Raw genomic sequence first — 71,870 nt, forward strand, 5'->3', positions numbered from 1 at the left:
GGATGAGGATGATGGTGGCAAAGAATGTCGAGAAAGGGGTTGATGTCGGAGTATACGTGTGGACTTTGTGGTGAAAAGGTCACAACAAAGGAGATGCCCAAGGCATTCAATTGGGTCAATCGAAAGGTATAGTTGTCTTTTAAAACATACTACTTCATTCAAATATAAACTCTAAACAATACTAATGTTTACTCATAATTTTTGTAGGGCCAACAACTAAGAAGAAGTGTAATCGATGAAGAATGACCGCTTGTACGTTGTGCCACCAACCCGGCCAGAAGGACAACTTGCACAAGTTCGATTGCGGACATCTATAAGGATCCAGCCACTTAAGAAGTTGATGCCTCAACATCTGCCTCTGAAGAAGAAGTAGAATTAATGGAAGGGTGTTTATCATTGTTATGTTGTCTATTAGCGAAGATGGTTGTGTTGTAATGAATACTCTAAATACTTGTTTTTGTTGGTGGCTACTTGTTTGATGATGGTGTGTCTTGGTTTTTGTATGGTTGGTAGTTGTTTTTGTATGGTGGTTTTGATGTGCCATGCCATACAAACTTGTTTTTTACATTATTCGAGCACGGAGCCTTGATTTCGGTTGTAAAATGTTCGGATGTATTTGATCATGATTATGAATATCAAGGACTAGATTGTAGTTTATTATGTCGATGGTGTATCGGTTTTTATGGTGGTACTTGTTGTTTGCGGTGAATACTTGACTTTGATGATATTTTGATTGGGTGACATAGAAACTTGTTTTTTGACATCATACCCCTCCGACCTTGAATTCAATTGTAAAATGTTCGGATCGACTTGATCTTGATTATGAATATCATGGACTACTTTGACGTTTACGAAGTTGTATGTTTTCGATTCAGATTCACAAAATCCATTCAGATTTGCATCGAATTCAAAAATACATCCCTAATGGTATGTAGCATATTCAAAATCAATTCGGAATTCAAAATAACATAAAAAATCCATAATTCATCATTCAAAATAAGGATTTTTGCATTAAATTCATCAAATTACTTGAATACACAAACAAGTTACAAAAACAACAAACCATAAACAATAAGACACAACATTCACCAATTTCTCAATTTTATCTTTTATTTCGGATAATTTCGTGCTAAACCCCCAAAATCGGAACCCCCTACTGAGGTTGACGAAGAACGCCTTCGACTTCCCTGAATTGGCTCGCACCACTTGAAGAAATAACATTCCTTGCTCTCACATGCAAAGTAAGCTTCACCCATGTCGGTTTGCTTTGTTGGTGACTATACGGCGATGTCACCTACAAACGTAACAAATCGTTAATCTCGGAGCATGCATCGGAACCGTACCTTGGCTTCGGCCATATCCGATGGGTTGGACACGTAGTGGTGTTGCATCCGAGCCGGGTTTAAAAGTAATTTTGAAATAGTAATATTTATTGTTTATTATAATGTTCTAAATTATTTGTTTTTGAATAAATTTAAATGTCTAAATAAAAATAGTGAAATGATCATTGAGCAAAAGGATATATGATGTGAATCCCAAGAGGGCTACCTTTCCCAAGGACCAATCGGAGAGTCAAAATAGGCTCGTTCATGATCCCGACATCATATAAGAAAATTTTAGAATGAAACTCGGGTAATGGACAAAAGCATGGAAGTGAGAAAGCAATACCTTAGAAATAAGTGGTGGTTTCTTGGACATCATTCCCCATATTTTTCTTGACAACGGCCTCCTAAAAAAAGGGGGGAACACATGATGAACCTATTACAATATGGACATGGACTGCATTTTTACAATATGCAAATAGAACAAGATCTGGACACTACTTCCTTTGTGGTGTTGGTGAGGACTTTTAAATCCTCCATGATAATCTCCCCTTGGTCTTTTACAATATTCTTCCACAACACCTGAAAGAACATCATTATGGCATCGGGAATTTATAGTTAGTTCAACCCTTGATGATACAACTTTTGAGAAATAACGGACTATTTGAGGTAAAAAGAACAAAAATTTCAATTGTTTAGTTCGCAAGAACAACCGAAAGACATTAAACGAGCATAATATTGGTGAGCCCTCAACACCAATTTATCACGTTTATCTTAGATGTTTATACATGAAATAAATCACACAATTTAATGAATCCAAGCATTTCAATTGATCTAAAAACAATGATGTTGTTGTATGAATTGAAGATAATCTTGTGGCACGCCTAATACGACTCTTATCCAATTACATTTGGCATAAACATTGTAGAAAAGCACTAGTCATTCAATCTTAAAGCTAGTCTTAAAATAAGAAAACATGGTTAAGAAATTGAAACGCATTCTTAGTGTCACATCAAATACATCTTAGAATACTTGGTGCTTCGTTCCTTATAATTCACCAATGAAGGTTTCCAATGAACTCAAGATAAACTTAATTATGAAAATACCTACTGCATCCAAAAACATGTATTCGAATCTGCAGGTAAGTTCGAATTTTTTTACTAATATTTAGGAACAGTGAGAAATTTACTAACTTAAGCAAACAAATTATCCTAATGTTCACCAAACTACAAGCGCGTGCAATTCATGCTTCGGCCTCAATCTAACCCAATAAATGATAGTAAGATAAACCAAAAAATTCGTGTTTCAAAGATCATAGTTCCAGCGCTTAATATCAACACATCAAGTTAAAAAATAAATCAATCGAGCTATGTGTTTTGACTATCGATCCAAATAATAGAGCGTCAAAAAATTCAAATCTCGAAATTATTCTACATCCATTTCACATGACTAGATCTCGAAGAGATCTTTACATAAACAACTAAATTAAGCTTATAGCAAATAAATTGAAATACAATCAAACGTATCCGAGCTAGATCATTGAATATTAAAGCACGAGAGAGTTAACTTTACTTACACGAATTGAGCTAAAAAGTTGGGATTGCAAATTTGCAAGCAAATTAAAATAGAAGTAAAATTCTAGAAAAACAAAATCGGTGAGATGGAGTTACCTAAACCAGTGATTCAACTCTCTTTCCACTTGAGATCGATGGAGATTGATCGATAAATGGTCGTGTGTTTATTAAGAAATGATATTACTCGTGAGTCTCGTGAATGTGAGCAAGTGAATAAAATTACGAGGAATTTAGCGTGTATACCGAAATTCCTTTATGCCCTTGAAATATTATCCGGACTTCTAGAATTAAATAAATTCAAAGTATATTTAATTTAAAGATTCTCCTGCATTTTTCAATTTAGAAAATACTACTCCATATTACGAATATTTTAATTACTATCCTATTGAATTAATTTTTAATTTAATATTGCGGTCGAATAAAGCCACGGAAAATTCGATATTTTCTCTTTCAAATTTCATTTTTTCGCTTGTTTTTTACATTTCGTTGTCGGCAATATGTGTTATTAAAATTCCATTCTATTTTTAATTATTGGCTCTCTTTCTTTCAATCGGTTGGTATCAACTTTTCATATTTTAATTTATGTTATATCAAATTGATGGTGTTATCAATTGTATATTCAAAGCGATTTTAATTTGTAATTACAGAAACTTATGTTCGAATATGTGTGGCATCCCAAATTGTTACATCCAAGGCCGGTTAATACTCCCTCCGTCCACGAAAATTTGTCCTGCTTACCATTTCATCCGTCCCGAAAATTTGTCCCACTTCAAACTTACTAAATATGGACAATAAAAATCTCCTCCATATTTAATTTATTTACACTATATTGCCATCCCCACTCCATTTGGGAAAATTTTTTTTCCACCCATCTTCTCACCTCCCCCAAACCGTCCACCTCCTTCCATTGAATTCACCCCCCCACCAAACCCTCACCCAAAAACCCCCACCCACCATAGCCCCATTAAACTCCCCAAATCCACCCCTCCCTCCATAAATTTAAATTTGGGTACTACCCACCCCTTTCCCCCCTTTTCCCAAAAACCCTAATTTTGGCCCCGTTTCCCGGGGAAGATCCCGACTCCCCCCTTATTTTTTTTTGGGACGATGGAACGACTGCCGCCCCAAAAACCCCCAAGATCTAGGGCCCCCCCATCCCTCCATCTTCGGCCGCATCCCGCCCGGGGGCACCCTACCCCCGGGGGAAAACCTTGACCGACACCTTTGTCCCCCGGGGAAACAACCCAAATTTCCCCCCCAAATGTGAGATGTTTGAGTATTTTGGGGTGAAAGCCCATTTTTGGGGTCCACCGCCCCCGTAAACCCCACCACCCCCGCCCCCCTTTTCCGCGAATCCCAAAACCCTCCCAGTTTTGACGGGGGGTATGAAATTTTGGGGCAAATTGTCGTTTTGATCTAAACAAACCAAAGTATGTTGTCCCTAAAATTTTTATCTTTGGGGTTTTGGGATGAGGGGGCTTGGAGGCCGTGGTAGTTCGATGGAGGGAGGTTTGGGGTTGTTTAAGGGTTTTGGGAACCGGGGGGTTTTTGGATTGATTTGGGTTTTTTCGATGTTGTTTATTTTGGAGGCGGGGATGGGTTTTGAGGCTGTGGTGGGGGTTTGGGGATGTTGTGGTTTTTGTTTGATCTGGAGGCGGGGGTGGAGGGTTTTTGAGGGGGTTTTGATGTTGTGGTTCTTGTTTGATCGGGAGGATTTTTTGATTTTTTTTGGATGGGGTTTTGATGACTTGGTTGTTTTTTTTATCCGGATGTTGTGGTTGTGATAATTGCTGATGTTGAGTTATTCCTTATGATGTTTGTGGGGATCATATTGATCTTTCCTATGATGATTTTGTATGGTTTAATGATATTGTTGTGACCCGTGATAAATTTTTTTTTGGTTGCTTTTTGTTGATTTTTTGGGGGATTAATGCCACCCTGTTCTTAGGTTGGGAGGCTTGTTTTTCCATGATTTAACCATCCCATCTGAGGGATTAAAAAAAAAACTATCAAACCCAAAGAAACATTTCCACATTACAAGTCACCCATGTACAACGTTAGGGGGCCCTTATGTGAGATAGGCACCCCTTGAAGCCACCCCCTTTCAAGGTTTGGGGGGCGCTCATGATGAAATCTTTTTAAAGGGGAAAAAATTTTTAAACCCCCCCTGCATTGGGTTTTGGGGGCTTTACAAAAAGACAAAAAAAAGTTGAATAGCATAAGCCACATGATCTACACATATATGATCTGTTACTATGTGATTAAATGAATTATGGGAAAAAAAGTGTACCTTATGAATTAGGCAATCTTTCATCACTTCTTTGTTGACTGATTGAATGGGCTTTGTTTCCATAGTACCCTTTGGCATGTTCTTTGATTTCCTCTTTGCTGGCTCCATAGTGGTGAATGGAAAAATGCCTATTTTTCCATCAAAAGTTACTTCTCCATCTCCTGCAATCTGAGGTCTACACACAGCACACATAAACATCACCTTTGTGATGAACCTCTTTGACTTACATGCTCTATATGGCTCTCATCTGGAAGCAGGTAGTATCTATCCGATGTCTTAGTCATGTAAAACCATTTTTCATCTATGTGCACTACATTGTGCATAGTGTGATATTTTAGCATACCATTGACTATGAGTGCATAGTGTGATATTTTCAAAACTTGCTATCATGTTGGCAGCAGTAAGTAGGGGCTTTATAGCATTTGTGTGTGGCTTGATTTTCTCTTCTTTCACAAACCTAGCCATTGTGCTCTTGCTTACATCAAGTTTTGAAACAATCTTACGGATGTTAGATCTCTCAAGGACTGAAAGATCTCTATACTTGGCAGCATCAAGCTGGTATTTGTCTTTGTGCTCATAGCCCTTAACTCTTTCTCTTATGTGTACATGTACACCCTCTGAATTTGAAGTTTTGCCTCTGCCCATATTCGGTGGACTGTCTTCCGGCTGACTCCAAACTGTTTTGCTGCCTTTTCAATAGCTCCATATGGTACTTCTCCTGCCTGGCTCGATTGCAGCAGACTTTGAGCTAGCAGATTTTTGGTGGTGTTTGGTATTATGCGTGAGTCTCTTCGAGCAGGCTCCTCCATAGCCCAGTGATGAAATTTTTCTGAGGGCACTAGTTCTAAAAATCTCCATTTGTAGTTGTATCTATTCCTTTTATAGATAGGTATAGATAGGTGTAGCTTGAATTTTCCTCCATTGTTGTGTGTATGAAATGGTGTTCCCTCCATTAGTTTGAATTAATTTCCCTCCTAAGTGTGGTAGGTTGTTGGAAAATTCCCTCTCAAAATGTATGGAATTAGGGTGGCAGCACCTATTTTTTGAAACAAAGGCCTATTTGGAGTTGTGTCATTGAGCAATATTTGTTGTATTTAATCAATTTTCAAGTAATTTCGGTAATCTCAATTTAATTTCAGAAAATTGTTTTAAGTGTAGATGTTAATTGTAAAAAAAAAATGGATGTAAAAAACTTTGAGTATATCCTTTACACCTCAAGTTAAAAGAATTGAATAAAAGAATAGCATCAATGTGGGACCCTTTAAACTGGGATGAATTTTCGTGGACGGAGGGAGTAGTAAATTTGATGTTGTAGTAATATTTATTGTTTATTATAGAGTTATAAATCATCTGTTTTTTGAAGTATAAATTTCAAGTTTCTAAATAAAAATATTGAAATAATCATTTATCGAAAATAAATAAGATTATAAAATATCATATTCATATCCAAGGCCGGTTAATAGTAAGTTCAACGTAATATCACCTTATGTGGGCTCCTTATGTGAGCACCACTCTCGTTCGACACACGTTTAGCGTTGTTCGTTTCGATTTATCTCGCTTCTAAAACTAACCAATGTACAGCTTAAGAATTCAAAATTTAAAAAAGGAAAAAGATAAATTAACAAAAATTGTATATACAATATACCCTTTAATTTAGTTCTATCTTTTAAGATATAATTTTATGACTAATTTATCCTTATTTTAGTTTAGAAACGCATCATTGATTTAGATTATGAATTAATTATGGTAATACTAATTAACACACTACATAATTAAAGTACTATATTTAATTATAAAATAATTACTAGTAGTACTATATAATTTAATATAGTAACGTAAATATTTTTGAAAGAAATTCATATTTGATCATTTATACTTTAGTATCTAGTTTTTTGTCATTCATATTATTTTTCATAAGTTTTTTGATTATTTTTTGTTAATTTTTTATTTCAAATTATCATACGATATAAATCATCAATGTTGTGACAATATAATAATTTAATATATGAAAAAAATAAATTATAGCAGTAAAGCATTTCTATATTTGATATGTGGACTAAATGAGAAAATATTATAGCCATAATGATTTAACATTTCTTGCAATATCTTTTTTATTTTTGTGTTATTTTCCTTTAATGCTATTTTTCCTTAGCTTGTTCCCTTTTTCATTATATATCCAAAAGCATATATATGAATACTTTTTATTTTCATTTACTTTTAGTTATGAGTATTTTTATATTAAGGAAATATTAATTATTATTTCTTTTTTAATTAACATGAAGGGTGTTTATAGTAGAAATTAAATACTAGTTGCATACTTGCATTTATATTTATAATTTTTAGAACATTCAATCATGAAATAGTTCGAGGAAAATAATTTTTTAACTTATTTTTTAAATTGTATTAATTTTGATTTCATTGCATGATTTTTTTATTCTGGATGCATCGAATAAAATGAGTTCGACTTAATGATGATTAATTTGTTGAATGAGGGTACTCATAAGTTAAATACATATTCTTTTACTATCATTTTTATAGTTTACACAGTTTTTATCGTAGTTATTTTATAATTTACAATTTTAAAATAGTTGAACTATTAGTCGGATATGAATGATTATTGTTATTATTTTACAACAAATTTAATTTGTTTCATGGTTTTTGAGTCAAGATATTGAATATACAAAAAAATTGATATAATCATTATCAGTTAGTGTGATGATAATATTAGGAAATTAGGTAAAGATACATAATGGTTGTTTTATAACTTACAATTTTAAAATTTACTAATAGAGTATTAATATAGTTGGATACGAATGACTGTCATTTGTTAATATTTATTTTTTACTATTTTATGTTCATTTCAAAATTTTGAGTAATATACAATACTCAAAGAAATCGACGTAATTTAGTTGGATGAGATATTAATTAATTAAGTATATTTACAAATAATTATTTTTATAATTTATGTAATTTTTATTACACAATGAAAAAGTTTGTTTTTAATAACTATTATTGTTTTAGTTTATTTTTTTATTACCGATTAATCAAAATAATAATTTTCAACTAGTTGGACGGTAATGCTAAAAATTAAAATGAAGGGTGTTTATAGTAGTAGAAATTAAGTACATATACAAGTAGTTGCATTTGTATTTATAATTTTTAGAATTGTTCCATCATGAAATAGTTCGATGCAAATAAAAATTATTTAAATTATTTTTTAAATATCATGTCAATTTTAATTTCATTGCATGATTTTTTATTCTGGATGTTGAGAATACAATGAAATCAACTTAATGATAATTATTTTATTTTTCATGGTTTTGAGTCAAAATATTGAATATAAAAAAAATCGATTAAATGATCATCAATTAGTTTGATGACAGTACTAACAAATTAAGTAAACGGTGGTTGTTTAATAATTTACAATTTTAATATTTACTAATAAGAGTATTAAAATTGTTGGATATAAATGACTGTTATTTGTTAATATTCATTTTTTACTGTTTTATATTCATTTCATAATTTTCGAGTAAAGATATACAATACCCAAAAAAATTGATGGAATGATATTTAATTAGTTGGATGGTAATACTAATTAATTAAGTATATTACAAGTTATTTTTATAATTTATGTAATTTCTACTACGCAATGAAGTAGTTTGTTTTGAATAACTATTATTATTTTAGTTTATTTTTTTATTACTGATTAATCGTAATAATAATTTTCTATTAGTTGGATTGTAATACTAAATATAAAAATAACAATATTTAACTAATTGGATAACAATACTATTATGTGACTTTTTTCTATTGACTACTAACATTTTATATGTCAATTTATTCATTAGATTTTATTGCATAAGGTATACGTATTTGAGTGTTGAGAAAATAGAATAAATTTAATATTCTTCAAATACTTGTCCAATATTTATAATAATGCATGGTGAAGAACTTGGTAAATTTATCTTTTTAATTTTGATTTAGCTATAACTATGTGGCTTTATAATAGATTGAATTATCTTTAGTAAATGTGCAGGTATTAAACTTAGAAACTCACCCTTCCATAAATAGTTATAAAAGGGTAAATATGTAATGTATTAACTATTGTGAAGGTAAAATATCTAAAATGTCCAATTTTGTATATACAATTTTTGTTAATTTATCACTACCCTTAATAAAATTGATATTTGGGATAGCAATAAATACACAGAAGTAAATTGAGTTTGTATTATAAAGCTCTGAACTCACTAGGGACTTTAGAAATTTAGAATTGATAGCTAAAATAGTCTGACAGCAGTCACAGATCAGGAAAGCATCAAATTACAGCAGCAAGCAATTCATCTCTTCAGAATAACATGTTTTCACATTTTATTTCACTAATTGATGGGATGCAGGTAATGTTGGAGGAACTTTCCGACCAGATGGATTAGCATTTGCTTCTCATTCATTTGCACTTGCATCTTCCGATGGCGGTGTATGTCCTTCTACACAAGATAGTAGATTTTGTTAACCACCTCCGCGAGCAACTAAGATTTTTTTTCCCCCTCAAAACACCCTATTGGTGAGGGGTCAGACGGATCATGACTCATGAGGCTGGTGAGCTGCTTCTTATGGAAAAAACTAACTGCTACGTTTTAGACTTCTTTGTAGGGAGGATTAGAATACAGAAACAAAGTTATTTACAGACATTAAGCAATTTCAAGCTTAATAAAATGATTTATAGAATGTTTTATCTTCAAGAAATAAAGAAAGATAGAGAACCAGGCATACCTTCACCTTCTGCTGGTGCATAGGGAGACTTGCGGTAACGTGTCTGCTGTTGTGTAGGCTAGGAAACAAATATCCAAAGGAGAAAAATGTCATGACACAGGAAAAAGGGAAGAAACAAACACATGAAGTGGCTACCCAATTTTCATTATCCACTAGATACCATCTATATACAAGTATTACTTTGTCCAAGTTTGCTACTCAAAAACTGCAAATATCATAGAGAGTGATGTACAAATATTGAACGCTTTCATTCAATTTTAAATATCAATAGAATGAAAGAAATTGGTGCATAGCATCATTAATTTCAATGTGATCTCTATAGGTCCAAAATTATAGTATACCCTACCAAAATAGCTAATAACAGTCCAGGAAGAGAACACCTGAAGCTAGAATAAACCATGCACAGGCAAAACCAATGAAAATCCCATCCACATGAATGGGGCACAGTATTATACGGAGTAGTATAAGAATAGCAATTGCAAGGAGAACTTCGGGTGGTTGCGAATGAAACGGGAAGCTTCTATTAGTAAAATATCTTGAAGCAAGAACACATCAGATACTAATTGATACCGATGACCCCTTTAAGGGAAAGGCCAAAAGTAATATTGTAAACCAACATGGTGGAGAAGCCATAATAAATTCAAAATTCTCAGCAAATGAATAGATACAATTCATGTGAACTTAACAGGCTACATATATAAAGTAGATCTAGTCACCTGTAACTTTGGCCGGAGAGCCTCAAGTGGTCCTTTAGGCTTCCCTGCACCTTGCTATGACCATAAAACATTGGTGATGCAACGAGATTAACATATCAGTTTCCACTACCACAAGTTACAAAAGCATATATGGTGCGAATTCCATAAACGGCTACCTTTCCCAATGCCCAATCAGCTGAGTCAAAATAGGCCCGTTCATGATCCTGACATCAAATGGAGCAACTTCAGAAAGAAACCTCAGGATAAACGACAAAAGCACGGAAGGAGACATCAGACAATACCTTAGAAATAAGTGGTGGTTTCTTTGGCATCATTCCTCCATATTTTTTCTTGACAACTGCCTCCTGAAAAAGAGGAACACATAAAAGAGCTACTATTACAATATGAACATCGACTGCATTTATCAATATGCAAAAAGAACGTGATCTGGACACAACTTCCTGCTGTGCTGTTGGCAGGGACTTTTCAGCATCCTCCATGACAATCTCCCCTTGATCTAAATAAATTATCAATCGTTCACCTTTCAAATAAATTATCCTACTGCGCAGGATCTAAATCAATAAACATTTTCTGACTCTGATCCAAAAAAATAAATTCATAAATCTCGAAATCTTTCCACCTCCATTTCAATACATCCAAACAACTAAATTAAGCTTCTATGAATGATGGATCAAACTGAAATACAAACATGCTACAAAAAACGCTGAAACACTAAAAATTGAAGCAATAGCATATAACAAGTAACTAAGATCGATTGGGGTTGCAAGCGAATTAAAGTAGAACAAAATCCACAAAAATAATTGGCGATCTGGAGTTACCTAAGTAAGGCAGCTAGTTCAAAGCTGTTTCAACTGTGGATCGATCGCGTGCGGGCGTGCGGGCGTGCGGGCGGGTTTCTCTGTTTCAATGAGCAAAGGCCAAAGGGAAAATGAATGAATAAAAACAGAGGGAATCAATTAGGGGTAGATACTGAAATTCCCCTCATGCCGTACTTATCTAGAACGAATATTTTTTTACAAAATGATTGCTTCAAATTTTATTTCATTCCCCATTTAAATAAATATTTCATGATAACAGGAAGTAAATATATCTATTTGGTACTATGTTCAATAAAATTTCAGTTAAATATACTGTTACGCGTTTTTTCCCACATGGCATCGTAATACTAATTTACATTTATTTGCTTTGTTTTATTTATTTATAGAGTAAGAAAATAGTCATAGTATAAAACTTGTTACTAGTTAGTTTACCAATATATACCAAAATATCGACATAAGTTATGGTTGGTCGAATAGTGGGAACAAAATTTAATCCTATCTTATAGTTCAAGGGCTCGTTTGATAAGAAAGATGAGATATAACAAGATTTGTTAAATAAGATAGGAAATGCGGGTTTCGTGTCAAGATAAGCTCGGATGAAGGTTTTTTCATTATTGTTTGGTAGACAAGATATTATCTAGATTTTATATTAATAAATCATAATAAATGAGGTAGAAATGCTATCCGACCAAATTTGTGAGATACATATCTTTGTATTTTAAGGAAAAATTTGCAGGCTCGGATGGGCCATAGAGAAAATCACGGGCTGACATAATAGGCTAACTATGATATCAAGCACTTAGAAATAGTCATATAAGTATCTATATCTAGGCATTACTAACTTATCAAACGAAGTATAAAATCATTAGTTTCGACAAAAGGGATGCTGCTTTTAGATCGTTTTTAGTTAATTTAGAAAATTCGGATTAGAAAAATACGAAAATCATTTTTCGATTGTTTTAAGTCATCTAAAATAAGCTAAAAATAACATACTCCATGTGTTATCTAAAATGACTTCCGTATTTTAATTTTGTATTCTGAGATAAAGTTGAATTTTGAACATATCGCAATCCTAGACCGATATACGAATAAACATATTTTTTTGAATTTTTTGATATGGTAACAGGTAAGTATCCAATTTCACGTTGGAATATAGGAAGTAGCATCAAACTCTCCACTTATCCTTGTATTTTATGCAAATAATGTAGCTATTGATTTTCAGTGCAACCAATTAACCAGGAGAGTAACATTATCCATTTTCTTTTCATCCAATTTCTAAAAAGCAAAAAATGACAGTTGAGACTTGAGAATGTTTATTCAAAGACAAAGTAATGACAATTAACTGTACACAGCGCTTCAATATCATATTGCAATAACTTACAAAGATAGAGAGAATGATATACCGTCCTTAGAAAGTGAGAAGGCATTGATCTCGAACAACACAATCCAACTCTCTACAGCAATGCGTTACAAATATACAACTCTACACCAAAAGCAGCATTGGCTACTACTTATTCGGACAGTGAAGGAAACAAAATTGGCTTAACATCTCTGGACTTTCTGAGTGAAAAGGGAAAAAAAAGAAAAGAACTACACAAAAATGATCTTTTGGGGGAAAATAGAGGATATACATGTAAAAGGGAAGATACACAAGAAGAGTACTTCACACAAGGCCAATAATATCACAAACATTCCCCCCGTGGCACACACACTGTAAGACGACGACACCCTCCCTCAAGGCAGCACCAGCACCATTTTTATGAGAGACAACTTGTGAACAACCCCCTGGTATGCTATATACAATAGAGCCTCTCACTTCTGTAGCTGCGTTATGGTGTGGTGGTATGCTTCCATCTCCAATGTGATCTCCTACGTTTTTTCTCTAAGTGGGGATGACTGGATTAGAAGAACCTCCTCCTGAAACCCCTGGTTGTGGCTTGGTAGGATCGCATCAGCAGCCCGACACCAATTCCAACACCGAGGCACATACCTAGCCCTATCCCAACACCAACCCTTACACCAGCATTGAACCACGAGAGCTGCCCGTCTTCACCAGGATACATATCTTCAGAGTAATAGCTGTATGCAGCTTTCCCCTCCGACTCATCATCATCCATATCAGCCGGCATTAACTGCAGAAGAAAACCAACCGATTGAACAAGAGAACTTAACATCAAGACACTAAGAGTTAAATCTCTTTCAACACCCACTCTGAAAATGGGATACCCTGTGAAGCATAGCTGGATAGGCTTACCAGCAAAACAACGTATGACAACATTTTTTTCTGTTCTGCAGCATAATGCCAAAATGGTAACAAGTGGAGCAAAGAGCCAAAGTACGTCTTAAAGCTCTCCACAAAGTCATTTGCATGATTCTGTTATTTCCTAGATTTAATTTAACAGGATCCACTCACTAATATTTCCACTGGACATGTGATATCTTCGGGAGATACTCCAAGAGTCCAAGTGCACAAATTCTAAATTTTACGAGTTAACTATCATTAGCCTACAAGGAATCAGATTTCTCATGTTCCTTCCAAACAAAATTCATGGTCAAACTCATGGGACATTTGATGTCATTGTTCTATGTGAATGAGAAAGCATGGGACATTCCAAACAGTAAAGAGAACTGTTCTACAATATACATCTAGTTAGTGGTTACCTTACATGGATGGTCTGCTTTTTACAGTAGACTGCATACCCAGATTCATACTCTTGCTTTCTAATTTAGAATTACAAAATAAGACTCACTTAAAAAAATAGGAATTATCACCCAGAAACTACTCCCCTGTCAAGGAATGGCCAGTGTAGAACCACTACAAGAAAAAAGGTACCAAGTACATAGAAGCAAAACTTGTGTGCCCTGATTTAGAATTAAACCCCACGCAAGGTGAAATTGGATTTGGAATCTTGACACAGTGAGGTGTTGAAGATATATTACATTTAATAAGCTATAGTGCATCCTCAACCATACTCTTGAATCTTGATGGGAACTTGGGAAGTAAAGCCAAAGGGCTCCTCAAATCATTTGGAAAATCTGATATTTAAATTAAAAAGAGGAAGTGCAAAGCCTACACTAAAACTTTTATACATCTCAGTTGTAGTGGGAGATGAGCCTAGAGCATGAGTATTCACATGAACCGGAAATTAGACTTTACCTTTTTCATAAAATCAACACAACCCTATCAACTCTCCTCAACCAAAGTTCATTTTCTAGGTTTGCCTTCTGCAACTAGTGCAATCGATTGGAAATTGAAAGATGGTGTTCAACTTTTGCAGCTAGCCATGGTACTTTCCTTAAATCAATCTGTAATCATCCATGTTTTCTAGGATGTTACAATGCCCAAAATAGAAGGTTTATACATGCAGGTTTCTGCATTAGAACTAGTTGTTGCTTAAATTATCCAATATCCCTATGCTATGGGGATTGATCATTTATCCCTTATACAAAATATCATTTGGATTTGTACTTTTTACAATGGGTTAATATCATTTGAAGGACTTTTTAGCTTGATTTCTTTTCGATTTGCTCCTGCATTCCTCCTAAACTTTCAATATTCACCCCCTTTCCCCATCTTTCTCTCTCTCCCTCCCCCCTTTCTCAGTCTCTCACTAAAAACATAAAAACACACACATCTGTGTTTTATGTGAGAGCACGGAAACCTTATTCGCTGTTAACTAAATATACATAGGAAAAAGTTTGTTTCCCTTCAACCAATTCCCCTACTTTCAAAAAAAGCTTCATTAATAGTATATTCTTACTTAGCTTGAGCCTTATCTCACTCCCTTCTGCCTAAATTTTGAATACACGCATGTTCTTTGTCACCTTTTTCCACAGTTTATTCATGATCATCCCCACACATTCCTATTTCAACTTCATGATCATCCCCACACATTCCTATTTCAACTCTACCACACGTCCACACCACAAAACTTCAAATTAAAATTATGTTAATTATAGTTCATTGCAATCCGCCTGATGCCAGCTTCCACAACTTCGGCTTCGTGCGGCAGATCAGCAGTGGCTATATCGGGAGGGTTTACCTTTGCCATCTCAGCTGAGGAAGGGCGGTCTATGCCATGAAAGTGGTGGACAATAAAAATAAAAATAAAGAACAAAATGAACTGAAAGAAAAAGGAAGAAGAAGATATGAGAGGGGAAAGAACGAGAAAGAGGGGATAGAGAGAGAGAGAGAGAAGAAATGCCAGCCAGCCATTGACGTGAAAGATGGGGGAGAGAGAGAGGGGAGAGTGACTAAACTATCCCTTCAGGGTGGAAGGGCGTTTTGCTCATAAAATAAAGCGAAACAGTGAAAAAGACAGTCAAATAACATTACACTATATAAAAGGATACCCAAATGATAATTTCCTACAGGGGCCGTAGTTCACTCTAAAAGGAAATGTTCTAAAAGTTGCTAGTGAGAAGCTAGGGATAAGCATCCCAGGAAAGTTCAGGCGGAGACAATTTGGAAAAAAGCAAGGGCTGCTCGGTGCCTCAATAAGCCTAAGGCACCTATCCTTGGCAGATCTAAGGACCCAGCAACGCAAAGTACAAACCAGAATGGAAGATAGTACATGAAGGAGAATTATCATTAACAGGAAACGTCCTTAGTTTGGAGATTCAAAGGAGATGACTGGAATTTAATACGGAGTACCTTACTGATACTGTTCTTTTAGGAGTAAAACTTCAGGAGAATCCCCACATCATATTAATGAAAAATGTACAACTACTGGCAACAAGCCTCAAGTATATCATCTTTTTTAATATATGATCATTTGACTGGGATGATTTCCTATATTCATCAAAAGGATGCTCACTTTCGATGGCAGCTCGGGTTTACAATGCATAGGATTTAGTGTTTGAATGATTGCATGATCCAACATACCCAAAGTTCTTCAATCCATCAAAGTATGTGATGGATTAGCCTATACTATTTTTATCTATCCATGCTATCACCAAAGTACGCTCCCCCCTATGCCAAAAGTAGGACTTATCTGATGGATCGTGAACTTGAGTCATAGTTTTCCTATAATACTAACATCACATAAAATAAGGAGTAACTATGAATGATAAGATTTTCAATCGAGAGAATATCCAAAAAATGCCGCCAGTATCATGGTATCATCAAAATAAATCGGCTCTATGCTCAGCCTAAAACTAAGATTCAGTTTCATTAGGTACACGATTTATAACCTAATTGCGGGATATCTATCAATCTGCAGTCCTAAATCACACACTACGCATTCATAATAGCACAAACTAATTTAGTTTTTGCTTATATCCCTCCGCAACTAATTGCTTCAGCTCCAGCCTACCATATTCAACCTCTTTCAGATATCCTAGCTCTAAGCATAAATTAAGTGACCAGCATACCAATCTTAGCTAAAATACCCATTTAAATTTAAAAAAAAAAAAAAAAAAAAAAAAGAGACTCTCAACACCAAACATTACGCCTAAATCCAAAATTACCTGCAGTTTTCGCTGTCTGACCAGCCCATTACTCAAACTCCCTTGTTCCTTGCCCATCTCCTCATCCTCGGGAATTGCATCAAGCATCAGTCCTTGCCGCGCCTTCCTCCGCGGGCTAACCAACACCGTCTTCATCAAAATCACAGGCGTTCCCGAACAACACCCGGCTACGTAAACCTCGATGGATGGGGAGCATCCCCCTTTCCTCGGCTGCAGGAGCGCCGAGCTCTTATTCGTGATAGGCGTCGCAGCATAGCACTCGATACTCCACCCCGATTTCGAATCGTTATCCAACGCGCTCTCATTGCTCCACGCATCAGCCTTCTCCAACGAGCCACATAGAATCAAATCCAAATCATCCCTCTCCTCGCACACCTCGAATTCCGCGGGGCCCGATATCCTGACGCTATCGGTGCTCACGTAGGTCACCTCGGACGAGTCCTTGTTGACGCGATCGCGGCGGAGAGTGATGGAGACGGCGTCGGAAGAGGGGATACGCTTGCCGTTGATTTCCAAGGAAACGCCCACCTCCCGCCGGAGGTGGCGGAGCTTCAGCTGGTCCGGGAGGTTTTCCACCGCGCAGGAGGCGATTCGGACGTAGAAGAGGCGGATTTCCAAACACCCGCCGGTGAATTTCAGCGGCCTGTAAATCGATAGCTGCAAATCGTCCTCGTTTTTGCCCATTCTCCCAAAACCCTAAGATTCGAACAATCTAATTCTGAAATTCTCGAATAGAAATCACAGTATTCGGTTCATTGAGGAATTCAAGGGGTGATCAAATTGTTGTGGAATTTAGGGTTCTTTTCCGAGGGTGATTTGAGATTGGGGAAAATGAAACGAAAATAAGAACAATAGGGAGAAAAGGGAGAGAGAGAGACACGAGGACAAGTGAGCGTGATCAACAGACGCGCTGATCGCGAGTGGAATCTGACAAGAATGAGGGAAAATCTATACACGCCCCCCTGTGGGGCCCATATTGGGTGCTATGGTTTTTCGGACTCTAGTCAATATTTGACCTCACTATTTATAGATCACTAAATTTACAAATGATATTTCGCCGTCCCAATATAAGATCAACTTCAACCGGAGAAAATAAATGAAAATGGTACATCATGTTTATATCTTCTCAAAATGTGCAATATATCTTTCTAAAAATTTATCAACTCCAAAAATAAAAGGTATATAGAAAGGTATATCATTTAAAAAAATAAAATAGTACAAAAACATTAAAAAAATATAAAGTATAATATCTTCTCAAATACCTTTCCCTTTGGAGAATGATTTTTTATGAAAAGAAGGTAAATATAGTCTTTCCCCTTGGAGAATGATTTTTTATGAAAGGAAGGTAAATATGGTGGTTATATGATTTTACCTCTCCATCAATGGAGAGGTAAAAATACCTCTTCAAAATGGGAAAATGAATAATACATTCTCAAATACTTTTCTCCTTGGAGAATGATTTTTCACGAAAAAAAGGTAAATATGGTAGTTATATTAGTTTACCTCTCCATCTACCTCTTCCCTTGGAGATGCTCTAAGTGACCTATTTCTTTTGGGCACGAGAATTAAGGAATGGTATTTAAATAAGTTAAAGTGAAGAGAGTAAAGTATGATAGAGGGAAAAGTAGAGGACAGAAGAGAGAATAAAATAGGTGGAGAATAAAGTAAGAGAGATGACTTTTTGCTAAAAATGGAAATAAGTCACTTATAGTAGGACACCCCAAAAAAGGAATACAAGTCACTTATCTTGGGACGGAGTGAGTATTAATTATTAAGTAAAAAAATGATAAAAATATATAGTTGAAAAAAGAATAAAATAAGAGCAATATGATATTTTATTATTAGATTGAACTTCAAAAATGGTCCATGGACTATGAGTTTATCTCGAAAATGGGTCTTGGACTTTAAAAATATCATTAGTAGTCTCTGGATTAAGGGTTAATAAAAAAAACGATCCTTTTGCACTGTTTTGAGACGAAAATGCCCTTTTGAGGGGTTTTTGGGGATTTGGGTAATTTTGTCTTTTTACACTTTTAACATTTTAAATCTGATATTATTTCAGTTATGTACTAAATCTGATATTATTTCAAAATTATCATTCTTCTTCCCTTTTGTCATCCTTCACTTTGTTTCTTTATTTCAATATTAGATTTAATTTTACAAAACTAAATTTTTAAATATCAGTTTTTAATTAAAAAAATTTATTGATATTTAAAAATCAAAATTTAAAATTTAATTTTATAAATTAAATCTAATATTGAAATAAAGAAACAAAATAAAGGATGACAAAAGGGAAGAAGAATGAAAATTTTGAAGTAATATCAGATTTAGTACATAACCGAAATAATATCAGAATTAAAATGTTAAAAGTGTAAAAAAGACCAAATTGCCCAACCCCCAAAACCCCTCAAAAGGGTATCTTCATCTCGAAACAGTGCAAAAGAACTGTTTTTTATATTAATCCTTAGTCCAGATACTACTGATGATATTTTTAAAATCCAGAGACCATTTTCGAGATAAACTCATATTCTATGGACCATTTTTAAAGTTCACTTTTATTATTATAAAGGGAAATGATTTAGATAACGTCGAATAACATTCAAAATAGAATACAAATTAAATAATGTGAGGAGGATATCACATCACTTCTACCTCGTAATAGGAATATCGTTAGTTTTCATTCAGAGCAACGTATGATTTTAATTTAAAGAAATTAGAATCGTAACAGTAAAAGGAAATTGTGGTTAGTGGTTCATTTTTGGAGTATAATCGACTCGTTATAGGTAGGCTCATGTGAATTGTTTATCCAATTTAATTGCATGTTAGGCTTCTTGTTATAATTCCACTTGTGTTTAAAACTTTTTGAAAAGGAAATTGTGGTTGTGGTTCAGTTTTGGAGTATAATTTGACTCATTATAGGTAGGATCATGTGAATTGTTTGTCCAACTTAATTGCAAGTTAGGCTTCTTGTTATAATTTCCACTTGTGTTTAAAACTGTTTGAAAAGGTATAAGTCTACAGCCATGAATGCGAATATCTCGTTTCCACATTGAAATCATTTGAATAAAATAGGACTAGTAAGCGATTGACTCATTTAAATTTTTGTTGGAAATGGAGAATCAGTATGAAACTAAAACGAAAATGTGCAACCATTTCTTGAGTTTGACTTATATCAAGAGTCAATATTTATTTACCTTATTTATTTTTATATTACCATATTTTAACATTCTTATTTATCTTGAATCTCAATGTTTATATTATAATCCTTTTTCTAATCTTGCTATAGTTAGTTACCTAAAATAAAAAAATATTAATTGACTTTGCGCCTTTGCCTACCAAGTCTTAATGCTTAACCTAATTCTACATTATTCCTTTTAATTCGATATTTCAGATAATAATTACTTTTAAAATTTGTCATTTATTTCGTAAATAAATTAATTAATTAATATTGGAGATGATGGATCATATAACAATCATCCAATATATAGGAGTTTATATGTTTTTTTTAAAATATTCCACATCATCGATCATTCAGTCTTATGGCATCATTATCACTAACAAGAATAACCAAATACGACTCCATTATCGTTTTAATCGTTTTATAGGTACCTTAAACATTTTCTTTATGAAAAATTCAGTTAACTTTGTGGTCCAAGATTCCGGTAATAAATAATTGTTCTGTTTATTGATATTATGCTAATTAATCATTCAGCTCCAATCTTATATATTTCAGACAATGTGATATGTGTATTTTAATCATACTAGTAATTATTTTAAATTTATATGAGACGATGATGATCATAAATTAGTTTTAGTATCTCAATCTTTAAATGAGATGATCTCAAAATTAAAGGTGGCAGGTCCACCTTTAGATGAGATGATATTCCTAATTAGTTATTCATGGTATTTCAAGATTCAGAAAAAATGATGCAAGACGATGATAAGAGCATCCGCAGTGGTGGAGTTTTGCCGTCCGTCTGTCCGTGCCGCTGAGCACAAGCTCGTCCGTCCTCCGCTACGAGTTGTCCGTCCGTGCCAGCGGCACGGCCAGTGGCGGAGCCAGAAATTTTACTGTGGGGGGCCCATACGAGCATTAAAATTTGTTGATTGTTTTCAGTGCTAATGACACGAAAACAACTCGGACATAAGCAATATAAAAAGCCAAGCGTGAAAAATGGATGATGAATTTTTTTAGAGTATAATACCAATTTTACTAATTAAATATGATTTTATATATTTATTAGATCAAAGAGTTATTATTCCAAATTTTTTATAATAAAGGAAATAATATTAAAATTGATTTTATTAATAGTAAAAATATTTATAGTCAAAAGAATTATTTTCTACTCTTAAATTTTGAAAACCATCTCTTACTATTACAATTTAAAATGATTTATACAAAATTACAGATGAAAAAAAATTAACAAAAGTTTTTAATGTAAGAAAATGAGTATAAATGAATATGAGAAAGTAAACAAAAATACTAATTTGAGAAGAAAGAAAAGCAAATGAACTGCAAGCATAAATCTTACTAAATGATGATTCAAAGTTGGAAGGAGCATATATTAATTAAATATGAAAACTGGTGCTGGAGAGGGTCGAACCCAGCACCGCGGAAGCAAGTGACCGAAAGTTAGACCAACTGCACTAGAATGTTTATATGTTATAACCAGCATACAAATATATATATATAGTAATTCTAAAAATGGGTGAGGGCCCAAGGGCCCCCCTGGCCCCACCGTGGCTCCGCCCCTGGGCACGGCGCTGCTCTTAGCTAAGAGCACGTCCGTGCGCTGAGCAGCCATACGTGGCGTCTTCTTATTGGCCAACGGCATAGCCGTTGGCAAATTTGATTTTTATTTTTTTTAAAAAAAAATTCATAAATAATTCAAAATAATACCAAAAAATAAAAATAAAAATATTTTTGGATTCCCAAAAAAATAGAGCCGTTTAATGACGTTTTTTTTTGGATTTTTGTGAATTTTTTTTTTTAATCCCAAAATCATCTATAAATACACACATTCATCATCCACTTTTCACATCAAATTATCTCTCATTCATACTTTTTCATACTAAATCATCTACATCTTCCTCTCTCACCCAAACTCTCTCCAAAAAATTGAAAAATGGATTTCACCAATCTCATTGCGGAAGCGGAGCGCGAAGAACAAGAATATTATGAACAATATCGTGCCGCCTATGAAGCCTATGTCGCCGCCAATACCCTATGTCGCCGCCAATACCCCCGCCCCTCCTCCTCAACCAACTAGAGCAAAAGGTCGCTACATCCCTCGTGATCGAGAGGGAGCCCATGAAAGGCTCGTTGCCGAAATGTTTAATTATGTAATTTTTAGGATTTTAATTATGTAATTTTTAATTTTTAGGATTGTAATTATGTAATTTTTAATTATTTTGTAATTTGTAATAGTATTTCAGATATTTTTAATGCATTTTAATATTGTGGAAATGTTTTTTATTTAAATTGAATAATAGAATGGTGGGACCCTTGAACTTGTCCTTAGCTAAGAGCACGGATGTGATGTGGGTGTTGTGCTCTTAGCAGTGTTGTGCTCTTAGCTAAGGACAAGTAATAAAAGTGGGTCCGGGCCCACTTCTGTGCTCTTAGCTAAGAGCACGGATGAGGATGCTCTAAGGATCCAATTTCAATCTTCCAGCCATGAAATGAGATGATTATCAGAATGCAACCTCATTCTTTTAAGATTTGTGATAGAGACATGATAGATCCAGAAAATAAAAAAATTTCGATCGAACATAACTTAAAATTATCATAAATAATAGTAAAATAATTATTAAAAAAACTTTGCAATTAAAATAACTATCACCCGGTGTGTGTGATAAATGAATCTTAAACATACTCCTATATAAAAAAATTATCTCAAATTCTTTGTATTAAACATTTTTTACTGATTTTTTTTAATCAGCAAATGAAATAAAAATAGAATGTCGCTATAGTAGATAAAATGAAAACGGTGAAAATATTAATCAATCTATACTCTATCAAACCTATATGTAATTGAATGTCCACCAACATTTTTATATCAATGAGCCCAACTTTTTAAAATAAAATAGGCCCAAAGATTTTTCATCACCTAACTAATGCAAACAAACTAAAAAAATGATTCCTAACTCTTCTTTCCAACCATCATAATCTTAAAACTTCCATCCTGCCCCTCCTTGATCACTCTTATTCTTCCTAGCTCTTCTTATGTCGGTGGCGGAGCTGTCGTGGACTAGGAGGTCGAGTTGCACTTGATCGTAGGTCGATTTTGAAGTTCTCCGGTGGGGCTGGTCGACACCAACTAGGTCCATCTAAAGTGAGATTTGAGATATGATGCAGTGGCGGATCTATAGGGGGGGGGGGTCGCCCCCTCCGTGCGACTAATTTCTTCTTATCCGGACATAAAATTACCATGTCCGCCCCCTCCGTTTGCCTCGACGTCGCCCCAAAAATCGAAAAAAATTGTCATTTTTGTCAAGAATTACAGCCAAACGGCTAGTATCAGTTACCAACAAATTGGTAAATGCTATTTCAATAATTAGTGTAGCATTTCCTAGAAAATAAGTAGCAATTAATGGTTGGTAGTTCCTAGAGTAAAGGGAGTTGTTTTCCATGTTGTATCAACCCTATAAAAGGGACTCCTATTGACATTCGAAATGTATAACAGAAAATACAAGCAAAATTCTTTTCCTCTCTACAAACTTTAGCCACCATGGTTTATCTTCTATACACCGCCTCTCTCGATTACCATCTTTAAGATGGTATCAGAGCAGGTTGCGACGGTGGGGGACTCAGAAAACTATCATCATCGTCCCACATATACCCTTCTCGGCCCCTTTTAAACCTGCACAAACAAAATAGCCATGTCAGAATCTGACTCAGAAACTACAAACACCAACCAGCCATTGATGAACTTCCCAGGAGAATTCGCTGCCCAATTGGCCGAGTTCCTCAAGCAGATTAATGCCCAACCAAAAACTCAAAATCAGCCACCACCTCCACCCTCAAACCAACCAGAATCATTGGGGGAGGTCCATGTTCAGAGCAAGCTCAACGGGGACAACTACTCCGTCTGGACAAAACTGATGAAACGAGCAATTGGAGGGAAGGGTCTGTTATCTCACATCGATGGAGTTACAGACCCTCCTCCGAGCAGCGACCCAACTTTTCCAAAATGGCAACAGAGAGACCATTGGTGTTTCAACTGGATTATAAACAACATTGAAGCCAACTTAGTGAATGAAGTTTCACAGTATGAGACGGCGCGAGACCTATGGGAGGGTCTGGCCGTCACATACGGGAGCGGAGCCGACCCATTCCAAGTATCCGATCTCCACAGACAAGCCTACAACATGAAGCAAGGAAGCATGAGCCTCGAAAGTCTATGGAATAAATTCCAAGACCTCTGGATCTCTATAGATGCAAGGGATCCAAATCCAATGGATACTCCATCAACAATTGAGAAATACAATCAAATCACTCAGAGACATAGGTTATATCAATTCCTATGGGCGTTGGACGACAGATACGACACAATCAAGAGAGAGATCTTGAATAAAGATCCATTACCAACTGTGAGAAGTGCCTATGGCCTAATGAGGCGCGAATCTGCCAATGAAAGAGTACTCAAACCCCCAGGCGACTCGCAATCTACCGGAATCGGTATCGGCTTGGCAGCAATCGACCGGAGCAAGCCACCACCGCCGCCCAAATTCTCCACAAATCCGGACAAAAGCCGGCTAACGTGTAGCCACTGTGGTGGGAAGAAGCATACAGCAGATACCTGCTTCCACCTCCACGGGTTCCCCGATTGGTGGGAAGATATAAAGAAGAACAGGCGGGACCGGAATCGGAGCGGAGGAGGCAGAGCTACAGCAGCGGTGACCGTTGGGGACCGAGTTACCAACACCGACAACTCGGTGGGCAGCGTCGGTCAGTCCAATGCGGCGGGGAACGGCGGCGGCCAGCTCAACGGAAAAAACGGAAGCGAGGAGAAGAAAGCCGTCGCATCGGTCTCGGTGGCTAGGGTTTGGTCAGAAGGTAACCCGGCACCGACGACCACCGGCAGCGATTGCACGGCGGCTGAAAGGGAGGCGGAAGTTAGGGTTGGAGAGGAGGAAGAGAGGGAGGCGCGATCTAGGGTTAGAAAAGGGGGGGTTTTTCAATTAAATACTCCCTTCTTTCTTAAATATAAAATGCCCCCCAAAACTTCCCTAAATCCCACTCTAAACCCCATCCCACCAACATTTCCAAGAAAACCCCCAATCCTTCCGAAAATTCTGAAATTGACCCTAGAAAAATAATAAATCTTCGTTTTCAGCCCACTATTCCGTGTAAAAATTCGTTCAAAGCCTTAGCCTATTCCTCGTCCACCAATATTGCAGAAAAAGAAAAAATGTGGATTTTGACTGTGGTGCTACCGACACAATCTCGTTTGACCCCTCGGATTTCCTTCACATTTCCAAACCCACTAAATCATACGTCCAAACGACCAGTGGGGATTTAGCTCGAGTAGAGGGGGCGGGCGCCATTAATATTTCACCAACTCTCCGCCTCTCCAACTGCCTCTTCGTCCCTACTTTATCTCATAAATTATTATCAGTTAGCCATGTGACGAAGGAGCTAAATTGTAAATTACTGATGCAACCTCGTTTCTGCATGTTACAGGATATCAAGACGGGGATGATAGTTGGGCGTGGCACTGAATGAAGCGGTCTGTACTATGTGGGTGAAATCACCCAACAAACTACGGCATTGCTTACTCATGGACCAACTGACAAGCAGACTTGGCTCTTACATCGTCGGTTAGGGCATCCTTCCATAGGATATCTCCGATTAATGTTCCCTAAGTTATCTTCCAATGTGCACTCTCTTGATTGTGAACCTTGTCATCTGGCCAAGAGCCATCGTCACTCTTTTAAGTTGAATAATACTCGAGTTCCTACTCCTTTTTCGTTAGTTCACTCAGATGTTTGGGGTCCTGCCCCAATCAATGGGGGTCAAGGTCTTCGTTATTCTCTTCTGTTTATAGATGACTATTCTCGTATGACTTGGGTATATTTTTTAAAAAATAAATCAGAAGTTTTTGAAAAATTCACTCAATTCTACAGTCTAGTTCAAACCCAATATAAGCAGAATATCCAGATTCTTCGATCCGACAATGTGGGGAATATTTAAATAGCAACATGAAAACCTTCTTTGCTGAGAAAGGGCTAGTTCACCAAACCTCATGTGCCTATACACCAGAACAAAATGGGGTAGCAGAACGGAAAAATAGGTATATCCTAGAAATCACCCGAGCTCTCCTCATTGAATCTAAAATCCCGACATCTTTTTGGCCAGAAGCAGTTGCTACAGCTGTGTACCTCATGAACCGTCTCCCAACAGGAATCCTTAACTTCAAAACTCCCATTGATACTTTCATCAACCATACAACCATACAGAAACCAACTTCTCTCACCCTTGATCCAAAAATCTTCGGATGCACTGTCTTTGTCCATATTCCAAAACATGATCGTACCAAGTTTTCCCCATGTGCAGTTAAATGTGTCTTCCTTGGGTATGGGGTTAATCAGAAAGGGTATCGTTGCTACGACCCCATAACGAAACACATGCAAACCACCATGAACTGCGACTTCGTTGAGAATGAGTACTACTATAGCCAATCTAGCGGTCAGGGGGAGAGCCACACAATTAGTCCGATTAGCGACCCACTAAATTGGCTATACGTCCCAGGAGAAACAGCCCATCCGTCAGAATATACACAAGCTGAAACTGACCCAGAGAAAAATGAGTCAAGGGAAGAACCCAATCTTGTCACAGAAGTTGGTCCAACAGAGGAAGTTAGCTATTCCACTAGACAGGTCGCAGAGTTTGGGGACATTGACCAACCGTCTAACCCATCTTCAAATCCTGAGGTAAATGACTCTGAAAAAAGTTTAGTCTCTTTTGATACCACTGACACTGACAGGGGGCGCGGAGAAAGTGAAACCAGCGGTAAAACTGAAAGTACAGGTCAATATGAACTACCACACAGAAGCACAAGGGGAATTCCTCCCAAAAGATACTCTCCAGACTGGAAAGGGCGAAAAACAAGATATTCAATGGCGAACCTAGCCCAAGCAAACCTTATAGAGATGGCTCGAGCATTTGAGGCTGCCCTATATGAAGAATAAGAAGTTCCCCAGTCATTTGAAGAAGCAGTTAAGCACAAACATTGGAGAGAAGCCATGAAGAAGGAGATTGATGCTTTAATAAAAAATGGAACGTGGGAAAAATGCACTCTACCCAAGGGGAAGAAACCAGTCGGATGTAGATGGGTTTTCACCATTAAAAGGCGTGCAGATGGTTCAATCGAGAGATACAAGGCGCGATTGGTGGCGAAAGGATACACTCAAGTGTATGGGATCGACTATGATGAGACCTTCTCCGCGGTTGCCAAATTGAACACGATCCGAGAACTATTATCAGTGGCAGCGTGTAGAGACTGACCGTTACATCAATTTGATGTGACAAATGCTTTCCTCCATGGAGAATTAGAAAAAGATAAAGATGTCTACATGGCAGTCCCACCAGGATTTGATGGTGAATTCAATCCCGGACAGGTGTGCAAATTGAAGAAAACTTTATACGGACTGAAACAGTCTCCAAGAATATGGTTTGGAAGGTTTTGTCAAGCAATGATCAGGCATGGGTTCAAACAGAGTCTTTCAGACCATACTCTCTTCACAAAAAGGAGGGGAGACAAGGTAACATGTCTTATCATCTATGTAGACGATATGATTATCACAGGAGATGATATAGAATAAATCGGCAGCCTCAAGTCCAACTTGTTCAAAGAATTCGACATGAAAGATCTCGGGACCCTGAAATACTTCTTAGGGATTGAAGTATTAAGATCAAGGCATGGAATATTTCTGAGGCAGAGAAAATATGTGCTCGACCTTCTGGCAGAGACTGGTCTCTTAGACTGCAAGCCTGCTGAAACGCCAATGATTTCAAATCACGGGTTGAAGATAGTCGATGGAGCTAAATCTACAGACCGGGAGAAGTACCAAAGATTAGTAGGGAAATTAATCTATCTCTCACATACCAGACCAGACATCACATATGCAGTTGGAGTCGTCAGTCAGTTCATGCACCAACCCCAAGAAGAGCATATGGATGCAGCTCTAAGGATTGTGAGGTACCTGAAGGGCACAACAAACTATGGGGTGTTCTTGAAAAAAGGAGAGGATCTTGAGGTTGACGGATACACAGATGCTGATTGGGCAAGCAATCCAGTCGATAGAAAATCAACCGGCGGATACTTCACATTTATTGGAGGCAACCTAGTTACCTGGAGAAGCAAGAAGCAAAAGGTTGTAGCTCTATCAAGTGCAGAAGCAGAGTTCCGAGGCATTAGGAGTGGGCTTATGGAAATCATGTGGCTGAGAAGACTACTAACTGAGATCGGCTTTTCCCCAAGACGAAAGAGTAAACTCTTCTGTGATAATAAAGCTGCGATCAGCATATCAGAAAATCCTGTACAACATGATAGAACCAAACATGTCGAGGTCGATCGCCACTTCATTAAAGAGAAATTAGAAGGAGAAATTATCGAGTTTCCATTTGTCCGATCAGAGGAGCAATTGGCAGATATTTTAACCAAAGCAGTGAATCCAAGAAGCTTCAAAGAAATTTTGGGCAAGTTGAACATCGGAGATACAATTGCTCAACTTGAGGGGAGTGTCAAGAATTACAGCCAAACGGCTAGTATCAGTTACCAACAAATTGGTAAATGCTATTTCAATAATTAGTGTATCATTTCCTAGAAAATAAGTAGTAATTAATGAATATATGATCATTTTTACGTTTTTGGTCTTAAACATTATCTTTTGAATTTTTTTATCCCGAATATATGGAAATTTGATCATTTTAGTCCACCGTCAACATTTCCGTTAAAAACTAACGTAGTCAACAGGTTTAATCCCGATTTTGACCAAATTAAACTTTTAATTCTGACTTTTTACTCCCTAATTAATTCTCTAATTATTTTTATAAATATTCTCCTAATTATATGATGTCTTTAATTGGTGGAGTCCACCAAAATATACTCTCTTCTCCCTCTCGGTATTTCCGCCTCCCTCACTCTCCTTCTTCACAAATTCTCCAAGAGAAACCCAAACTCCGTCGCCTTCCTCCTCGCTGCTGTCTCAGCTCGCGGGGTTAGCCCTCGCCAGCCATCGCCGCTGCTGTCTCCTCGCATGGCAGTGGAGAAGGAGTCGGACGATCCGTATCTGGATTTCCGGCAGCCGATGCTGCAGATGATTTTGGAGAAGGAGATTTACTCCAAAGATGAGCTCAAGCACCTCCTCAACTGCTTCCTGCAGCTCAATTGCCCTTATTATCACGAGATTATCGTCCGCGCCTTCACCGACATCTGGAACGGCCACTATTCCCTCTCCTCTTCACCCACACCTTGCCATCACTACTAGTCTTACTTATGCACAAACACATTCGGTTTTAACAGATTGACATCACTTTCATTACTTTTGTTATGCTCATCAAGGTGAACTGGGGCTTAATTGGAAGAAGAGATATAAATATACATATCGGGAGTAAAAAATTTGAAGGGGGATATTTAAAAAATAATTAGGGAGTAAAAAAATTTAGAACTAAAAGTTTAATTTGGTCAAAATCGAGATTAAACCCGTTGACCGTTAGTTTTAAACGGAAATGTTGACGGAGGACCAAAATGATCAAATTTTCATATGTCCAGGACCAAAAAATTCAAAAGATAATGTTTATGACCAAAAACATAAAATGATCATATGTCCAGGACTAATTTTGGCCTTTACTCTTTTATTTATTGTTAATATTTGTTGTGTAATGTTCAGGTCGTTATTGTGACATTTAATCGATCATTATAACAACTTGTATTTATAAATGAAAACGAATTCAAATAATTATCCGATGTTATAATCCACTTAATCGAGAAAATTAAAAAGAATGACATTATTGCGGGCATTTTACCGCACCACTAGTGAGTGCAATCACCTGTGCACCACACCCTAAAACGCCCGTTTTCACTCTGTGCGCGCACTCTGTCTATTATTGTAGCGGATGCTCTAACACCGGTGCGCCCCTCCCATTTCTTTGGAGAAACGTGCACTCATTCCCATCTAACTATTTCATTCCCTCCCATTTTAGAGATATAGGGAGATGGACAGTTGCACTACATTTTATCTCCTGCAATATTTTGGTTTTTAGTTAGAGGAATTCTTGATTGTGTGAATCACAATCTTGTCTTTTATTTTCAAATAGCCCATAATTCACCATATGTCCCTATCTCCCACCATCACTTTTCTCTTTCTGTCATCTCCCTCTTATATTTAAGTTTTTGAACACTAGTGATTTTGATTCCATTTTTCCTCTCTTAATTACTCATCTCATCACATTCTCCTTACATTTCCAGTCTCTCTTTTTCAGCATCTCTACCAAAAATGAAGGTTGGATTAATTCTTTTAGCCATTTTTTTGTGATTATCTAATTTTTTATTTGTTCAATGATTGTTCCCTTTGTGGAACCCAAGAATTTCTTCCGTGTGTGTGTTTGTTTCAAGAAAGATTGTTGCTTTATTCATCTTTTGCCAAAAAAGAGAAGATTGTGAGTGTTTTTGTAAAAAAAAATTGTATTTGCAAGATTTTAGTTTATATATTTGTGGAGATTAATGTTGTGTTTCTGCAGATTCTTGTTTTGAAACTAAATCTGGAAGAAGACAGAGACAAAAGAAGGGCTCTCAAAACTGTGGCTACTCTTTCAGGTTTGGTTGTAAAAAAATTTGTTATAAAACTCTATGATAAAATCAATAATTTAACTGTTTTTCTTTTAGAGCATTATTCAAGTGAATATCATAGTCTTACAAAAAAATATTTGTTCCCAAGTTTTGAAGTGTTTGAAAATAAAGTTTAGTTCATCTATTTTTATTGTGTTTGTTTAGGAGCATTGTATCTTAGTCTTATGGAGATATATTTAATTTCATGTTCCAATAGTTTCTTCATTATTTATCATGTTTATAAGGGCATTCACAATAAGAGCGATGATCGGCCGCCGTTCACTCTGTATCAAGTGCATGTTACAGATGTTGATACAGTGATGTACTTCAATTTACATATATGCCCCTTTTTATTGTAGGAATCGACGAGATCACCATCGACATGAAGGGAAAGACGATAATGGTAGTCGGGACAGTTGATCCGGTGAAAGTTGTAAGCAAGCTGCGCAAGAAAAACTGGGAAGTCGGCATCGTCTCTGTGGGCCCGCCCAAGGAGCCTGAGAAGAAGGAGGAGGCAAAGAAAGACGAGGCGAAGAAGGAGGAGGAGGGCAAAAAAGAGGAGCCTGGAAAAGAAGGCGAGAAGAAGGAGGAGGCCAAGAAAGACGAGGAGAAGAAGGCTGAACCTGAGCCCGTTGTCGGAACGGTGATGCCGTTCCGACAGTTTTATCCGCCGATGAACACATACTATTATGCTAATCACAGCATGGAAGAGAATCCAAATGCATGTGTGATCTCTTAAGTGAATTTGCCCTGTTTTCCCTTCTTGAAAAAACAGAGCAACTCTGTTTATAATTTATAAGGGTATAATGGTCTTTTCAATATTTTGTAATGTATATATATAATTGTAATAATGTTTTTTTGAACTATAAAAATTGATTATTATCATGCACATAATTTCATTGGAGTGCTCCACAGTTGATGTCCTTGCTGTAAAGTTGTGTTATATTTTTTGATGCAGACAAAATTTTATAGAGAAATGGGTGGTGACGTCTCATTGATGTTTGACAAATCGACTAGGAAAAAAAGCCTAAATAATGTGGTTGCCAAATTTTTACATTTATATCTAGCTACAACAGCTTTATTTTGTAAATAATAAATTGTAAAGGTATGGTTTTCCAAGATTTCAAATTTGTTCTATGAACAAAAAAAAGTGAAAGTAATGTTTATTAATTATAATAAACATTATATGTGATCGGTTTGATAAAATAATTAAAATATGATGGGGTTAAGAGATGAATTCCTACTACAAAAAACTGATTTCTATGTTTGCATATTTCATTTTCATTTTGTAATGTTTCGGAAAGGGGAGAAGAAAAAAAAAATATGTAGCACGTATATAACATAATTTTATTGTCGCTTCAAAAATAAAAATGGACATAGTTTACGATTAAATGGTAATCAAACAATATATATTTAAATAAATACTAGTATAACAAATTGAAAACATGGTCTCTTCCTATCCTCAAACATAAAGTAATTAGCGTGGAGTACGCAGATGGTCGGTTAAGTAGGTCATACCAAAGGGAAAAAATAATTATTGGTTGTGAGATTTTAGGTAGTCATTGTTCAATCAAGTTGATAATTAGAATATGACATTTGTATTTTGAAATGAAATTTCCAATAAAGTGAAAATGACATTAGATTCACTTCGGATACATTAAATCCAAATAAAGAGAGACATGCATGGTTGAATTACGTGTGCCACATTATAATGACAACCAGCGGATGAATGAATACAAACATTTGTTTTGATAGGAATTGAGTATATACTTAGTTCACAATTTTAGACTAATAATGTTACACTATATCATCGTGAATTCGTGATAATGATGATAAAGACTTTCCTTAACAATTCACATGAATTATCAAAATTATAATAACTCAAGTATTATTTTTATTTAATACTAATAGGAGCCTCCTTATTTGTTTCTCCATGGTGTGTCTGCCACTGATAGCAACAATATATGTGATTTCAGTTAGGCATCATAAGTTTATAACTATGGCTCTCTGGCGACTGAATCGTTATTGGGTCGACATAATATTAACTTAAGTTGTTGACCTCAAATCCGGATTTGGTATATTCAAAAGATCATCAATTCCAATAATAAACTAGTTTGGTATATATAAACCTGAACATGATCTATTACATTAATCTGATCTGAAACTAATAAAAAATTATCATATTTTTATTGGTTCAATCTGATACGAATCCGAACATGATAAAATTATCGTGCTTGTTCGTATCCTATTGAAAATTATCAATCAAGGGATAATCAATATTCAAGTCCTCAACTAGGCAGAGTATGAATATGGGCTTGGGCCTAACTTGTTAATAAATGGGCTGAGATATTGTTTCATATGCAACAGAAACTAGTATGGTTCTCTTATCCAACTTATACTCAGGCTCGTTTATATAGGAATAACATATACTCCAGTAATGAAATATCATGAATTTGACTTTGTAATATTTATAAGTAGGTAATAAGTCATAAGAATTTTTTTTGATTAATGACATCTTCAGAATTTATGTCTCCGTATGAGAGACATTATTTTAATACTCCTATATATTTTTATATATGAGAAAGGGCGTACTCCATTACACTATAGAACTAGCATATTATAAAACTACGAGTAGTAACTATTTGATTTTGTTAAATTTATTTCAATAAGTACATGACTTTTTAAAAATTGGTTAATATACTTCTTTTGACCAAAATAGTTTTTTTAATAAGTTGGATACTAAACAAAACACTCATGTTAGTCAATGTAGAGTTCTAATATTTTTATTCGTGTATTTCACACTAAACTTATACTCCACTTATGTTAGGATAGTAGATTCATTACGGAACTCGAACTCTTACTTGAACAAAAGCAGTGAAGCTTATAAGTTATCGCTAGCTATAATCAATGTTCTTCTTTTCTTTTGCGTGCAAACCTTTTGTTTTACAAAGTCCAATGCTAGAGACTTCCTTCCTCGCGTAGCTATTCCATGACCAACTTAAGATCAATAGTTGAAGTTTGCTTTCGTCTTTTTTCGGATTTAAAGAGTCGAACAAGCTAGATTTGCTCTTTTTTCTCGTTTCCATTATAGGTCATTCAGTCTAATGTATAAGAATGACTCAACCAAATTGCTTAGTTAAAAAAGAGGAATTGAAATAAAAATAATACTACTACTAAAATTTTCAAATGTCTAATTATTTATTCCTATTTAGGCGAAAGGTAATTAAGGGGATTTCTAACTCTCTACATTGATCTTAATTAATGGTAAGAGAACGGAACAAATAGTTAAATGACATATAAGTCTAAAACCAAACTGTACTCTATTTATTCTATTGTGTATATTGGGACATTGATAATATTATTCTTTGTCACCTACTAATTAGCATTATATATAATATCATCCATCTTAGAAAAATATAGTACTCCTACTCGTCATATATTCTGCCCAACTACTATTAATTTATTTCACATTAGGGTTGGCAAAAATGGGTAGCGGGTAATGGGTAATTCCCATCTCAACCCGCTATCCGCCGGGTATCGGGTACCCGATATCCGACGATAACGGGAAATGGGGCGGGATTGGGTAGTGTGTTTTAGAGTTTTGCAGGTAGCGGATATACCCACTACCCATACGGGTATACCCGTTAGTCCCGTTAATACCCGTTGTTATTAGTATTAGAGTCATATATCGTTTTTAATACTCCCTCCATTCCATATTAATAGAGGCGTTTAAAATAGTTAAATTAGAAAAAAAATAAATAGTTAAATAATAATAGCCATATACACATTCATTTTGAAAAATTAAAAATAAATAGTTAGAATGAAGAAAAAATAAAGTAAGAGAGATAATAATGTAGAGAATAGTATTTATATTATTGTTTTTCCAAAATGAGTGAAGAAAATGAAATGTTTCTAAGAGTTCTTTTGAAACATTTTTATATTCCGACGAACATACAATTGAAAACTCATCGGAACTAGCTATAGAGTCCCCTCACTTTTATTCTTAATCTATTCAAAGTTTACCATCAATATTAATTAAGTAAATTAAGGAACATTGACGATTATTACGATTTTCAAATTTTTTATTCGAATTTCGGGTCGGGTACGGGTACCCGCAATGCCGGGTACGGGATGTCGGCGGGTACGGGATACCCGACACGGGTATCGGATAATCCCGGTATATCACGGGGCGGGTATTTTGGGATAACCAATTTAGCTAAAATAGGGTACGGGTACCCGACTTGTCGGGTGCGGATACCCGCGGGTAACCCGTTTCGCCACCCCTATTTCACATATATATGCTTAATGCATGCCGCTTTGAATTAAGTTTCTTTCTTTAAAAAACAAATAAGTGCAGCATATTCAAATTTAGAATAAGTAACAGAGACAGATTGGAAAATTCATTCTTTCATTATTTCACCACAATTTACCCTATAATCAATACATGCAAAGATACACATCAAATCATTTTATCCATATATATATGTTGGTCAATATAAATGAAGAGTTTTTGGGATTAACTTGGGGAGATTGCACACTTTGATTTCACTAAGCAATTAATATATTTTTCCTTTCAAGAAAAAATGCATAAAACTGCCATTCTACTATACCAGCAACAAATAACTATGGGCACAATTAAATTAAGATGGACAATTACTTTTACTATAGGATTAATTCAATTTTGGTGTTTTTCACTTTATGAGAAACGGTAGGGCCCATGAGATAAGAATTAGGCGGTATGACGTGTGCAAAACGACGGCGAGGTCACATGCATTTCATGGCCGATAACTATGAATCAAATTCATTAGAGGCAAATTTATTTATATCAATGGCAAATTACCATAAAACTTTAAGTCTTTAAAATATGGTCAAAATCTAGTGAATCTTATCATTTTTAAAATTAATTAATTATATTATAATTTTGATAATTTTTAGTTGTTCGATTAAATTATGTATGATTTGAAAATTATACTTCTAATCTACCATGGATTTTGGCTTCCACATCATATAAATTTTCTCCAAATACAAATTACTAGTAAGAAAAAAAATGTTAAATTATGATATAATTGTATGGTGTTCTTTTCAAACAAATTAAATTTATTTCTTTTGCATAATACTCTTCTATAAACAAATAGTACTACTATTTAAGAAAATAGTGAGATGTATTATTTAAGTAAAAAAATCGTGATTCGCGACTCATGAAATGGTGAATAAAATGAATAGGAGTATTTTTTTTCAGTGATAAATAAAATGGACTTCGAAAGGATTTTTTTTTATTGTTTATAGCAACATCAGCCTTCGCTGGATAATTGAATATTAATTCATTTCATTTCATTCTTTCCAATCCATATTTATTTAATTAATTTAAAACATTATATTTCATCTATCTGCTATGTAAAGACATGTTTTAACTCAATTTAAATTAAAAAAAATTGTTTAACTCTATAAAAGAAATGAATAAAAAAATTAGTATAGTATGAATCCCACTTTTAGATATTAATTAGAATGTGGGAGTAATGAATTACTTAGTAGAATATGAAGTCTATATGCTAAAAATAAAAAAAATAAAAAAATATCTTTAAATGATGATTAGTCTAAAATAGCGAAATGTGACAGATTTTGGCAAAGGTGGGAGTAGTATATAAAAGTCCAGGTATAGCGTGTATTTCATGTACCTCGATGTCACATGTTATAAATAATAATAAAAAGATTGGACCTTATTATATACAAATAGAATACGCAAGCGACTATTACCACCTTTTAACATTGCCACTAAAACAAAAGTTACAAAGAAAAAAAATATACAATGGCGTCCCACTACTTATCCACATTAATAATTTATGAAATTATCCATAACAAAATATTAAACTACTATGATTGTCCACCAAAATATTACTCCCTCCGTCCCGAATAATTCGGGTCACTTTAACCGGGCACGGGTTTTAAGAATTGTAATGAAAAGTAGGTTGAAAAAGTTAGTGGAATGTGGGTCCTACGTTTATATATTACTTTTATAATAAAATGTGAGTAGAAATGAGTTTGTGGAATATGAGGTTCACTACCAAAAATGGTAAAAGTGAAATGAGATAAAATATGTGGGACGGACCGAAATGAAAAATTGGGACGAATTATCTGAGACGGAGGGAGTATTGATTTCGAGTAGATTAATGGATTAGATTAATGGATGTGACTTATCGGCTAGTTTACGTGAATTTGTACTTTGTATCAACTAAATCTAGCTTAAATAATTTTTCATTTCATTTTCGAGCATTAGAATGATAACTTCAAAATGTATCTTATACTATAGTATAAGATTAAAGTTCAATTATTGAGATCTATGAATATTACTAGTATAGATTAATTCTAGCTTCATCGCTTTTTCTAAGTCGTCAAACCTACACTGATAAATTATCATTGAAAAATACTAAGTACTAGTATATATAATAAGGTGTTAATGAGTAAGTGTTTTGTTTCATGAATTATCATTGAAAATTATCCTATTTAATAAAAATATACAAAAATGCCCAAACTAAAGTAAAGATATATTAAATCAGTTGATGCCAATTTAATGGAAACATATAAAACATTCGAGATTTTTCGAGGGATAAACAAAATATAACAATTTATTTAGTATAAATCCATAAAAAAATACTACTGCTGTATACTACTCGTTTGATAACAGATAACTCAAGATATACTAAAGAATAGAAAACATGATTGAGATATGAAAGGGAAAAAGAGAAAGTGATTGAATATAATAAGGAGTCACATAGGTACAAAATGCAGATAATTTGATGTATAAAAATTGAATGTAGATAAATTGATGTATAAAAGTAATAAATATTAAATTGTGAGAAAGTTTTCATAAATACATTGGGCAGTATTTTGATGGACGCACAAAAAAAGTTAATTTTTTTGTGAATAAAAGTGTAATTATATTAATTACAAATACAACACGTATTGTTACACATTGGACTATTGATTATTTTTCATTTACCTGATATTGTTTTGCTTATCAGATTTAAACTCCTATTTATTCAATAAATTAACTAACATAAATAAAATAATATTTGAAATTCTAATACCATACTCATTTCTTTCCACAAAAATATGTTCAATTTCCAATCCGTCCATCCCATCAAAATATAAGCATTTCCATTTATGAAATGGAAAATTGTCTTGAACTCATTACCCACATGCAATAATTTATTTACAACTTATATCACTAGGGTCTATTATTAAAACACTAATAATAATGCGGTTCTCACTATCTACTAACAATACTTAAACTAGCGTTCTGATCATTATTACTTTACCAATTGTGTATTAATTTTCGTGCCATTTAAAATGCATATATTTTTATGGGACATATGGAGTACTATTATAGAGTAGCGTGTTCAAATTTTGTGTTTAATTTGTTCCGGAATACTATAAGTAAGATTCAGTATTGCGAATAACATTTATAACACACAACTAATTCATTAAACCGATCACTACATGTAAGATTGAGTTTTACGAATGTCGGTCGGTTGAGTAAATATAGTCTGATATCGGACATCACTATAAAATTATTCTTATTTTATGTGGCTTGACCTTTTTCGATAAAAATATCTCAGACTAATTCAATATCGAACAATTATAGGACAAAGTTATTTATTCCGAATAATCAAACGGAAAAAGGAATAATTTTTGCTTTCCGTACAAAATCAATCATGGCTCATTAATATACGATGATTCGAAACACCGACACTGGAAACATAATAATTGGACAAAACTATAAATTTAGTCTTGTTTTACGTGTTTTGACCTTTTTCGTTGAAAAAAATCTCGACTTATCCAATGTCGAACGATTGTAGGACCTAGCTATTTATTTCGAATAACGAAACGGCAAAAGGAATGTTTTTCGCTTTTGTGAAAATCAATCATGGTTCTTTATTATACAATGATTCGAAACATCGACAAGGGAAATTTAATAGTTCGACAAAACTATAAATTTATTCTTGTATTACGCATTTTAACTTTTTCGATGAATTTTTTTTTTCTCAAATATCAATATCGAACAACTATACGACAAAGTTATATTCGAATAGCGAATTGAAAAAAGGAATGTTTTTCTCTTTTTACTAGAAAAGATAAATCATAGTTTTCTTATTATACGATGATTCGATACTTGGACAGGGAAAATGGATTTGCGACCAAGGCTCGTTTAACTGAAAACCAGGAATTTGAGTGTAGAGTGAAGAGACAGTAGTCCTACGTGGCTTTACCTGAGTGGGTTTTTGTCTGCAGCCCCACTTCACCAAACAATTTAAACCGCGTACGCATATGGTTGTAACTGCCCTTTGACATTTCTAAAGTCAACCTCCTATTATCCCTACTTAAGCAAAAAAACCAAAAATTTCCACCACATTTTCCCATCCCAACACATGAGAAATGAGAGAATCGCCAGTGAGGATGAGCGAAATCCCCCCTTTTCCCTCTTTATGATTTTCATCACACAAAAAGCAACAAACCCATACTCCATTTCTCCCCCTATAAAACCCCTCACTCCCCTCTCCCTCTCTTCACTCCCAATCAAGTCAGCGCCTCCACTTCTCTCACTACAGCCATGGATGATGATAACTGGGATCTCAACGCCGTCGTCAGAAGCTGCTGCTCCTCCGCCTTCCCCCCCACCCCCGCCGCCGCCTTCTTCGCGGCGGCGCAAATCCCCACCCCAACTGTGCAAGATTGCACCTTTTTTGAACCGAGACCAACCAGCTTGGATGAAGGTTTGCATGAGCTATGGAAACCCTTCTTCTCCAAGCAGCAAACCAACCTCCCCATTTCCCCCCTCTCCGTTTTGCAAGATCCATCGCCGCCCAATCAAGAAATCAGCCAATTTCCCCCCCCAAAACCAGCTGCCTTTTGCCATCGTCAACCCCCCAAAACCCTCCCCACTAAAGACCATCAAGAAAAGGTTTGCGAGAATGTAATTCCCATTCTTGCTCTTTCCACTTATAGATCCATTTTTCCAATTTTATGATTTTATTTTAAATTTTTTTTTTTTTTTTGCAGGAAGCATTACATTAAGAACGTGTGCCATGTCCCCATGGAGGGCATCTCTTCCGACAAGTGGTCGTGGCGGAAATACGGCCAGAAGCCCATCAAGGGATCCCCGTATCCACGGTTTAAACAAATTTTATTAATTTTCTCAATTTTGTGTTTTTCCTTTAATTTCATAAGCGTCTTATCAACTGAACTGAAATTTATTTTGTATCCATAGTTTAAACAAATTCTATTAATTTTCTCAATTTTGTATTTCTTTTAAAATTTAAATTTTAAAAGCGTCTTACCAACTGAATTCAACTTTATTGTTTTTATGAAAAACCAGGGGTTACTACAGATGCAGCACGCTGAAGGGGTGTAATGCGAGGAAGCAAGTGGAGCGTAACAAGGCCAATCCGAGCATGTTCATCCTCACCTTCACTGGCGACCACAACCATTCCCCTCCGACCCACCGGAACTCGCTGGCTGGAACCATCCGCGCACCTAGGAAGACTGCGGAGGAGGAATCTCATGCTGAGGTGGAGATGGAGCTGGACGAAGATGATTTGTTCGCCGGATTGGAGGATTTCTCCGACGTGGCGGCGGAGATGGCGGACGAGGAATGAATGAAATGATGCTTTTCTTCACCATCACTTTTATCCGTTGAGAATCTACTAAATCAAAGACTCCTTTTCTTTCTTTTTTTATTTTCGTTAAAAGAATTAAGTTAGATTTAAATTTGAGTATGATAAAGAGGGTTTCTAGAGGAAAAGGAGAGTAGATTCGATTGCTTTTTTAGATTCATAGTTGATGTTTATTAAAGAAAAATGGTCATCAATTATGAATCTTTATCCGTATTATTTGCTTGTTGAAATATCGAAAATCGAATTTATAATTAATAGCCTTTTGCGTGCTTCATTTGTATGAATTTGAACCATATATTTATACATTGGATGATCCACTAAAGATTCATGAGTAGATTTTGATGGAATCCACGCATCTACATGTTTGAAATGACAATCCTTATTAGTATGGATATGCAATGATTTAGGTGTCTATGGCTAATATAGATATGTGGTGATAAAAAAGGGTCATTCTTTGGTCAAAATTTTCAATGTTAAAATGGTAGGTTTCGAATGCTTTGTTGTCTTTTTTTCGTAATTTGGATTGACTGTATTGTTGTCGTTTTCTCGTGATTGTTTTTCTCGTGATTGTTTTCTTGGTATCGTAAGAGATCCTTTTATTATGCGGTGAGCGGAGTATTTGTTTTGAGTTTTGCTTTTTCTGCAATTATAGTGGTTTTTATGATGTATGTTTGCTTTTTCTATTAGTTGTATGTTGTTATGTCATTACTACTTTACAACTGTTTTACGTGCTTTTTTTGCTCTATATTACTATCACTGACTTTTTGCTAGTAATAGATTCATAGTATATTCTTATTTATCAAGAAACATGGACTTGTATCTTTTCTATTTTACTTTACAAATGAGATGATAAACAATCAAATTTTGTACAATCAAAATAAGGCTATATTAATAATTTGATGTATTTATTATATATTAAAATAATAAATATAGTAAGTGGACAAGTTAAAAAGACTTATTAGCCTTTAACCTCATTTTTTATTTTTATATTTGAATTTCCTTCCTATTTTTTTAAAATTTGAATAAAAGTATGCACTAATTACATTTATGGTTCTAAAAAAATTAAAAAATTATACACAAATCATAAATATATTATCACAATATTATACACTTTTCATGTACTATATATGCATCTATATACTTTAATTAAATGCATAAATAAACCTATTTTTTTTCAAATAAACTAGTTTTTGATTGTACAAAATTTGGTCACATAGATAAATTTGTTTTAGCCAAAAACTAGCTCGATACCCCGAAATTCATATGCATACTATTTTTTTTATATATTTATTATACAATTTTTGCATAACTAAAAGTTAACTTTGCACTATAATAATTTACATGAGTACCGCAATGAAATTTTAAAATTAATATTCATGTGAGAGAAATGACATTATGTGATTACTTTGGGAATGAAATTGGAAAGAAATCTAAATTAATACCCCACCTGGATTTTCCAACAAATATTTCTAGTATTTGCGTCGTGAGCACTTTCTAAAAAGCTCTTGTAAATTCACAGCATATAATTACTTATCCATTCTCTAGTAGAGTTAGCATATCAAGTTTATCTTTTATTTAAACAGCAATCACAAATCACAATCCATCATTCATCATTATTTATGAGTCTCATGCTTTAATTTTTAATTCGTGTATTTATTAAAATTTAAAAATTATATATGAGAATTAATTAAAATTATAATTTATTAAAATTAAAAAATTATATAACTAGAATCATAAAATTATGCATAATTGAAAGGCAAAAAATGTATGCAAATTTAAAATGCAAAATTCATCAAAAATTAAATTATCAAAGATAAAATATAAAATTTTCAAAATAATATCCAAATTAAATTTGTAAACTAATAAATTTAAATACAATAATATGGCAAAAACAATGAAATAACAAGAATATATGCAAAGTTGTTTTATATTAGCAGAAATGTAAACTAATAAATTTAAATACAATAATAAGGCAAAAACAATGAAATGTTACTACTTGTTTTATATTAGCAGAATATATGCAAAGTTGTTTCACCCCATTTGAATTTGAGATAACGTATCGGAATGTCCAAAATCATTTTCCATTTGTTCCAGCTTAAGTGAGCTTAAGTGAAACGTTTATTTTTTTGATAATAATGGGCTTACTACTCTCTTATATATTATCCTCTTATCTCTTTACTTGATTATTTCTTCTATTTTACTTTTTCTTTATTTTTATTACTTTATTCTCAGTCTTATTTTATTATATCTGCATCTTTTTTATTTTATTTGTTCTCTTATTTTACTATTTATAATTTAATTAACTAAACACCACAATTTAAATTCTTGTGTCAAAATGAAAACGTTTCAATTAGATCGGGACAGAGGGAGTATGCATCATTTTAGAGAATGCACATAGACGCTTAGTGGCTGTACCGTCATCTTTTAATGCTCAAGGAAAAACACTAGTGCTGACAATATTTGATCCGACACGATAATCTGATATGGATCCGCACGAAAATAATGGGTTTGGGCCAAACCTTAATGAGTTGACCCGTTAAGAACTCGGAAATTTCAGGTTGGGTTCGGGTTGGATGCGAGTTGGATACGGATAACACATTAAGAAGTAAATATTACTCCGTATTATTTTTTTTAAAAAAATACTCCATCCGTCCGCGAATAGGAGTCCCGTTTTTTCATTTTAGTCCGTCCGTGTATAGGAGTCCCGACAGTGGCATATCCAGAATTTTTAATTTGGGGGTACAAATTATACTATCCATAATTATGATATAAATAAAACAGCATTGAATTAATATAAAAATAATTTAAACGGTAAAAACTTTTTTATATGAAGTATGAGTTATACTACAAATAATATTAGACATAAAATTTTGAAATTAAGAAATTTAATATTAAAAAGTAAAAACAATAAAAAAAAAACTAAGAATTTTCTTTATTTGAAGTACGAGTTACATTACTTAGAAAAGCATAATAGGGCAAATCAAAATAATTGAAGCATATAGAAAAGAAAATAAGAGTGCAAATTATTAGTACCTAACTAAAAAAATTAATTACTACTAGCACATTACAAAAACGAAAATGTGAGGAGTAACAAATAATTACCTAAGTATGTAATAAAAATGAAAATGTGAGTACAGAAATTAAAAAGTATTCAAACACAATTAAAACCAATAAAAAAACGAATAATGATTAAATTATTTGCGCAAATGGGGATCGAACTCGGATCAAGTGATAGACAGCCTCAGCAGGTTGCCACTGGACTACCAATGTCCTATATATAATATTAATATTAGACATTCTTGCTCCCACTTGTATATGCCACTGAGTCCCGGTTCACTTAAACCATAAATGGTAATAGGGTCTCACCTCCCACTAACTCATTCCACTCACATTTAATTTAAAACTAATACTCCCTCCATCCCGAATAATTCGTCCCACTTTGACCTGACACGAGTACTAAGAAATGTAATGAAAAGTGAGTTGAAAAGTTAGTGAAATGTGGGTTCTACTTTTATATATTAGTTTTGTACTAATAAAATGTGAGTTGGAATGAGTTAGTGGAATATGAGGTCCACTACCAAAAATGGTAAAAAGTGAAATGAGACAAATTATGTGGGACGAACCGAAATTGAAAAATGAGACAAATTATCCGGGACGGAGGGAGTATATACAAGTGGGACCCCTATTCCATTAACATTTTTCCTCACATTTTTTCTTAACATTTTTTAACACCCATGCCACCAAGAAATGGACTCCTAATGGCGGACGGAGAGAGTAATGGTTTAGTTTAGTTTAGTTCTTTAATTTGTTGTGAATCGAGTTTAAATCATGGAAAATTGATTTTTATCATGTAATCAAGTTTAAAATTAGGTCTAATCATCGTATAATATTGGATTCAGGTCGTTAACGTGTCGTGTCAATCCATATTATATCGTGTCGGGTTCGGATCGTGTTCAAGTTTGAGGATAGCAGGCCAGATTCGTGTTCGAATTTGTAGTTTCGTTAACAGGTCAGATTCAAATTAGGTCTTATTGGATTTGGTCGTTATTAGGTTGTGCCAATAACAACTCAACCCGCACGATTTTCCACCCCTAAAAATCACACATTGAATTTTTGACGAGTAACTAGCATACCGATATTTAAATCATTACTCCACTCCGACATAACCCAAAACTAAAAGGCCTGGACTATATGTAATCCAGGTTTGGCGATGTTAACGGCCCGGCCCATTAATTATGCCATCTCTATAAGTATGAACCTTCACAATTAGGTTTAGCAGGCAATCCTAATATTTCTCTGCAGTCATTCATTTTTATTCTGTATTTTTTCTTCGTTTTTCTCCCTAAATTTTAATGGTTACTAGCGATGAAGAGAATTACCTATTTTCCGATTGCAGCATCGTGCTGCAGCGTGAATCATTCTATTCGGTTCGTATTCACTGAGCAATTTGTTTTATTTTCCCCAAATGCTTATTCCATTTTGAATTCGATTTGTTTTTCGATCTGAATCGAATGCAAATTCCTATCTCGATTCTAAATTTCAACGATTCTAACGAAGGACCTATAGACGAGAGGCGATTTGAAAATGCCGATTCAGTCAAGTTTACCTTCGCAAATGGATATCGTTCTGAATTTTGATCGCCGATCCGGATCTGTTAGTTTCGGTTAGGTTCTCCATATCTTCAGATATTTTTTTAATTCCTTCTTTTTTATGAAATATATCTCTTTAATTGGATAATTGAAACGCGAAGGTTCCCAGCGGAGAGGAAGCGGTCTTGAACGACACCTCTCTAACACATGATTTACACCTTCGCAAATGGATATTGGCCATCTTAAACGCGCTTCTGAAAATTTCGATTTTAGATGCGTTTTGAACCCTTTGGCTATATTTTCCTCAATGACACTATATAGTTTTCATTATTATCTTAGTTTTTCATTTTCATGTCCTTGAGATCAGTATTTTATAATTTGATTTAGCTTTGTTCCAATTGACGAACAAGTGTATTATAAACCCCAAATATAGCATGAACTTTATTTCTCTCACGCAGTATAATTACGGTGACATGTTATTGTAATCAGGAATGAAAATGAAATTGCAATTATTAAATTTATCGTTACCCAATTATGTAATATGTAAACAATGATTTAAATCCCTAATAAAATGGGAAATCTATTTAAAGCATACATGTTCAAAAAGATATTATTTCATCTGGATAGAACTTAATATGAGATTTGAAGGGGATTTAAAGCAATAAAAGTCTCATAACACTCCTTGAGGGAGCGAAGATATTGATTTATTTAGAAATAGTTTGGAAATCCTCGTAGATTTGGACCTTGAGAGTGTACAAAATTGATTTTAAGAAGTAATGTAGATATGGATAAAGCGTATTTAAGAATGTTGGCTTAGTACTTGCAAAATTGATGATTTCCTTTTGCTGTTAATGTGCACTTAATGTAACTATGAAGTTTTAGTGTCTTTTGCGAATGATATAAACAGTTTTACCTCGAATTAGAATCGACAAAGCAAACATATTTTCTTGAGTTTACATATGGTGAGAAATTCATTTTGGAATCTCTTAATTTTGCTTATTACAATTACAATGTTCATAAATTAGTACTAACCTTTTCTAACTAATGTTAAATTCGAGAAACAGAGCTTAATTCCAAGAAAGTATGACAAACATATTGTACTGTATACTCCCTCCATCCAAACATAGTTGTCTTTCTTTTTGTCACAAAGTTTAAATATTGTTTAGATGAAGATAAAATACAATAGGATAAAAATAAAGTAAAAGTAATTAGGTATTTTATTCTTAGCGAAAAATTAACTCATCTAAGTTGGAATATTTCAAAAAGTAATAAGACTCGAAGTTAATAGTTTCATCACTTTCATGTATATCTTCAAATGTGTATACGCTCAAAACAAGAATTGTTTTGCTCTTACTACCATTTACTCCATCCGTTCCATATTTAATAGAGTTTTTTGGGCAAAAGAAGGCAATTCAAGATTTTGTTTAAGAATCAAGGCTATAACTTTTTTTTACCTTGTTTTATTGGAAAAGGGATTTTCTATTTAATCTTTTTCCTAATCAATGGTGTTCTGAGTCCCCTGCATTAAGAATGACAAAGGAAATTAATCGGGGTTTGGGGTGAGTGATAATGGGTGTGTGACCATGGTGGTGGCGGCAACCCTAAGCTGCACATGTGTTGTGTTCGTGCGTGTGTTGTTGTGTAGAACACTCATCGTGACTCGATTTGTTTGGGGAACGGAGTTGTTTTTCAATAAAAATGATATACTAAGGACCTTTATTTTGATGATGATATTAAAGATTTATCGATGGGAAAAAAGGGGAAAATGGGGAAAATGCATGATTTTGAATTGTTCAAAAATAATTTGTGAATCCTAATTTAAAGGGAATTGCGCCCCGGTGATAAACAAAGGGAATATTTTTTGAGCTGCCACAAGGTGGGCTTTTTTTTTAAAAAGGGGGCATTGTCCTAAAAAGATGTTTGAGAATGAAAAGTGACATGCCTTGATTTGTTTTTGTTTACCTCAGTTTTTGATTTAATCGATTATCCTGAAAGGCCGAAAAACCCCCTTGGGTTAGTGAACCAATGTTAAACGGGTCGGGTTGGCCCCAAAACTGATTGGCAATTCCTTGTCATTTAAAAGAGGATAGGTAAACGCTTGAAAAATGGTTTTAACCGTGATATTTGATAAAGAATATAATTGTGGGGCCCGGGGCCTTTTAAAAAATAAAACCCCGATGGACACTTAAAAAAGGCATGATAACTACTTTTTATCCAATTTTGAAGAGTCCAGAAAGAAAAAATTTTACCCATTTTTTCCAAGTGCGGGTTTTAGTAGAGCCCCTTTAGTGGAAAAAAAAAAAAAGCTTTTAAACTTTATTTTTGTTTCCATACATACTTACTTTCTCTTGGGCCCAAAAAAAATGAAAACTTTGGATCTTTGGTATTAATGACATTATATATTTTATTAATTTTTCAAATGTCCCCAAACTGTCATCTCTCTTTGTTGAATGTTATAGAATATTTGATTCAATTTCATTAAATATTTTGTAATTCTATTTCCTGAATACCTATTTTACTAGGATATTATACATTTGCTCTAGTTTTTTTTTTGTTTATGATGATGAAATTGTTTTCCTATAATTACGAGCAATGAGTTATTTTTATAGAGACTCTAATGTCCATGCTTATCTTAATTGTTGATTTAGTATATGCGTGCATGGTGAAATGGGGCATCACAATGGTCTTAGCTCCGGACTCTTTAGACGCCCAAATCCAGCCCTAATTAACGGAAGTACCTCCACGTCTAGGAGTAGGAAAATAATTATCAGTATATCGGATATCTCTCTCTCCTTCAGGCATTAGTACGAGTGAATATGATCTTCGTCGAGTATAAAAACGATAAAATGTCTCCAAGTGAAAACACCAAGATTAGAACATAATCCTGTCCCCCCCAATATTAAAGTTGCCAAACCCCATGAAATATGGTCCCAAAATTAGTGGACATGGGATGCATAGATACTAGTATGTCTATATTCATGTCATGAATGATATCTTCTTGCTTCTACATTGGCCTCACTTGAGAATGCAAAAACCAAATGTCTCTTGGTTTTGATTTCAAACGCAGAAAACAAAAGGCTCAACGACTTTGTCTCTGGTCCCCTAATTAACCAAAGACATGTCCTTGTTTTCACCAAACTCAAACGTGTTAACTTTGTTTTTTCTTTCCACAACTTGGCTTGATTAAATCTTGGTTTTTCTTTGCCAAAAATATCATGAACTCGTGTGCAAATAAAATAGCTATAGTTTACATCTTATCTTGTCATGATGGCTGAGTGGTCTAAGGCGTCACACTTAAGTCTTTGTTCTCTTACGAGGTCCGAGGGCATGAGATTCAGCGTTTCACTTTTGTGTCTCACTTCATCTATCACCTTTATTTTTCACATATTCTTTTTAGTTTTCCTATTGTTTCAATGTTTATAGTACCACTTTAGTTGGATTTCTTAATTACTCCTATTAATGATCTAGAGTTTATAGTACCAAACTAGAGTATATAACTATTTTTGTTAGAATTATTGTCACTTTTATTATATAAAAATACTTACAATTGATAAACTCAAAATTAAGGTGTATAATTTTTTATATATTAAAATGGATTTTATTTTTATGATAAATATTATTGCCATAACTAATTTGAGGGTATGAGATTTTTAGGTCTAGAGAGAAACCTCATTATAGTTACAAGATTTTGACAATTGCTTCCCTAATATGTTTACTGTCACTGTTTTAATTATATGCGATTTTAATCAATTTTTTTCAAGTCTAAGCTTCACTGCACACCCAACCAAATGTGTATGAATCCGTTTCCTTCATATGTTAACAGGTTGTATTTAAAAATTTTGAAAAAATATTTATGACAATTAGATGGGAGAAAAAGAGAACGAAGAACAAAACAATAAGTTCCAAAAAAGTTGAACATGCAAACTTGGATGATAAATAACATTATCTCTAAATTGACATTATAGATTGAAACAAGAACAAAGCATGTGTCCTAGCTAGAAATAATAGTAGTAATAACAATCTGTAAAGTTATATTGCTTGGGCCAAGATATAGGCTGTGCTCACGAGCTGCCAAATTTTCTAGAGTTATAGACTATCCTACACTCAAAATAATCAACATGATTTCTTATCCAAACCAAATAAGTAATTAGTTGTGAACCAAGCGTTAAGTTAGATTCTTACTGGTTAGGAAGGGCCAACTAAATTTTTAATGAGGTTTCATCCTAAAATTAGTTAGGAAATACGAGAATGGCTCACTAGGTATTTAATTGTTAAAAATATTAGAAACAAAACTCAAATCATATATATGCGGCATTCTAACTAATATATCCTCCCTAACTAGTACAATCAAAATATGTAATCGTATATATATTTTTTTGTTTTGGGTCATCTACAACCACATCGATTCGCATTGGACGAGTAACTGAAGTGAGCCTTCAAGTTCCTATCACTTGAGAGAACACATGGACTCTGGTAGACGTGGTTAAAGACTGCCTTCAACAGAGGATTATAACAGAATGACGACATGACTATGAGGCCAAAGTTGAAATCGTCCAATGACCGAAACGAGGCCATGATCAAGCCCAAGGAGATAAATGAAATGACTACCTTTGTCTGCTTCATTTTTCATACTGTAATAGTGTAATTGTTATGTGGAGTAAAATAAGGCCACCATGTGTGAGAAAAGGACGTAATATCATAGTGCTAGGACAAGTAGGATGTAATGAAGGGGTTGGTCCCCCAGTCACATTCATGGCTAGCTAAGTTGAGATACACATGAAACATCAAATCTTAGATTCTTAATTAGTAATTGTCCTGCCCTAATCTATAGCCAAACGTTTGCAATGAAAGACAATAAAATCTAGCATATGCATACAAAATTTATGAACCCATGTACCCTATTTGCCTGTCCTTGTTCTTCCACCACCCTAATTAATTAATCTTGTATTAAATGTGGATTTAGAAATCATTAGTCTACGCTTTGCTAATCATTCATTCTCCAATTTGATTACTAAAGAGTCCTTTTTTTCATTAAAAAAGAAACAAACTGAAACATGTGACCCCTTTCACCATAAAGATAATGTAATAGTATATTAACATAAAAAATGCCAAGAAGTTATACTATTCCATGTGATATGAAACGTTTAAGTAATTGATGATTTCCTCTACCAAATATTGTACAATTACATCCGATACAAGTGGGAAAAAATTAATACAGAATTTTCTGGAAAAAAAAAAGTTATTCACATGTGCCCACTGCTAATATCGTTGAACTATATCTGTCGGTAATTCCACTGTTAAAACGCATAGTTTTTTTTTACGTTGAAACAATTTACACATCAATCTCTTGAATAAAATCCTAATTCTTGATTCATGCACATCCTTGCACAAATCTCCTCCACCTCCTTATTTTTCTGAAAAATCAAACAAAATATAAAAAATTAAAACCATAATCAAACAAAAAAAAAATTCAAGATAATAATGTATACACAATCTGAAAAAGAAACAAACCTATTGATCTTTTGCAATAACTAATGGCTTCACTAATTGAGTTCTCATCAACATCATAACAAGACGCGGAGCTTCGCCTCGGCGAAGCTTCTAGAGATTCTAGAACCTTCCGTTGAAGATCATCCACTTTCCCGCTCTTCCCTGACCAGCAACTCACAAACACTAACCACTTCTTCAACATCAATCTCCTCAATTTCGATACGATTTGATTACATTTTTTGTCGGGAACGGAGGCTGCCTCCGTTCCCGGGGATCTGGCTACAATTTGCCCCTCCGAGAAGATCTCATCCGCATTCACAAACTCAGCGGATGAAGAAGGGACGTCGAAGCAGAAGTCGTTGTCGTTGTCGTTGTCGTAGATTTGTGTGAGGTTGGGAGGTGGAGTGTTGTGTGTTAACCAGCTGTAAGAGAAGCTCTCTGTGTGTAATGGCTGTGAGTTTTCCATTAATGGAATTGGTTGTGAAGAAGAGGAAGAATTATGTTTGAATAAATAGTGAGGTTCACAACAACACATGGCATGTTGATTTGGAATTTTTGGTAGTTTTACCGACAATTGACAAAGGGAATTTGTCGATGTTTTGGATTTGATGAAGAGGCCGTGGTCATATGATGTCAAGATTATGTGGTCGAGAAAGGGAACCACTAATAGTAATGAATTTATTGTTAACAAAGAAAGGATCACATAGGATCAATCTATTCTTGGAAGAATATTATCTAGATATTAGATTTATATCTTGAAAAAAATCCTTTACTATTCTCTATAAAGGAGTGAAACGAAAGATATCAGTTCAATTTAATTCAGTGTTTAACACTTATCGACGGACTTCTAACTGATCGTCCTTGGGTAAATTTCCTGACAGACGGATGTTGGTGCTTATGATTCGCACCAAATTTATCATCACATTTATTGATGGACGTCCACATATCGGAGGATTTACATATGGACTTGTCTGTTGTTGTTTTTTATTTAGATTGTCAAAATGAATTTATTGACGGATAGATGTACTACTGGCAGACTTGTCTATTGAGAAATTATTTTTGAACTCCTTAAAATTTTATTAATGTTGTTGAAATTAAATTTATAGACGGGTATGTGCTCTTAGCAAATTACTGACATTCTTTGTGCCAATATTGTTGACCCATCGAGCAATCTTACAAACCGATTTTCGGAATTACTCACGGAAAAATCCGTTGGTCAATTCCATGTTTTTTTAGTGGAAATGAGATTATTGAATTACATAATCTATATATCGTATTATACACATACTTGTTTGGTGTTATGCCAAAAATAGCATTAGAATATGGAAGTTGTCATATTAAAACAAATATTATTTCCAGGAGGATTTATGGGAAGGATTGAAGCAAGATGCTGTCAGAATAAGCCAAGACCGTGATTCAGATTTCAAACAATGAAATTCTGCTCATAAAAAAATATTTAAAAAATCAGAAGCTGACTTATATGCTGCAAATCTTTAGAAGAAGGATTCTTCAACACTCATAAAACAGGGTGTGCAGCTGGGATGAACACATAATAAGCCACCATTGCAAAAAGATGGTGTTTTACGAGCACCAAACTGTTTGCCAAACACCTAAGTGATCGCTACATAATAGTAGGTGAGCATATTTAGCAAGCACCAATCACTACTCACAAAAAAATATGTTTAGACTTTTGATGAGGATCCTTTTAGGACGTCTCCTGTTCTAAAGCGTCCTAGAGGTCCTTGAGACACTGTTCCGGTTTAGACTTCCGACTTTTAGCTGGTTTAAGTAGTGTCAATATCGGACTATTGTTACGGTGGCAATTTAATCTTAATCAATGTAGGAAACTAATTAATCAAACATTGACACTTAATAATTATTCATCATAAATTAAATAACATAAATATGGCACATAATTAAATTGGTCTCCAATGCATTGATTGGACAGCACTTCGAGCACAAATTTCATGAATTGAATTATGCAAAACATCCTTAAACACAGTATATAGATTATAGACAGATGTATACACTATAAATCTTCATGGTCGAAAAACTGCAAAAGGTTTTCGATCTTATTTTAATGTGAGGTCTTATTTGAACCTCTCCATGTATAAAATTCAGTTCCACCACATTAAAAGAATATTTCCATGTGCATACAATAGTATATTAAAGTAGTTGAGTTTTGAATTTGAACTTGCTTTGAGGAGACATGGTTCTATCGATGTTTTGGAAAGCACACTAAACGCCAGGAAAGGTTTAAGAACTAACAAAATTTAGTTGAGAAACGAGCACTATGTATATAAAGGTCCCCTCCTATAAATAAAAGTACTATTCTTAACCTAAGATGTGTCTTCTTTAGATTACATCGAATCTATCGACTTTTTACATGCAAATCTCAATTTGGAACTATTCAAAAAAAAATGAATACTGATTTTGGCGTTTTATTTTAATGAATTCAGAACATAAACATTTTCTCATAATTTACAAGCCATTAAAATTTAAAAGATACGAAGATAGTAAATTTGAATAGATTATGGTTTTTTGACCGATGGATACATATACAATAGGATGTAATATTGTGCGACGAAAAATAAGTGTATATGAATTCATTTTGTTCTTGCCACGTCATATTAAACCAAATAAAGCATAGAAAATAATGGAAATGACATTAGATGAAGTTTTATTACTATTAATAACGAAATATTGGTATATGCGACATACAGGTTATAATGTTATTAATTTAAAAAATTAATCATTTTTATTATAACTTTGAAGAATTCTAATAAATAATTCATATTTTTTACAAATATAATACTCTCCGTCCACGAAAAATGACCATATTTGTCATTTTTTGTTGTCCACAAAAAATAGACCAAGTTTAAAAAAGGACCTCACATTTGCTACCTAACACAATTAAACACTGCTAATAATATGGACCCAACATTTCATTAACACTATTTTTTTCTTACTTTTTTCCCTTCTCTTTTACTTTACTAATTCCACGATAAAATGTCATTCACAATGTGGTCTATTTTTCGTGGATGGAGGAGGGAGTATAATACTCCATATTTATCTTAAATTTGATTAATAATCCATAAAAAGTACTCCATATAAGCATCTTCTCAAAAAAAAAAAAAAAATCGAAATATTTAATCATCATCGTGATTTAACCAAAAGCTAGTGAAGAGTGAGCATATTTTTCTTGAATAAAAGTATTGGGACGTGGTAACTGGTAAGACAGACAAAGAATGAAGTCATGAAAAATAATTAAAGATATATGTATTTGGTTTCATTAACTTTAATGAAAATGACCTGCCTTAACGAGACCACATGAACACCTCATCGATTCCATATTCTAACTGGCGCACAAAGGGCCACGATTTTGATTTCAACATCTAACAAAAATTTGTCACCTTTGGACTTAGAACTTTGTTCGATAGAGAAAGTACATTTCAAAAATTGATAGGAGTATATCATTTATACGTTTTATTGTGATGATATATGTAGTGATTTTCACACTACCATAAATTAATAGTATTGGAATTGGAATACAGAGTAGAAAGGAGAGTGAATCAATCCATGACATCAGTTAATGATAAATCCATGATTTTATTAGCTGAGTCTAAATTTTCGTTAACAGTTATGACTTATTGCTAGCACTTTTATCTCAAGTCTTTGACCGTGTGCGAGCCACTGTCGTTGCATGACTCGTCATGCAACAAAGATCTCATTCATTTATTTTTAAATGATACTCCCTCCGTCCCAAGATAAGTGACCTACTTCTTTTGGGCACGAGATTTAAGGAATGGTATTTAAATAAGTTAAAGTGGAGAAAGTAAAGTATGAGAGAGGGAAAAGTAGAGCGAGAGAAGAAAGAATAAAGTAGATGGAGAATAAAGTAAGAGAGATGACTTTTTGCTAAAAATGGAAATAGGTCACTTATACATGGGACACCCCAAAAAGGAATACAAGTCACTTATCTTGGGACGGAGGAAGTACTTCTTTTATACTTCCTCCGTCCCACAATAATTGTCACTTTTATTATGGACACGAGTTTTAAGAAATGTAAAGAAAAGTTGGTTGGAAAAGTCAGTGGAATTAACGTGAGACCCACTTTTTTATATTAATTTTATAATAAAATGTGAGTAGAGTGAGTTAATGGAATGTGAGACTTACTTACTATTTATGGTAAAAATGAAGTGATCATTATTATGGAACGCATTGAAATATAAAAGAGTGACAATTATTGTGGAACGAAGTATATTTACACATCGCATTGACTACATAACATCGCATGCATTCTCTATTCAGATTTGATCTTGAATACTCATCAATTGCATTCTTAATTATATAGGTTAATTTATTTAATATTGTCAGAACTTCTATGGGAGTGAAAACTTAAATAGAATTAATTTTGGGAAAACAATAATTAATAAAATTACTCTTTTACAAATAGGGATAAAGACATGTATCAGGCTCAGCACATCAGTTACAAAAAAAACAAAGCATTCACATAAATGCTTTGTTGAAAAGTTTATCCATTTATTTGACTTTAGTATTTATAATATTTATCACTCATTTCGTTCCAGTTTAAGCGATGCAATTCATGTCAAGACCATAATTAAAATTAAAAGATAATATGTTAAATAGAGAAAGATTAATATGAAAGAAATAGTAATAGAAAACGAAATATAAGAGAGAATAAGGTTAATGTGCAACTTTGCTTGGAATCAAATAAAGAATACTGATTCTCATCACCAAACTTATCAATTATTGTATTTAGTCTGTTAAAAAAAATTGTTTTTCTATTTTTGTTACGTTCATTAAAATTAGCATTTACCATATATTTAAGGTAAATCAGGGATGCCATTTTCCATTAAAAATATTTATTATCACTATTTAATTTTTATATTTTTCTTATTTTATGGATTTTATCTCAAAATTCATATAATTCAATATCAAAATTACTTTTCCATTATCTAAATTTAGTTATCGATATTACTAGTATATACATATTTTATAGTAAGTTGGATCGATATTAGTTTTTGTTAACAATATTTGTATCATTATTTATTTTTAGTTTTCTCTTATTTTATGGTTTTCATATGCCAAAACCATATTTTTAAATGCAGATTGAATAATAATTTATTTATTGTAAAGGCATTTTCCTTTCCACTTATCGAAAGAGGCAACAAAAGAGAGTGATATTCCAAAGAGGAATCTATTGTTGTTTAAATTAGTGAGAGGCATTGCAGAAAATATCTTCCACCACCGCTTCGCCGGAAAATTCGCTGTCAACGCGCATTCTCTCCTCCCCTCTCTCTCCGCTTAAGATACTAACAATTCGATTCGTTTGATTTCAGCATTGCGAATTCAAAATTACCAGATTTGAAGGAGGAGAGAGAAAGCGGATCTCCACTCGCTTATCTGATTCCAGATCTCGTTTTATACAATCTCACCACAGAGGCGGCGCATCGATCGGCCATGGCCGCCGCCGGCGACGACGATAAGAAGTACATCACCTCCGACGAGCTCAGCAAGCACAACAAATCCGGCGATCTGTGGCTCTCAATCCAGGGAAAAGTCTACAACGTCACCGATTGGGCGAAGCGCCACCCCGGCGGCGAGGTTCCTCTCCTCAATCTCGCCGGCCAGGACGTCACCGACGCATTCATCGCCTTCCACCCTGGCTCCGCCTGGAAGCACCTGGACAGTCTCTTCACCGGCTACCACCTCCGCGACTTCCACGTCTCGGAAATGTCTCGCGATTACCGCACCCTCGCGACGCAGTTCGCCAGATCCGGAATGTTCGAGAAGAAAGGCCACGGCGTGATCTACAGCCTCTGCTTCGTCTCCTTCCTCCTCGCCGCCTGCTTCTACGGCGTCCTCGGCTGCGACGGTTTCCTCACCCACATTCTCTCCGGATGCCTCCTCGGATTAATCTGGATGCAGGTCGCCTACCTAGGGCACGATTCCGGCCACTACAACATCATGATTAGCCCTAGATTCAACAAATTGGCGCAGATCCTCACCGGAAACTGCCTCACCGGCATCAGCATTGCGTGGTGGAAGTGGACGCACAACGCGCACCACATCGCCTGCAACAGCCTCGATTACGACCCCGATCTCCAGCACCTCCCGATGCTCGCCGTCTCCAACCGCTTCTTCACCAACCTCACCTCCAAATTCTACAACAGGAAGCTCGAATTCGATCCAATCGCGCGATTCTTCATCAGCTACCAACACCTCACATACTACCCCGTGATGTGCGTCGCCAGAGTCAATCTCTACCTCCAAACATTCCTCCTCCTCCTCTCCAGCCGCAGAGTCCCCGACAGAGGCCTCAACATTTTAGGAATCATGGTGTTCTGGACATGGTTCCCTCTCCTCGTCTCATTTTTACCCAATTGGACCGAGAGAGTCCTCTTCGTGCTAGCCAGCTTCTGCGTCTGCTCAATCCAACACATCCAATTCACCCTCAACCACTTCGCCGCCGACGTCTACGTAGGCCCGCCCAAGGGGAACAACTGGTTCGAGAAACAAACCGCCGGAACAATCGACATTGACTGCCCTTCTTACATGGATTGGTTCTTCGGCGGGCTCCAATTTCAGCTGGAGCATCACCTCTTCCCGAGGCTGCCGAGGTGCCATTTGAGGAAGGTTTCCCCTATTATCAGAGACCTCTGCAAGAAGCACAACTTGCCATACCGGAGCTTGACGTTTGTGGAGGCGAACAAGTGGACGCTGCGGACGCTCAGGGCCGCCGCGATCGAGGCCCGAGACTTCTCCATGGTGCCGAGAAACTTGCTGTGGGAAGCTGTCAACACCCATGGATGAAATGAGAGTAATTCATTTCTCACTCTCACACTCTTCCTTAATTTTGTTTTTCTATTCTTTATTCTGTTTTGAAATTATTTGATCAACTCTTTGGAACAGCTTGTGATAACCTTATGTGTTTGAAGTTGTTCATTGGCGTATTTATACTTATCTATTATGTTGGGAGCAACTGCTGTCACTATTCATATTTATTACAGTAACTGTTTTGTTGGTGAAGAAGTTTAAATTCTGAAGTAGGTTGGTTTTGGGGTGGTGGAGGCAACCTATATACTGAAATTGAATGAGTTGCTGCACTTTAATTAGTTGGTCAAAGTCCATTGAGATGTTTGCATTGGATAAATTGAAACAATCTCCCTAGCCATGATATAGAGCATCCACAATAGCGCCGGAAAACCCGGCTGGTGCGAGGCTGCCGCGTGGCTACCACGAACACCAGCCCCATTCACGGCGATTAGTCCTGTAAATTCGGTTACACGAACCTGAAATATCTAAATTATCCTATCCAATACCCGACCCATATATGAATCGGATACCCTAATACCCGATGCGGGTACCTGAACTCGACTAATTGAATACATGTAAACCTGAAATTATTATTTTCAAATTTATTTTATTTATATAAATTATATTTTGATGAGTATACGATTAAAAATAACATAATTAAAAATAACATAATAGTACGATTTCGAAATATCAAATTTTTGGCATAATTCGAAACTCAAAGATATTAAGATAAACTTTTTAAGATTCTTATATAATTGGACCCTATTCTAGATAAAAATATTTATCATGAATCCATAAATGCGGATATTTATCATGAATCCATAAACGCGGACTAATCGGGTACCAATTGGGTACTCGAATACGGGTTTTGAGTATCTAAAATCTAAAAAGTTTTTACATTAGCTACCTAAACTTGTAATTCCGGGTACTCAAAATATGTTGGGTTATGGATCGGGATTGGGTATACTCGAAACCTGAGAATTAACGTTACACCCTTAGTGGCGCCCCAAAAACACAGTGGCAACCGCTTCCCAGTTGATTACTCCATCCGTTCTTTATTAATTAAAACATTTTTCTATTTCAGACACTCCAAGAAAATTAAATCATTTTTGCAAAAAGTAACACATTTTTTCTTCTTACTTTACCCTCCTACTTAACATAGTATTACTACTAAACATCTCTTTTTGAACCTCCATATTAAAAAGAAACGATTCAAATAACAAGAAATAAAGGGAGTGATATTCTTTTCCAACTCGAAGTGATTTTTTCATAAAATTTGTTGGTTCCATTTTTATGCTGGCATTTTGCATTGAACTGCCTCAAATTTAAGACAACCCAAGACAACCCGTCTCAAAGTGCTTTGCTTCAAGATATGTTGACATGTTCCCATGAAAAATCAAGTTATGATCGATTCCAAAACGATCTAATTCAAGAAATTTTGCTAATAAAATAATTTAAAAATATATATGGTTTCATTGTCAATAAATGGAGCTTACCTTTTCAAAATAGATGTAAATCGAGAATATATATTGCTCATTTAAATTGAGAATATGTATAGCTCATTTACCTTATCAAAATGCCAAATACTCTCCCTATGTCCCATTAGAAATGCAACGTTTTTCTTTTTGAGTTGTCCCACTAAAAATGAAACGTTTCTTAAAATAGAAATAACTTTATCTCTACTTTTTCCTCTCTCTTACTTTACTCTCTCTTCATTAACTCACAAAACAACACTGCATAAAATCATGTGCCAGAAATCAAATGTTTCATATTTATTGGGACGGAGGGAGTATATGATAGTAGAATTAAGGGAAGAGAGTAATACTACTAGAAAAGACAAAAAAGTACCCAGTCATCTAACTTTTGCGCGTGAAGAATATGTAAATATATATCTTCAAAATTAAAAGAATTTAATATATTCTTAAAAACCTTTCCAAGGAATGATTTTTTTTATAAGAAATCAATATATTTCGTTTTCTCTTTTCATTTATCCTTTTCTCGAGTTACTATTAAAGAGCACTGCCAGATATATTAAAATTGAATATTTAGGAGCAAATCCACCCATATAACATTAGTTTGGCACTGGAAATTTGGTTGTTAAATCACTTTCACCCCTTCCTTAATCTACTACGGAGTACTCCACTAGTATATTTTTCATCACCAAATATCCAAGCTTTGCCATCCAATCTTTCATATAATTATTTAACTCTAACAAAGATTGATTCTACAAGAAAGAGAGAATAAATAGAAACTACAACAATGTGAACTCACTCTCACCATTTCCTATATTTCTACTACTTTTCATAAATCATAATCATGCTTTGTAAAATTCAGGAGGATGATGGCCTTAATTTATTTCCACTATCATCAACCTAAAAATGCAATAGACAAAGAGGGGAGTACTAGGATATGTTGCTATTTTTCTTCTTCACAATTTATCAAAATTTGATATTGCAGAATTTTTGTTCAAATTTACAAAAAAGTTCTTTCAAAATTTCACCATTTAACTACCAATACCTCGAAACAAAAATTGACACTTATATTCAAGATATCTTCTTGTGCACGTAGAATTCCGAGGTGCAAAACAAAACCTTCAATTAATACATTTTATGTTAACTTAATCACCTAATTAATCTAATTAATTTACTAACATTTTGTTTCATACCATAAATTATTTTAATAATAGATAAATTAATACATTTTATGTTAACTTAATCACCTAATTAATCTAATTAATTTACTAACATTTTGTTTCATACCATAAATTATTTTAATAATAGATAATTTAGCACATGTAACGGAAACATAATATTAATATTTTACATTGGAAAATAGATTCTAGTTAGCGTATCCGCGGCGGTGGCGTCCGTCCGTCCGTGCCGCTGAGCACAAGCTCTTCCGTCCGCCGCTGCGAGCTGTCCGTCCGTGCCGCTGAGCAGCCTTACGTGGCACGTCCTGATTGGCCAACGGCTTAGCCGTTGGCAAATTCGAATTTTCTTTTTTTTTAAAAAAAAAAATCATAAATAATTAGAAATAATATATAAAAAAAATGGATTCCCAGAAAAATAGAGCCGTTTTTGGACTTTTTTTTTTATTTTTGTTATTTTTTTTAATCCCAAAATCATCTATAAATACACACATTCATCATCCACTTTTCACATCAAATTATCTCACATTCAAACTAAATCAAATACATCTTCCTCTCTCACATCAAATTATCTCCCATTCAAAATCATCTATATAATTTTTTATTTTCAGTATTTTAATTATGTAATTTTTAATTTTTAGGATTTTAATTATGTAATTTTTAATTATTTTATAATTTGTAATATTATTCCGGGTATTTTTAATGCATTTTAATATTGTGGAAATGTTTTTATTTAAATTGAATAATAGAATGGTGGGACCCTTGAGGTGGGCCCGGACCCACTTTTACTCCTTGTCCTTAGCTAAGATCACAACACCCACATCCGTGCTCTTAGCTAAGGACAAGCTCAAGGGTCCCACCATTCTATTATTCAATTTAAATACTCCAATTATTAAAAATATTTCTATATTATAAAAATACATTAAAAAATAAAAATTACATAATTAAAATCCTAAAAAATAAAAATGACATAATTAAAATACTAAAAAATAAAAATACATAAATTAAAATCGTAGAAAATATAAAAATACATAATTAAAATCCTACAAATTAAAAATTACACACGTGGAAGACTAGTCCTCTAACCCCAATTGCCTCTTGAGACCCCGAATCATTTGCTCATGTGTTGCAAGTTGATATGGAGTCATCTTAGACGTATCGTTCATATAGAATTGACCCAAGAGGGTCCACAACCTGTTGTTCGGGGGTGGAGGAGGCACAAAGGGAGCGGGGGCGGGGGCGGGGGCGGATGGAGTCGAGGCGCGGCGGCGGGTGGTCATCGCCTTCTTCTTTCCGACCGGCCGGCGGGAATTGCTCGGGCCAGCGTCGGGGCTACCCAAGTTAGCTCCGGCAAGCTGGGTAGCCACGTCATCGGAGGCTCCGTCGGATAGGGCTACCGACCTTGACCGTTTGCTGGAGGAGCTAGAGGAGGATGCTACTATGCCGTCTCTATACTTTGGATGTTGGCGTCCCTCCTGCCAACAATCGAGGTACTTGAACGGTTTGAACTCCGTGCGTTGGTAGGTCGCCAAGGCGGAAGTGATGATGTCGAGATCGCTCGTGCCGCTCCCCGCCGACCGCTCTTCCTGGAGGTAAATCCCCTGGAACTTCCCGATTGCCTCTTTGCATCTGTAGACGCAATTGCGAACCATACTATCATTACAATAGATGGTTCCCCCCGGCCGAGTTTCATTGTAAAGACGAGTGATGCGCCACCAATACGTTTCCTCGGTCTGGTTCGTGCCAACTTCCGGATCTTCGGAGACTGCCAAGTAGGCTTTGAACATCGCCATCATCTCACCCGGAGTGTACGGGGTGCGGGTGCCACGAACAGGAGGAGTAGGAGCAGAAGTAGGAGTAGGAGTAGAGCTGTTGCTCCCTCCCGATCCGGGTTCGGGTGCCCACCCGAACCCGGAGGCGTCTAGGTCGTGCACCGGGTAAGGACGGTAGCCACCCGGAGCTTGCGAACCTTGGGTTTGAGGAGGGGCCGTAAATTGCATTTTCGGACTAAATCCGGCCTCGGAGTCAAACCAATCGTGGTTCCAACCGCGATTGCCGGAGGGGTGATCGCCGGAGCCGGACATTGTGTAGTGTGGTGGGAATTTAGGTGAGAGAGTATGAGGAAAAAAGATGAGAGAATGTAGATGATGATAGAATAGATGAGAATGTGATTTTTTTGTGTTGAAGTGGGGGTATTTATAGATGAAAATGTGAATTTTGGGGCAAAAAAATTGAAAAATAAATTAAAAGTGGGAAGAAAACGGATATATTTTTTTTGGGAAGTGGGATTTTTTTTATTTAAAATCATTTTTTTCAATTAATTTCGCATTTAAAAAAAAAAGAAAAATTAAATAAGCCAACGGCTATGCCGTTGGCGAATGAGGCGTCGCCACGTGTGCTGCTCAGCGGCACGGACGTGCTCTTAGCTAACAGTATCGTCGTGCCGCTGGCACGAATGGACAAGCTCCATCAGCGGACGGACGGCACCGTGTTCAGCGGCACGGACGGACGAGCACCGTCCTCTTGACCGCTGCGGATGCTCTTACATATCACCTCTGTACAGCTACTTCCACTTCTATTAATAGTATAACTCATTATTGCAATGTGCGTCTATATATCAAACTATTTCGAAGATCATTCCATTTTTACTTTTAACTCTTAGAAGTCAATTCATAAAGTATAATTAAATTTTGAATTTATTGAATTTTGTTGGTATCGGATAGTGACAAAATGCAAACTTATATATTGTATAAACTCAAAACTCTTCAATGCAACTTTAACACCGTTTCATACAATATCAACACAATGTAAAATTTCAAGATTTTAATGTCAACGCAGTATCAACACAATATCAACACAACATCAATCATTGACTACCGTTGAAATTCTGTTGACATTTTCGTGTTGATGTTTTTTTGTGATCTGTTGACATTTTTCAATGATCCTGATCACGTTTGTATATCCACATGCGTAATATGTACACATGATATATTGTTTGCAAAATTAAGTTAATTAACAATTAACATTCCAGCGTACTTTACAAAAAAACCAAACCCATCTCTAGATCTGTTTTTTTTTTTTTTTTGTATTTGAAAAAAAGTAAAATAATCTTATTTTTCTCTCTTACCCTAACTAAATTATACATATGTATGCGTTGGACTAAGCATGACTGATATAGCCACGTCAGCAGATTAAATCTTAACCATCTTTTTCACAAAAATGAAAAAAGAGGACTCATTACTGTACATAATTCAGCAAATCCATCATATTTAGCATCCCAAAATTCTGTTTCCTTTTTCCAATTTCTGCGAATTTATGGGGGTAAATTTTGGGTAACAATATTCTTGAAACGAGTATGTTGATGTGGAAGAGATTTCAGCTATAAAGATTTGATTTTTTTGGTGTTTCTTTTCATGGGAGTGTAAATGGGTTCACTTGAAACTGGATTGGCATTGAAGAGGGATCATAATTTGCAGCGTTCCTCTTCATCGAGGAGCTCTAGCAGCAGTAATAACATTGGATTTTCGGGGCAAAGGAGCAGATCAAGATTTGCAAGAGCTGTCCTTTTCAAGAAAATGGATTATCTGCAGTTGATTTGCTCCGTTGCTGTTTTCTTCTTCTTCGTTTTCTTCTTCCAGATTTTCTTCTTGCCGGGCTCGGTGATTGAAGATGGGCATAATGGCCGTGATTTGTTTGGGAGGAATGTTGGAGCTGATTCTGAGGGTTTTTCGTTTTTGAAAGGGTTGGATTTTGGTGAAGATTTGAATTTTGAGCCTTTGAATATCATTGAGAAGTTTCGGAAGGAAGGTGGTGTTGGGAATGAGAGTGGAGTTGTGAGATTTGGATACAGAAAACCGAGGATTGCTTTGGTGAGCATTGTAAAGATTTGATTTTTACTGAATTTGATTCCTGTTTATTTGGGATTTTGTGAATTTAGCTAGTAGAGTTGATCTCTGAGCAATGTAGTTGAAATGAACAGCTTTGGGATGTGTGTTTGTGTAGGTTTTTGCTGATCTATGGGTTGATCAGCATCAAATACTAATGGCTACTGTTGCTACGGCTTTGATGGAGATTGGATATGAAATTGAGGTGATAATTTGTTAGTTCTTTCCATTTCATATTTCTTGTAATCGAATTGTACCGGGCACAGTTCTATGTTATAAAGTTATAATCAAGATGGAATGTAGATGGCTCTGTGCCTATGCCTTGTCAATGTTGTCAAAGATCATTTGGTTTTGATGATTTCAAAATTTTAACCTTTTTACTAATATGATCATGCTAAGTACTTATATGTAAGTTCCTACAATGCATTCTGAAAAACGCTGTAAGTAACATGCATATGTTTGCTTGAGTTACCATAGTGAGCTGAGATGAGGGGAAGAACGATAGTATTTTTTTGGGTGCTCTACATAGCACTGCAATGTATTCAGTCTAACCTAACCTTGACTTGATATGATGATGTTGACTAAGTTTCTTAAAATCTTTACTATTCTACTTTTCCTATTTGATTGGAACTAGTATGATAAATATTTTTGTGCTAAATGTTTGCAGCCTCTAATAGCTGTAGAAGCTTATCATTTTTTGGATTTGGTGCATACCTAAATCCTTTTCTTGGATAAGTAATTAAGAAGAATACCATTGAAAACATTGATTATTTGGAAGTACTATGTTTTAATTTAGCAGGAATTTGCTTTAAAGCTGTGTTTTCGGGCCTAATGTTAGAGGGAGTGGATCTTTGGGATCAATATTTTGGGTACAAAATCATAATTTTGGCTGGATATCATCTTGCTTAGGAGGCAACTTTGATAAAGGTGATAACTATGCCAAAAACAGAATCTGAGTTTTGTGGACTTATATCTGATTGTTTTTATCACTGTTGCTGTTGTTTCCCTTAAACCTGAGTCGGAACTTGAGCTGGAAACAGACATTAATATGCTCTTTGTCTTTCCAGGTATTCACAATGGAAAATGGTCCAGCACGTGCTATCTGGAGAAATATAAGTGTTACTGTCGGCACCGCTGACAATAATATGAAGTTTGCTGTAGATTGGCTGGAGTATGCATATTTCCCTTGACTTCATGTTAATAAATTCTTCATTATCTTTGGGATTCAACTGCTATAATATTTGAAATTTATGACTGTAGTTACACTTGGACCTGCCCACCATTCTCATGTCTCTAAAATAACTTATTTCCGTGCTGTCCAGTTGGCAAAGAGATTCGTCATGGAAAATTATATATTGATTCCTATTCTCTATTACATTTTTAATTTGATTTTTTTCTCCAATTGTTTTCTTTCATTATTCACGCTTCATAAAGTTCTAAGGTTGCAATTTATCTTTGTTGTTTGATGTATTTATAAGTACTTTGGGTTCAAGAACTTATTCAGCTCCGGCTGTATTAGGATATCGGGGATTCAGGAAAGAAGCCAAAATATGATGGTAGATGTTCTAATCTTCTTTTTCTTTTGCAGCTATGATGCTGTTCTTGTGAATTCTCTTAATGCTGCAGGGTTCTTATCTTGGTAAGCAACACCGTTTTATTTTGTATCCATTTTAATTTATCTTGTGACAGTTTGAGTTTTGTTGTTGACTATATCTTTTTGCCGATAACATAAAATGCTTTACTCCTTACAGTCTTATGCAGGATCCTTTCAAACATGTTCCTGTTGTATGGACCATCCATGAACAAGCACTAGCAAACCGATTAAGACAATATGTTTCGAGTGGCCAAAGTGAGCTGATCGATATGTGGAGAAAATACTTCAGCAGGGCCACTGTTGTTGTCTTCCCAAACTATATTCTGCTGGTAAGCACGTTTTACTTGTTATAATCTACTACCAACTAAAAAAAGAGTTCTTAAATAATTACTAGGAGTAAACATGAAAGTTTTACCCTTTCGAGTGGTTATGGAGGGGGATACAAAGCCTGAAACAATTTGTTGCCAATTTTAGTTCTCATGAATGAATATTGTTGTTGAGTGTAACTATGAAAATGAGAGGATGCTACAGTGATTTACATGACCAATTCCTAGATACAATGCAGATAGCGTATTCAATGTGTGATCCTGGAAATTACTTTGTCATTTCGGGCTCCCCTGAAGAAGCTTGGAGAGCTGATACGCAAAGGGCTTTAGTAAAAGAGAATTTACCACCGAATGTGGAGTATGAACCAGATGATTTTGTTGTTGCAGTTGTGGGGAGTCAATTATCATACAGAGGATTGTGGCTCGAGCATGCGTTTGTCTTAAAGGCTTTATACACGCTATATAAGGACTTTGGTGATTCAAGCTCCCGTCTTAAAATCATAATCTCAACTGGCGACTCCACTAGCAACTACAGTAGTATCGTGGAGGTGAGAATATAATTTATCTTTAAACTGCTATCACATTCACGGAGACCTTGCAAGACGCAAGCACATTTTGATAATGCAATTGATGAAATGGAGGGAGGCTGCCGTTTTTCAATCCTTCTATACTAATAGACTGAATTTCTTGCTGCAGACCATTGCCCTAAAATTTGGATTTCCAAAGGATACGGTGAAGCATGTTGCTATGGACCAAAACATAGACACTGTGATAGACACAGCTGATCTCGTAGTGTACGGATCCTTCCTTAAAGAGCATTCGTTCCCCGGTGTTTTGCTGAAAGCTATGTGTTTCGAGAAACCTATAGTAGCTCCAGATCTACCTGCTACAAGGAAATATGTAAGCATAATAATCATAATCATCTTGATTGGTAAATTTAGCGGAGTATACATTTATTATTTTTTAAATTTCCCTGCTTAATGGATTGATGAATATCTTAGGTAAGTGACAAGGTAAATGGATACCTTTTTCCAAAGGACGATATGAGGGCTCTGATACGTATCTTGTTGCAAGTGGTTTCAAATGGTAAACTCTCAGTTTCAGCTCAGAATGTTGCATCAAATGGAAAACATACAGCTAAAAACTTAATGGTCTCGGGAAGTGTGGATGGATATGCTTCACTATTGGAGAACATCCTTACGCTTCCATCCGAAGTAGCTCTACCCCTGGCTGCCAAAAGCATTCCCAACAAACTGAAAACTGAATGGCAATGGTCTCTTTTCGAAGCTATTTTGGACATCCATTCTCCTAGCAAAGACACTGTGGAGTCTGTAGACAAGATTGAGAAACTATTTGATCATACGAACGGAGAGAACTCTGTGTCGTTGATATCACGGAATGAAACATTTTTGTATTCCATATGGGAAGAGCAAAAGAACATGGATATTGCTTACATGAGAAAGAACAGAGAGGATGCAGAGGTAAGTAAACCTGGTTTTTGCCACTCTCTATGAAATCGAGCATGATATATTATGTACTTGGGCTTCTTTAGTTTGCTGAGTCATATTTCTTTTGGTGAACCTGATGCAGTTGAAGGATAGGACAGATCAGCCTCGAGGCAAATGGGATGAAATATATCGAAGTGTCAGGAGGGTTGAACGTACGTTGCACGAAAGGGATGAAGGAGAACTTGAAAGAACTGGCCAACCGCTATGTATTTACGAACCTTACTTTGGAGCTGGAACATGGCCCTTCTTGCACCGCACTTCATTATATAGAGGGATTGGGCTGGTGAGTACTCGACTCATGCACCATGTATTTTTCCTGTTTGCTGTCAGCTTACTAACATTCGGCTGATGCAATGTGTGAATGCATTGGCTAGTCCACGAGAGGTAGAAGGCCTGGAGCTGATGATGTGGATGGGCCTTCTCGTCTCTCTTTGTTGAATAATGCCTACTATCGAGATGTATTAGGAGAATATGGAGCCTTCTTTGCAATTGCTAACCGGATTGACCGCATTCATAAGAATGCTTGGATAGGATTTCAGTTCTGGAGAGCTACAGCACACATGGTACCTTTATTCTTCTCTCTAAGCATTACATGGCTAACTCTTATTTTGTCACAAATCTTTTTCAACTCTAGATTAACTGAAGAACTTTGGTTGATTATTTATTTCTTGATCTATAGAAGTAACATTGTTCGAGTAATTAAACAGGTATCTCTGTCCAAGACTGCTGAAAAGTCATTGTTGGACGCTGTAGAAGCACGAAAGCATGGAGACACTTTGTACTTCTGGGCCCGGCTCGACAAGGACCCTAGAAACCCATTGAAACAGGATTTTTGGTCATTCTGCAATGCTATAAATGCCGGGAATTGCCAGTAAGTATTCTCGTGTTGATCTTATCACTTTCAAGTCAATTTCATCCCACACATGGCAGAAGAAATAATGCGATTAGTGTGTATAGTCTCGGATCACTCCCACGTTAGTATTTGCTATTTTCTCAAAGTATTGGCACGAGATTCGGTTCGTATGTGCATTGGACCTGATATATTTTTTGCCGTGGCTATCAGGTCTGTGTTCTTGGAGACTCTGAAACAGATGTATGGCATAAAACATAACTTGACTTCTTTACCCGTCATGCCATCGAGTGATGGCACTTGGTCTGTCATGCATTCATGGGCTCTTCCTACTAAGTCCTTCTTGGAGTTCGTCATGTTTTCAAGGTTTCAACTTTTTCAAAATCCTGTTCCGATAAGATTCCAACAGACAAACATATCTTTTAACAAGCTACTTTTTTGTCGATTTATAGAATCTTTGTGGATGCACTTGATGCACAATTCCACGAGGATCACCAAAAGACCGAGCTCTGCTGTCTTGGTGTATCGAAGGTACTAATCCTTTAACCATCATCGATAAAGATGAGATTTTTCTTGTGAATATCCTCTCAACATACATGTTATCTGAAATGTATCAGGACAAGCACTGCTACTCTCGTTTGCTTGAATTGCTCGTAAACGTTTGGGCATACCATAGTGCGAGAAGAATGGTGTACGTAGACCCAGAGACGGGTTTTATGCAGGAGCAGCACGGGCTGAAAAGCCGGAGGGGTCAGATGTGGATCAAGTGGTTTCAGTTCTCCACTCTTAAAGCCATGGACGAGGACTTGGCCGAGGAATCTGACACGGATCGTTCATACAGACGACGGCTGTGGCCATCAACGGGTGAAATAGTATGGCAAGGTACCTATGAGAAGGAGAGGAGTCGGAAAAACCGAGAGAAGGAGAAGAAGAGGCAACAGAGTGAGGCTAAGAGGGACCGGAGGAATAGACGGGGCAGTCGTCAGAAACCGATCGGAAAGTATGTGAAGCCGGTGGCAGAGGCGACGAAAGCGAATGCCACGGATCTTGCTTTGAGGTAGCACTAATATGTTCATACTAATTATTTTGGAGTAACCATTGTTTCTATTCTTTTAGGATCAAGATTTCTTCCCTTCCCCTTTTTATTTGGTCATTTTTTTTGTCAATTGTAAATGGTAGATTAGTTTCTAAACTATAACTACATTTTATGCATCAACACTCCCCATCTTGAAAATTTGGTACTTCTTGTACCTTTAGAGAAAAATTGATATTAAGTCCTAATTTTGAAGAATGAATTCTGTTTATTCTTTGGATGAACGTACTCTTTTATTTTGATAAATTAAGCTTTTATTTCCTTTAATAACGTGAGAGGTTTAAAATTGGTCGATTTGGGTCGGGCTGCAGTTTGAGCCCATCGGGCCACTACGTGTGGCCCAAACATGCGTAACATCTCCCTTCGTTCAATTAAATATTAATAATGTCATTTATAATCTCAATCTAAAAAATGTTTAAACTTTTAACAAGTGGAGATCTGATTTAGCCTTAAAAATTGCATTTGATAATATGCGTTATGGCTTTGAGAATTATTAGTGAGACGAGAATGTTGATAAGCATGCAGAAGCAGAATATGTAGAATAAATAAAAGAATTACTATTTGCTTGTAGATTATTGGATTTTGATCTAGTTATATAAAGTCAAAAGCAAAACATTGAAATTTTTATTTGAATGAACTTTCAATTTCGTCTGATTTGATAACATGTTGCATGAATGAATTTTAGTTAAAATGTTAATGGTTTCTACAGTATTTTATTCTTCTTTTAAAATGAAATGTTTATATATTTATTTCAATATTTATATGACATCTTGACCAATAAATTCAAACACAACAAGACACGATTACATAGAGATGTGTTCATGACACGTTTATATTAACACAAAATGTTTAGAAAATACAGAAATTTATATTAATACTACAAAATATAAATCAAGAAAAGAAAAGGCTCGTCATTCTACCTGACTGACTGCTAGTTTATTGATGCACAACAGGGAAAGATTGGATGATAAGATACAGCCAACTACTAGTTAATGATTGATCGAAAGAGGATGTCCATATCCATAGACTCTAACCTGATGCAAAATCTGAAACGATCTAGATTATAGTTTGGTCGAGGAGTTATGCGCCCGTCCTCAACTTTGGTGTCTTTTGCTTCACAAAGAAAGCTGAGAGCACACTCCTGCTGCGAACAGGGGGTCGAACTATTTCTCTTTGTGTAAGATTGTCAAATGACCGGAATGGAGTCAGAGGTTTCGAGCCCTCAAAAGCATCCTGCAAGTGAATGGAAAGAACTGTTAGGTTTAACACAAAAAAACCAACAACGACAGCAGCTGGATGTTGTCTCAATGAAGAGCCTACTGATTTTAAGCCATAAGGTCCATGTAATATTTTAATATAGACACATTTTCTGGAATTAACACAAGTCAAGCTGGCCTAATTGCCCAAATTTAAGAAATGTAAAAGACCAAAGACAGAGATATCCAAGTGTCTTGTGAAAAAGAGAAGTACGCTTAAATTTAGAATATTCTGTAGTTATTTTAACTTGACCTGTTGTACAACACCCAGTTTTTGCATCGCTGCACTTGAAGCCGGTGTGGATTTCATCCGTGCATTCTCTTCAATATCTAGCCGATCAAGACAAAGTTTGACAATTTAAATACTGCTTCAACGACATAATGTTGCATTAACCAGAGCAAGACAAGTCCCACTGTAATATTTGCATACCTGACATGCTGGGTATCCCAGAGGTTCTCCCATATGTTTGCGAGTTTTCATTGCTGAAAAAAAAAAGCATATATTATCAACATTATGTGCTTGACCATTTGTATCTCAGATTCGGATCATAAGACAAACCTTAAAATACTACGTACAGAGCCTTTCAAAGTTGACTTGGTTTCAGATGCTAAATGCCAAGAGAGAGTTTTTGCGGCTGTAGCACCTAACAAAGTATGCAATAAGGCAAGTTAACCTGCGATTATGTATTATTCCACAGCTGAATGTAAACAACAACAATAAAATGCAGAGCATATCAGTCACCTGCATGATAAAGACGGGCTCTTGCCAGTGCAGGTTGCCTAGGATCAGTCTGTATATGTGGGTTAAAGTGCACCTTCTTGTTCACAGAATCTGGCTCAGGTAAAAGCCAAATAAAATTAACAGGAAAAATTAAAAGAAATAGAAACTTAGCAAATATAGTCATTCTACAATACAATCCTTAGTCTTACTTGGCAAGATATAATGTTTGTGATGCCTTGGGATGATAGCTAATAACTGCTGCTGCCTAAGACCTTCTTTTTCCGTATATATTTGGCATGTAAGCAGTTGCTGCAGAGAAAACGCATTTCTGAGTCTCGATAACATGTTCGTGATCAATAAATATTAGTATCTGACCTACCTGATTTAGACAAGTAACTTTAAGCTCCATTGATGAGATGTCTGATGTCTGTTGTTCCAGGATATCACCCAGCTTGTAAGCAACAGTACCAAGGTGGTCGATAGCATTCACTAGAGCTCGTACAGCATAATCCTTAAGATTGTCCAACACCCTAATGCAGAAAAATACTAATTATAAGCTAAAACATTCATGACAAATAGAAACACAGACCCGGTAACAGCTTTTACA

General features: G+C 35.2%; 7 protein-coding genes, 1 long non-coding RNA gene, 1 other non-coding gene and 1 pseudogene across 9 annotated transcripts in view; 6 read left to right on the plus strand and 4 right to left on the minus strand.

Moving 5' to 3' along the window:
* Positions 1–9,441: 9,441 nt before the first annotated feature.
* On the minus strand, positions 9,442–11,169 carry LOC125212113. The gene is made up of 6 exons (XM_048112179.1): positions 11,110–11,169; positions 10,954–11,016; positions 10,828–10,875; positions 10,673–10,726; positions 9,957–10,014; positions 9,442–9,670 (listed from the first exon to the last, which is right to left on the minus strand). Exons 1-6 carry the CDS (start codon positions 11,149–11,151, stop codon positions 9,627–9,629), a joined length of 309 nt encoding a protein of 102 aa, XP_047968136.1. The 5' UTR covers positions 11,152–11,169; the 3' UTR covers positions 9,442–9,626.
* Positions 11,170–12,916: 1,747 nt separating this feature from the next.
* Positions 12,917–17,851, minus strand: LOC125212074 (uncharacterized protein At1g01500-like). The gene is made up of 2 exons (XM_048112116.1): positions 16,960–17,851; positions 12,917–13,622 (listed from the first exon to the last, which is right to left on the minus strand). The coding sequence occupies exons 1-2, from the start codon at positions 17,641–17,643 to the stop codon at positions 13,392–13,394; spliced, it is 915 nt and encodes a 304-aa protein (XP_047968073.1). The 5' UTR covers positions 17,644–17,851; the 3' UTR covers positions 12,917–13,391.
* Positions 17,852–30,309: 12,458 nt separating this feature from the next.
* LOC125201625 (heavy metal-associated isoprenylated plant protein 39-like) lies at positions 30,310–31,713 on the plus strand. Its single transcript, XM_048099814.1, has 3 exons — positions 30,310–30,468; positions 30,707–30,782; positions 31,154–31,713. Exons 1-3 carry the CDS (start codon positions 30,463–30,465, stop codon positions 31,531–31,533), a joined length of 462 nt encoding a protein of 153 aa, XP_047955771.1. The 5' UTR covers positions 30,310–30,462; the 3' UTR covers positions 31,534–31,713.
* A 7,518-nt stretch (positions 31,714–39,231) lies between these two features.
* On the plus strand, positions 39,232–40,729 carry LOC125218935 (annotated as a pseudogene).
* A 4,031-nt stretch (positions 40,730–44,760) lies between these two features.
* Positions 44,761–45,539, plus strand: LOC125202209. Its single transcript, XR_007173056.1, has 2 exons — positions 44,761–45,128; positions 45,216–45,539. It is a non-coding gene; the product is annotated as an uncharacterized LOC125202209 (long non-coding RNA).
* Positions 45,208–45,357, plus strand: LOC125202915. The gene has a single exon (XR_007173245.1). It is a non-coding gene; the product is annotated as a small nucleolar RNA snoR145 (small nucleolar RNA).
* Positions 45,540–50,185: 4,646 nt separating the features above from the next.
* On the minus strand, positions 50,186–51,010 carry LOC125217517. The gene is made up of 2 exons (XM_048119068.1): positions 50,566–51,010; positions 50,186–50,468 (listed from the first exon to the last, which is right to left on the minus strand). The coding sequence occupies exons 1-2, from the start codon at positions 51,008–51,010 to the stop codon at positions 50,461–50,463; spliced, it is 453 nt and encodes a 150-aa protein (XP_047975025.1). The 3' UTR covers positions 50,186–50,460.
* Positions 51,011–55,789: 4,779 nt separating this feature from the next.
* On the plus strand, positions 55,790–57,597 carry LOC125202038 (delta(8)-fatty-acid desaturase-like). Its single transcript, XM_048100348.1, has one exon. It carries the CDS (start codon positions 56,029–56,031, stop codon positions 57,379–57,381), a length of 1,353 nt encoding a protein of 450 aa, XP_047956305.1. The 5' UTR covers positions 55,790–56,028; the 3' UTR covers positions 57,382–57,597.
* A 5,750-nt stretch (positions 57,598–63,347) lies between these two features.
* LOC125202117 lies at positions 63,348–69,497 on the plus strand. The gene is made up of 14 exons (XM_048100461.1): positions 63,348–63,900; positions 64,034–64,120; positions 64,983–65,086; positions 65,504–65,554; positions 65,667–65,838; positions 66,075–66,383; positions 66,532–66,735; positions 66,837–67,316; positions 67,426–67,626; positions 67,718–67,906; positions 68,051–68,214; positions 68,407–68,559; positions 68,646–68,724; positions 68,811–69,497. Exons 1-14 carry the CDS (start codon positions 63,457–63,459, stop codon positions 69,252–69,254), a joined length of 3,081 nt encoding a protein of 1,026 aa, XP_047956418.1. The 5' UTR covers positions 63,348–63,456; the 3' UTR covers positions 69,255–69,497.
* Positions 69,498–70,068: 571 nt separating this feature from the next.
* The window catches only part of LOC125203704 (protein ABIL1-like), a 2,943-nt gene continuing 1,141 nt past the window's right edge, over positions 70,069–71,870 (minus strand). Inside the window, exons 3-9 of the mRNA XM_048102118.1 lie at positions 71,643–71,793; positions 71,473–71,572; positions 71,285–71,374; positions 71,102–71,186; positions 70,973–71,025; positions 70,796–70,872; positions 70,069–70,519 (exon numbers count right to left, since the gene is read on the minus strand). Coding sequence (XP_047958075.1) covers positions 70,367–70,519; positions 70,796–70,872; positions 70,973–71,025; positions 71,102–71,186; positions 71,285–71,374; positions 71,473–71,572; positions 71,643–71,793 — 709 coding nt within the window. The 3' untranslated portion in view covers positions 70,069–70,366. The remainder of the gene's footprint in view (positions 70,520–70,795; positions 70,873–70,972; positions 71,026–71,101; positions 71,187–71,284; positions 71,375–71,472; positions 71,573–71,642; positions 71,794–71,870) is intronic.

The sequence above is a fragment of the Salvia hispanica genome, chromosome 1 (genome assembly GCF_023119035.1).
Source record: "Salvia hispanica cultivar TCC Black 2014 chromosome 1, UniMelb_Shisp_WGS_1.0, whole genome shotgun sequence".
Taxonomy (NCBI): domain Eukaryota; kingdom Viridiplantae; phylum Streptophyta; class Magnoliopsida; order Lamiales; family Lamiaceae; genus Salvia; species Salvia hispanica.

Excerpts from the sequence above, each read along its gene's own strand:
- LOC125212113 (XM_048112179.1), bottom strand. The coding sequence starts at position 11,151 with ATGGAGGATGCTGAAAAGTCCCTGCCAACAGCACAGCAGGAA. Across the intron at positions 11,017-11,109 it reads TGCCAACAGCACAGCAGGAA|GAGGCAGTTGTCAAGAAAAA; the intron begins GTTGTGTCCAGA and ends CCTCTTTTTCAG. Across the intron at positions 10,727-10,827 it reads CTGATTGGGCATTGGGAAAG|CAAGGTGCAGGGAAGCCTAA; the intron begins GTAGCCGTTTAT and ends TTATGGTCATAG.
- LOC125212074 (XM_048112116.1), bottom strand. The coding sequence starts at position 17,643 with ATGGGCAAAAACGAGGACGATTTGCAGCTATCGATTTACAGGCCGCTG. Across the intron at positions 13,623-16,959 it reads TCAGACAGCGAAAACTGCAG|TTAATGCCGGCTGATATGGA; the intron begins GTAATTTTGGAT and ends TTTCTTCTGCAG.
- LOC125201625 (XM_048099814.1), top strand. Across the intron at positions 30,783-31,153 it reads AACTGTGGCTACTCTTTCAG|GAATCGACGAGATCACCATC; the intron begins GTTTGGTTGTAA and ends TTTTTATTGTAG.
- LOC125217517 (XM_048119068.1), bottom strand. The coding sequence starts at position 51,010 with ATGGAAAACTCACAGCCATTACACACAGAGAGCTTCTCTTACAGCTGG.
- LOC125202038 (XM_048100348.1), top strand. The coding sequence starts at position 56,029 with ATGGCCGCCGCCGGCGACGACGATAAGAAGTACATCACCTCCGACGAG.
- LOC125202117 (XM_048100461.1), top strand. The coding sequence starts at position 63,457 with ATGGGTTCACTTGAAACTGGATTGGCATTGAAGAGGGATCATAATTTG. Across the intron at positions 63,901-64,033 it reads GAAAACCGAGGATTGCTTTG|GTTTTTGCTGATCTATGGGT; the intron begins GTGAGCATTGTA and ends GTGTTTGTGTAG. Across the intron at positions 65,555-65,666 it reads GCTGCAGGGTTCTTATCTTG|TCTTATGCAGGATCCTTTCA; the intron begins GTAAGCAACACC and ends TACTCCTTACAG.